At 35.1% G+C, this 72,089-nt stretch overlaps 5 protein-coding genes across 8 annotated transcripts; 4 read left to right on the forward strand and 1 right to left on the reverse strand.

The window, feature by feature from the left end:
* The first annotated feature begins 19,104 nt into the window (after positions 1-19,104).
* LOC121266030 (actin-depolymerizing factor 2-like) lies at positions 19,105-21,003 on the forward strand. The gene is made up of 3 exons (XM_041169722.1): positions 19,105-19,257; positions 20,300-20,565; positions 20,656-21,003. Exons 1-3 carry the CDS (start codon positions 19,255-19,257, stop codon positions 20,804-20,806), a joined length of 420 nt encoding a protein of 139 aa, XP_041025656.1. The 5' UTR covers positions 19,105-19,254; the 3' UTR covers positions 20,807-21,003.
* Positions 21,004-33,823: 12,820 nt separating this feature from the next.
* LOC121264328 (eukaryotic translation initiation factor 3 subunit A-like) lies at positions 33,824-45,866 on the forward strand. Its single transcript, XM_041167459.1, has 14 exons — positions 33,824-33,954; positions 35,736-35,813; positions 36,878-37,359; positions 38,138-38,353; positions 38,495-38,863; positions 38,965-38,994; positions 40,347-40,574; positions 40,679-40,840; positions 43,024-43,245; positions 43,351-43,557; positions 43,635-43,841; positions 44,068-44,148; positions 44,659-44,860; positions 45,169-45,866. The coding sequence occupies exons 2-14, from the start codon at positions 35,768-35,770 to the stop codon at positions 45,630-45,632; spliced, it is 2,916 nt and encodes a 971-aa protein (XP_041023393.1). The 5' UTR covers positions 33,824-33,954; positions 35,736-35,767; the 3' UTR covers positions 45,633-45,866.
* A 2,745-nt stretch (positions 45,867-48,611) lies between these two features.
* Positions 48,612-53,322, forward strand: LOC121266148 (UNC93-like protein 3). Its single transcript, XM_041169884.1, has 10 exons — positions 48,612-48,970; positions 49,241-49,404; positions 49,948-50,011; positions 50,112-50,225; positions 50,337-50,381; positions 51,148-51,398; positions 51,519-51,609; positions 52,164-52,276; positions 52,377-52,500; positions 52,832-53,322. Exons 1-10 carry the CDS (start codon positions 48,809-48,811, stop codon positions 53,012-53,014), a joined length of 1,311 nt encoding a protein of 436 aa, XP_041025818.1. The 5' UTR covers positions 48,612-48,808; the 3' UTR covers positions 53,015-53,322.
* A 1,647-nt stretch (positions 53,323-54,969) lies between these two features.
* LOC121265969 lies at positions 54,970-55,735 on the forward strand. Its single transcript, XM_041169651.1, has one exon. It carries the CDS (start codon positions 55,248-55,250, stop codon positions 55,608-55,610), a length of 363 nt encoding a protein of 120 aa, XP_041025585.1. The 5' UTR covers positions 54,970-55,247; the 3' UTR covers positions 55,611-55,735.
* Positions 55,736-61,980: 6,245 nt separating this feature from the next.
* LOC121266530 (short-chain dehydrogenase TIC 32 B, chloroplastic-like) lies at positions 61,981-67,732 on the reverse strand. Of its 4 annotated transcripts, none has more exons than XM_041170382.1 (8): positions 67,447-67,732; positions 65,212-65,443; positions 65,046-65,125; positions 64,588-64,741; positions 63,459-63,537; positions 62,881-62,965; positions 62,699-62,745; positions 61,981-62,500 (listed from the first exon to the last, which is right to left on the reverse strand). In XM_041170382.1, the coding sequence occupies exons 1-8, from the start codon at positions 67,562-67,564 to the stop codon at positions 62,465-62,467; spliced, it is 831 nt and encodes a 276-aa protein (XP_041026316.1). In that variant the 5' UTR covers positions 67,565-67,732; the 3' UTR covers positions 61,981-62,464. The 4 variants fall into 4 exon arrangements, with proteins under 4 accessions (XP_041026316.1, XP_041026315.1, XP_041026317.1 ...); XM_041170381.1 differs by having other exon boundaries at positions 61,981-62,507; XM_041170383.1 differs by lacking the exon at positions 62,881-62,965.
* Between the last annotated feature and the right edge of the window lie 4,357 nt (positions 67,733-72,089).

A 72,089-nucleotide genomic window follows, 5' to 3' on the forward strand; every position in this document is an offset into this window, starting at 1 on the left:
CGCTCGGTGAAGATGGACTATATGCTCCGTCCCTCCCATGAAAGATCAGAGAAGTCAGACAAAATGACTAGACGCTCGACAAGTGTAGACCTCGTCTCCGGAGCATGAGCTGCTGATCCACTACTTTGGCTGGGTTGCTCTCTCGCACGTTTTCTTCCGTTGGATGCCATTGATATATTGTTTAACCATAATGAAAGTAAGAATAATTAACCATAATATTTAAATTATATTATTGAAGAATTATAGTATATTGAACTGAATTGAAATAATTCGTTCGAACAGAACATAGTCTGTTCGAACTAGAAAACTTTATTCGAATGGACTGTTCTATTCATTCGAATAGAGTTTCTTTGTTCATTCGAACGAACTTATTTTGTTCGAACAGAAATAATGTTGTTTGGCAACTAGGAGTTCGAACAGACTAGAGTTTGTTCGAACGGAAGAAGCCAAATAGCCATGGCTGAGTCGACTCAGCCCCGAACTGAAAAACTTCCTATCTAGATGTTATCTTTTGTTTTAATCGGTAGAAATAATTAAGGAGTGAAGCCCAATCATCTCTACCGATTATTTTGATGTTATTTCCACGGAATACACCAAAATGGGTGGATTTCAGATTCGAAATCCATACCCCCCCAAACACATCTCATTCGTACAAAAAACTAAACTATAGAGGTAGAGAGTTGGCCCATACCTCTTAGAAGTTTAAATGTGGAGTTTTTACGGCGGTTGAGTGGCAGTTTTTGCGGTGGAGTTAAGGGGCGAACTCGGCAGGCTCTCGGTGGTTGCTGGATCGAATGAGAGAATTTTGTTTCATTGTATTCGAACTGGGTCTATAATGACCATGGCGTCTCGTTCGAACTGGATAAATATCCGTTCGAATAGTTATTATATTAATATATTTATAATTATATTACTAATAATAATATATAATAATAATAATATTACAAAGTATAAAAATGAAACTAATAATAGTATTATAATACTTTTAATTAATATATTTAGTATATTATTTTTAAATATATTGTTTTTATTATACTAAGTACATACTAAGAGCATTAACAATGGATTCATCATTTTCATCTTCAAAATTTAGTGAAAAGTACATATTTTCTATAAACTCAAAACTTCCCTATCCATAACCCCACATTGAATTAGCCATTAGATTCATCAAAATAATAATATAATATAGATTTTTTTAATAATAATATTTTTAATTTATTTTTTTCATATTTTACAATTATACTAATTATATGTTAATTAATATTTTAATTTGATACTTAAATTATTGTTTCCCAACTTAAATATATTGTGGCTCAAAATTAGAAAACAATAATTTAAGTAAATAAAATAATAGTTATAGAGTGTGAATAGTGACTCTTCAAATTTGAAGATGAATTGGAATGCACAATTCGTCAAAGTTTCAGATTTTAATGTTTAGTGAATCCAATGCAGTAATTTTAAACATAAACTCATCAAATTTTGAAAATTGAACTCATTTGATGAGTCCAGTACCAATGCTCTAAGTACTTAGTATAATTACAATGGCTGAATTATATAGATACTATATATATATAAGTTATGATAACTATACTCCTATAGTTTATATAATATTATAACACTAACTATAGTTACTAGTTATATAACTGCAGTGTAAGTATTATATATAGTTACTATACGGCTATAGTAGTTATTAACTATAGTAGTTATACGTTATAAAGCTACTATAGTGTAAGTATTATATATAGTTACTATATAGCTATAGCTATTATAAGTTATGATAACTATACAAGTTAATATAATTAATATAAATATAGATATACTGGATATTAGCTATATAGCTACTACAATGTAAGTATTATATAGTTACTATATATATAGTAGCTATTAGTTATATAGCTACTACAGTGTAAGTATTATAAATTATAATAACTATACAAGTTAAAATAATTAATATAGATAGTAGTTATTAATTATATAGCTACTACAGTGTAAGTATTATAAGTTTTGATAATTATACAAGTTATCATAAGTACTATAGTTAAAATAGCTACTATAGCTACTTCAGTGCAAGTATTATAAGTTATGATAACTATACAAGTTATCATAACTATAGTAACTAGTTTCTAGTTACTATTATAAGTTACTATAACTATAGTTATTATAGATTATATCACAAGATAGTAAGTTATATAATATATAGTGCAAAATTAGAACACCAAAAGTATATATATATTAATAAGTACTATATATTAATAGTTAGTATATAGTATAAGTATTATATTAACTATTAGACTTGTAGTACATTATATATTATCAATTATAATATAAAATTGTTGGTAAAATATATAGTTATTATATAGTATATAATATTAAAATATTTTGTGATTGGTTCGAACCCAAAAACGTCAATTTCGAACGTTTTTATCTCGTGGAATGTGTTTGGAGGGAAACTTCGCGCCAAATACTCTGAATGTTAGTTTATTCAAACGTCAAAATTTGTTACTCGAACGCTCTGCAAGAAACAGTGTTACGAAAATATCCTTTGAGGTGGTCTACATTTGAAGAATATGCCAAGGAATATTCTAATTTGTTAGTTCAAACAACAAAATGACACGTTCGAACGTGAAATAAATAGCGGTAGATTTGGCACCTACTCGAAATTTTCGTGTTCGAATGGGTAAATTTTCAGTTTGAACGGGACTTCACAGATTCATATACCTGAACCTCCTGTTCATTTTCACAGTTGATGAATATTTAATAGGAGGCAGAGCACTGCTTTGTAATTTTGTGTGTGAAAGTGTTGTGGAGAGAGAGATACTCACAGACTTAGTGAGAGAATAGATTCTTGAGAGAGAGATGAGAGGTTCGAACAAAATGTATGTTTATTTTTCTATGTTTTTTTGTATTTCGAATTTCATTAATATTAGTTTATTGCACATGATTTAGGTTTTTGCATAATGTGTTTTCTGCTTATGTAGGTATTGTGGATTGATACTTTTATTTGGACTGCTTAAATTTAAGGTAATATTTATAATTTTTAGATTTTTGATAATTTATAGTTTTTAATTAATTATGTTAAGATGCATGTTGTAAATTTGTGTTTGTGCAATCCTATTTAAAATGGACATTCTGGCAATATACATCTTATGAGATTGTGATTGTGAAAATTATATTTTATGGCAAATGTTTTCTCTGTTTAGTATCTGGAATCTGGGTTTCTCCTGTTCGAACGCTATAACGTTAGTTCGAACGGGATCCTATGGGAGTAGAATATTGTTCGAACAGAATCCAAATATAACAAAAATTATAAATGAATAAAATATAAAAATATAGATTAATATAATATAATTACAACATAGTTTATATAAAATTAAATTAGAAACTTAAAATATAGATATAACACAGCAATTATGAATAATTAAATTAATGTATAAAGCTTATAAAGAATGTTATTAAAAAATAATATAGTATAATTAAAAAATATTATGTGCTAAACTTAAATTAGAAATTTAAAATATAGATATAACATAGCAATTGTTAATAGTTAAATTAATGTATAAAACTTATAACAAATTTAATTACAAAATAATATAGTATAATTACAAAATATTATGCACTAAAATTAAATTAGAAACTTAAAATATAGATATAACACAGCAATTGTTAATAGTTAAATTAATGTATAAAACTTATAACAAATTTAATTAAAAAATAATATAGTATAATTACAAAATATTATGCACTAAAATTAAATTAAAAACTTAAAATATAGATATAACATAGCAATTGTTAACAGTTAAATTAATGTATAAAACTTATAACAAGTTTAATTACAAAATAATATAGTATAATTACAACATATTATGCACTAAAATTAAATTAGAAACTTAAAATAAAGATATAACATAGCAATTGTTAATAGTTAAATTAATGTATAAAACTTATAACAAATTTAATTACAAAATAATATAGTATAATTACAAAATATTATGCACTAAAATTAAATTAGAAACTTAAAATATAGATATAACATAGCAATTGTTAATAGTTAAATTAATGTATAAAACTTATAACAAATTTAATTACAAAATAATATAGTATAATTACAAAATATTATGCACTAAAATTAAATTAGAATGTAGCAATTGGTAATTAATTAGGAATGTAATGTTGCAATCATGTATTTGTGATTTGGAATGTGATTTCATTGTATAATTGTATTATGAGTTAGATACTTTTGAATTTTAGGGTTATATTTATATGCACTTAAACCTTAGACCCGTTCGAGAGTTGTGGCCAAATTTTCTCTTAAAGAATGTTTGAGTACAACTCTTGAATTGTCCAAAGTGGACAGTTTGGGATTCTATTATCTATACGACAAATATATTCAGTTTCAACTCTTGTGTTAGGCAATTAAAATTTTGGTTCAGCGATTCCTTACATTTTTCGGGTATGTGGTCTGTAAATTTCTCGGCCCATTAATAGGGTTGACGACTTATCATGACTAGCATACTTGGAGAATAGTAGGGAAATGCTGCTGAAATTTGTACTAACATTAGAGTTTAGGACTGAGTATATATGCGATATAGATAATAGTCTCTCGAATGGGATAGGATCAACTACCTTATAAAAGTTAGATTTTTTTTATAGTGTTTATCCCATGAATTTTGTGTTTTTTGATAGACATCTGACAAGTAACGAAAATACAATGGATAAAAGTTGGATGCTACTAGGAGATAGACTTGGGCGAGACTATAAAGAGTATGCACAAGGAGTGAAGTTTTTTATAGAGTTTGCTCGCATAAGTGTTAACAGTCGAGGATTTATAAGATGTCTGTGTAAGAAGTGCAAAAATCTTAGTTCTTATAACTTGGTGGTAGTGGAGAATCATTTATTTGTAAATGGAATTGATCCTAAATACTCACATTGGGTCTTACATGGCGAACCATTTTCCAAAGGAGTTAGATTTAACAGTCAGACCAATCAAATGGAGGAGGGTAACGACATCGACATAGACGATATTAATGTGAATGATCGTGATGATAGTAATGATAATGGAGAGGATATGACTGAGATGTTAGGCGATCTGGGGGTAGGAATATTTGGGATGAGAGATGGAGAAGGAACATCTACACAATCATTTGAGAGTAATGATAATTTTTCAAGACTGTGGGAGGATGCACAAAGAGAGTTGTACGAGGGATGCACTCGTCATAGCAAGTTGTCTTTTACGGTGATGTTGCTTCATATTAAGTATATTTGTCGTATTTCTGCCAAGGCCATCGACATGTTGCTAGAATTATTTAAAGAGGCTATTCCTCAGGATAACGTAGTACCCCGTAATTTTTATGAAGCGAAACAATTGAAACGAGGACTTGGATTTGATTATAATATCATCCACGCTTGTAAAAATGATTGTGTTATCTACTGGCAGCAATATGCAGAATTAGACTCATACCCAGTGTGTCATGAGTCAAGATGGACATCCAATAAACGTAATGTACCCCATAAAGTATTAAGACATTTTCCGTTAATTCTCCGACTTCAAAGATTGTTTACGTCCCTGTTGACTGCCAAAGATATGTCTTGGCATCAAACAGAAAGAGTCCAAAATGAAAGCTTTCTCTCGCATCCTGCAGATTCCTTACAATGGAAGAAATTTGACGTCGAGTATCCAAGGTTTGCTGAAGAACCTCGCAATGTACGTCTTGGTTTAGCAACGGATGATTTTAATCCATTGAGCAACATGAGCACTTCTTATAGTACTTGGCCTTTCATATTAATGCCATATAACTTACCACCTTGGAAGTGTATGAAGGATCCATATTTTATGATAATTCTACTGATACCAGGGCCAAGGTCACTAGGGAATGAATTAGATGTATATCTGCAATCACTGATTACAGAGTTGAAAGAGTTGTGGAATCAGGGTGTTAGTACATATGATGCAACCTCGTCGGGGGAGTTCAAGATGCATGTTGCAGTGATGTGGACAATAAATGATTTTCCTGCATATGAAAATTTGTCTGGTTGGAGCACAAAGGCAAAATTCTTGTCCTGTTTGCAATAAAGATACACAGTCTCAATGGTTGAGTCATCGTAGGAAATTATGTTTTATGAGACATCGTCGTTATTTACCACATGATCATAGATGGTGTACAAATAGAGCGATGTTTGATGGAAGGGTTGAGCGCAGGGCATCACCGCCAGAGTTGACTGGGAATGATATTATCGCCCAGTTGGGATGTTTCAAAAAACAGATTTGGAAAAGATTCAAGGGTTCGTAAGAGAAAACGACAAGCAGTGGAGTTGAATTGAACAAAAAAAAGTATTTTCTTTGAATTGCCATATTGGTCTACCTTGACAATACGCCACAATTTAGATGTTATGCACATCGAGAAAAATATATGTGAGAATATATTGAACATTCTGATGTCAATAGAAGGGAAGACAAAAGATACAGCTAACTCCCGTAAAGACTTAAAGGAGATGGGGATCAGATCGGAGTTGCATTTGTAAGATAATGGATTGTCGGCTTATATGCCCATCGGATGATATACATTTTCAAATGATGAGAGAAAGAAATTTTGTGATTGGTTTATGAAAATCAAATTACCCGATGGCTATGCTTTAAACATGACAAGATGTGTTCGAACATATGATTGGAATATAACTGGTCTTAAAAGTCACGACTATCATGTATTTCTGCAGCGTCTATTGCCGGTTGGTGTGAGTGGAAAGCTTACTCGAGATGTTTGTATAGCTCTCACAGAATTAGGAAAATTTTTCAAAGACATTGTAGTAGAACGTTGAAAGTTAATGCATTGTTAAAAATGGAAGCTGACTGTGAGATCTCTAGTTTCACTTGATTTTATCTTTATTATTTTAAGTGTTATTTTATTGTATTAATTAAATATGTTATTTGTTTTAGTATTTTATTTTAATTTAGAAAATTTTATTTTAATTATTTGTATTGCTTTTTATTTTTGGACTTGTGTTTATTTAGGCTTTACTTGATTTTTTGGGCTTTGTGTGTGTTATTCTCTGTGGGCCGTGGGTGTGTGTGTGTGTGTGTGTGACCCGAAATCCGGCCCAGCCCAGCAAGGGGGGAGGCCTTGTGCGGAACACGGCCCAGCCGTGCGGCCCGTGAGTGCCCAGCCACTCATTTCGGAACGGCGTCGTTTTGGATGGAGCCCTAGCTCCATCTTATTTCCTTCTCGCGCCGCACTCTGCTTCTTCTCCTTCCCGATTCTTCTTCTTCCTTCTCCTTTCTTCTGCGATTTCTTCTCCACGCAGCTGCTGCCGATCCCCACGCAGCTACTACTGGAGTAAATCCCAGCCGAGAGCCACCTCCACCTACTCGTGTCGTTCGGCATGCACCCCGAAGGTTGCCATCAACCCGTGGCATCGCACGGTCGCTACCATTTCCGCAAGCTCCTCGGTGGCGTCGGGCATGGCTTCCGTGAGTGCCGCCGTGCCACGCGTCCGCAAGAGGATTTCTTTTCCTCCACGGCATGCTGCCGTTATTTCCTTCCTCCACCGTGCGACACGCACGCCATGCGAACCGCCATTTTTGGCCTATAAGTAGGCCACGGCTTCTCTTGGTTTGGGGATCTCCATGGGTGTGTGTTTGGTTTTGTTTGTGTTAAATTAATCGGGATTTTTGGTGTGATCCGAGAACAATTTCTCTTGAAATTTCTGGGTTTTGGTTTGTAAATCCGTGAGGTGTTGTGAGGTTTGCCGAACTCTTTGTGCTTCCAAATCTTGTATTTTGGTTGGGATTTGTTGTTAAGTTTTTCATCTGTGTTGTTCAAAACCGTGAGTTGAGAGAAACGGTTTCAGCCGTGAGACGCCGTCGCCACTGTTGGCTACACTTCCTTTCGCGTGATCTTCCAGATTTTTATCAATTTCATCGTGCGTATGTAATTTTCTCTTTATTTAAATATTATTTGTAATTTCTCAATTTTATAAATAAATTGTTGTATTTATTGGCTTTATAAACTGTTGTTTATTTGTACATTATTGGTTTGATGAAAATGTATTGTATTTGTTGAAATATTGGGCTTTATTGGTATTGTGAAAAAAATGGGCCTTGGGCCGTCAAAGTTGTTGGGATTTTAAATGTAATTGGGCTTTGGGCCGGATTAGCGGATGGTACTATGCGTGTATTTATGAAATTGTGTTTTTTGGCATTTATTGAGAACTTGTAAAATGAATTATTTAAATGTGTATGCTAATGAACTGTTGAAAAGCATAAATTATCATTTTGTTAAAATTATGCGGTAACGTCACGAAGTCTGTTGCATATTGATACTGTTGCATGAGTGCGTATGTTTCACGACCCCAAGCCGAGATGGGGCATTATCTCGGTGGAGCTTCTCTGGTCACTCGGAAGCGTAACAGACTGACGTGACATCCCCTGAGTTGTCGCAGGGCGACGACGGGAACGGACGAGACGGTAACGCTCTCGTACCGATTCCGTGACCTTTGGCTGGCGAGGTTAGAGGATGGTTGGCCATGTACGCGCTGGGCGCGGAACTGAGCATCGCTCGTTACGAAGTCTCATGCACGGACATTACCCGTGATGTGACGAAGAGAGCCAGGATGTGCGGACGGTCCATAGGGGAGACCGTGGTGCATGCGTGAATTCTTAATAAATATGAATGGGACAAAAAAATGGGATTTTCGAGGTATAGTAATACAAATGATATTTTTGGGAAAGAAATGTAATTTGTTATTTGTCCGCATGGAAACACGTGTTGTATAGATATGTTTTAAATCTCTTAGGTGTTATTTTGGTTAATTACTTGCTGAGATGTCATAATCTCATAGTGGTGTTTACCCTACAGTTCCGTTTTATGGTGCCGTAGAGTTTGACGCAGAGCCCGAGTATGTACCTGAAGGACCGACTCTGTCAGAAGCTTAAGTCGCTGTTTTGTTGTTCAGCGTTTTGGGACTTGTTTCCATTATGTTATTTGCTTTCTTTAAATTATCTGACGGAAGACTGTAAAATATTTGTAAAGTTATTTTGCTGTTTTATGAACAATTCTGGTACTTAATAAAAAAAGACCCTTTAATTTTCACCGCTGCGAAAATTACTGTACATTTTATGTATGTTGTACACTTTGAGCATCAGAGTATTGGGGTGCGTGATCCGTGTGGTCATCATCCTGGTGTCACGAACTCCATAAAAATAACACGTGGGGGTCGAGGGCGCCACACTGACATTGCAGTAATATTGTGCAAATTGGAGAGTTTGTACCCGCCTTCATTCTTTGATGTAATGGTTCATTTGGCTATGCACCTACCTCGTGAGACTTTTCTCGCTAGCCCGGTTCAGTATAGATGGATGTATTCTATTGAACGGTTTTTGGGAAAGCTTAAGCGATATATGGGGAATAAAGCTCGTCTAGAAGATTCGATTGCAGAGTCATATATTGATAATGAGTGACACACCTTTTGTTCAATGTATTTTCGTGGGGCTGATACTAGATTTACAAGACCGGGCCGAAATTATGAAGGTGGGCGAGAGATGGGAGTCTCATCGACATTTACTGTATTTTTCCAGACCGTGCATCCTATAGGTGCACAAGGTGGCTACGATCTATGTTCGCAAGAGTTTGAAAGAGCTCAATGGTATGCCTTGAATAATTACGCAGAGATTGATTAGTACTTAAGGTTAGTGATTATTCTCTAAATCACTATTATCTTTAAGTTTATGTATAATAATATAGTATAACTTCATACAAATTAAACATGAACATGAACATGCACAGCGAACATATATAACTACTTCGCTCGAATGGTGTAACTGACGTAGAAAAGACGCACGAAGAAGAATTTGCCTCGTGGTTTGAACATACGGTATTACTATTAAGCCTCATTTTATAATACGAATTTCATACCACTAAACTCTACTTCTTTTGTATATAATAATATTTATTGATATAGGTTGCATTGAAATATGGTGAAAATTCATCAGAAATATCACCAGAACTGTATGCTCTAGCATGTGGTCCGTCCAGACGAGCTTTCCAGTACTCAGGATGTTTGGTGCGTTGATATAGATTTCACACAACTGATAGAGAAAGATATAGGAAAACTCAAAATTGTGGAGTCGTGGTCGAAGGAAGCCATGTGGCTGATAATATTGATTTCTACGGAATTGTGGAAAATATCATAGCGTTAAAGTATGTGATGGGATATATAGTCTGGTTGTTTAAGTGTAATTGGTGGGATGTCTCAAATTCTAGGTTGGGAGTGCGTAACGATGATTATTTTGTGAGTGTCAATACATCTCGCACATGGTGTGAGGACAATCCTTTCGTTCTCGCTTGCCAAACGAATCAAGTTTTTTTTTTAAATGATCCGAAGTACGAAAACCATGGCGGGTAGTGAAGAAGTTTGCACCAAGAAATGTATATGATTACATTCCAGAGGCAGACGAACCACATGAAGAAGTTGATAGTCCAGCAAATGAAGAAGCATATAAAAAAAGTGAAGTATGCATCAATCTATTTGTTGATTTAAGCCAATATGATATGGTTCCATTGCGTAGAGAAGATGTTCAACCCGAAGTAATTGAGGGTGAAATATCGGAAGAAGATGAATCAACTGAAGTGTCTAGTGATGATGAGGGCGACTGGTCCAGCAAAACGGATAGTGAATGAATTTCAAACATGAATTTCTGTAAGTAATATTAACATGTAAATATCTTTAACGATTGTTTGAATAATAATTTGTTACAATTTTAAATAGATATGCCTCCCAAACGCAAAGCAACATGTGTACCATCCCCATCCATTATTGACTCCTCGTGTGGTTTACTTGTCATCAATAGTGAGTCAACATCACCAGGCCCAGAACAATGTATTTTATCAAATTAGATATCATATTTTATGCTCAATTTAAGTAATATATCTATAAAATAAATTAATTTAATTAAAAAGTTATGCTTTAATTGCTGTATATATAGTTGCTGTAAACAAGCGTCGAGGTAGAGGCACTACGAGAGGTGTCTGCATAGAGAAAGTAAGGAAAGTTGGTAAAATCAAAGTTGACATTCCTGATGATTACACCGATGGCTTCGGCGATTCGGCAGCGTGGCTTGCTTCTTATGTTGGTACACTTACTTGCACATATGTACTGATTTCTACATCCTCTTGGTCTAAAGTTCCCCAAGATATGAAAGACCACATAAAAAACCGTTGTTTGATAATAACCTACATCTCAAGCAACTAAGTATATAACATGTTACTTTCAAGTTATTTTGTATTTATAGTAATTGTTTATAATTTTCGAAAGGATGAGTTCGAGCTTAATTTTAGCCGAAGAGAGGATCGATTAACGGTTGAGGAACTGATGTTGAATGCATTTCGGAGGTACAAAAGTCGATGTCATGTACATTATAAGAAGTTCAGTACTACAATAGAGGCGCGCCAAAATCCATTCCAAAATATTCCACCAAACGAATGGGAGAAAGTTTGTGATATGTTTGAAGACCCTGCTTTGCAGGTAATATCGTTGCTGTCTTTTTTTAATAATATATCACAGATATATTAAACATATAGACTAATATTTTTTTCTTTTAGCAACGGAGTACTGTGAACAAAGCAAATAGATCAAATTTAAAGATAAATCATCATGCAGCTTCTCGATCTTTTCATCGTTTGTCTAACAAAATGGTAAGTTATTTTAGTGCCCGTTAAATATTAACATATAATACACATTTTCTGATTTAAGTTCTAATATAGATTTTCCTTTTACTGAAAGAAGAAAGTCCCGCTGACTATGATTTGACCCAATTGTATGCTAAAACACATAAAAATCGTGATGATATTTGGGCCAATTCCGAAGCAGAGGCAAATTATGTAAGTTTAAGTTTTTTTAGTTTCAATGTCACATAATATTTTTGTTACTTATACTAACTTTAATGTTTTTGTTTTTGTAGGACAAGATGATATCTTTTAAGGAAACTGATGCGGATCCATCTGATGCATCATCTGTCAACGATGTTCAGATCCTTTCTCAAGTTCTTGGATCACGTTTTGGATATTTGAGGGGTTTAGGATGTTGCGTAAAACCATCCTCATTATCATCATCATCCTATTCTTAAGCCAAATCGAATGATGACAAGGTTAAATAATTGGAGGAAGCAGCACTTGAGATAGAACGATTGAGGTACAAAGGAAAAGAGCTGTTGGCCCGATTAGATCAAGCAGCGGATTTGGAGGCAAGATTGTAAGAGAGGATGCATTTGAATAACTAAAAAATGTTTGAACAATTTCAGTCAATGATGTCCCAAAACTCTATGCCACCACCATAGTCTTCAAATTTATCTTTTCTTTAATTGCTATTATGATGTTCCAAAACATTTGAACAATTGATGTTTGAATTACAAATTGTGTAATATTAATATGATTTTTTTAATTAAATTCTGATCTGTATGATTAATACAGTTCGAACGGTAAATTACCATTTGTAATTTCATTCAAACCAAAATAGACCCATTCGAACGAAAACTACCACATTCGAATGAAAAAAGAGAAATACGAACGTTCGAACAATAAATTATTTGTTCAAACAACAGTTATGTGCAAAATCCTGTTCGAACGGATATAATTTAGGAAAATAAAATTTCTTTTCGAACAGACATAATTTTTTTTCGAACACAAGTGGTTTGAAAAATTTATTAGTTCGAATGCATAAAATCTGTTCGAACATTCCGTTCATTCGAACATGATCAAATATGGACATTAATTTGAATGAATATTTCATATTGTTCGAATGGACATCTCGGTTCGGACGGATAAATATTCCATTCGAACAATATATTGAGATGAAATCGGTTCGTCTCAAAAAAAATTATCTATTCGAAAGGTTTCGACTGAATCCGCCCAATTTCGTCTCTAAAAATGATTTTTTGAAACGAATTTTAATTTTCATCTCCAAAAACTTTTTAAGACAGTCTTTCTGAGACAATTTTGAGATGAAATTTTTTGATCTCCAAATATAATTTGAGACGAAAATTGTGTTTTTTGAGATAAAATTTTTTGTCTAAAAAAACACAATCTCTTGTAGTGTGTGGAGAACACACCTTACTTACTTATGATTTGATATGATATAATTTGTAAGAGAAATTTAAGAATCAAATCTAACCATGTAAATAGTGTGCAAAATATATATGTTGTACGGACTTGTAAATTTTTTTTTTTTTTGGGTAATCTCTCTAAGGCAGAGCCATTTCGATCTATCCCTGTAGAGTAAATCTCGATCACGTGCATCGCACCCTCAAAAATTTTCCTATACAAAACTGGCTAAATCGTTAGCTTTTCACCATGGATGGCCCCAGATGATTGTTTGCACATATGAGATGTTGAACATTGGATCTTAAAGGGAGTGATACTCCAAGACCAAAACTTTCACCACTTGAGCTAATCCCTTGGAGTTGGACTTGTAAATAAAATACCTCAAAAAAATGCTAATGAATCACAAAGTGAATATGATGCTATCCTGTTTTTCTATGCATCACCTTTTTCATTTCCATGGATACAAATTGCTCGCGAAAAGAAAGTATAATTGTTGCATACGCTCACGAAACATGCTGGGAAAAACAATTAAGGATGTTGACATAACTAGAGACTAGAGAGAATCAGGTTGGGTTGAAAAATCGGAGTCATATATAAGGGCAATGGGCCCAAGATCAATAAAGATGAAGAAAAGCCTGATAAAGGCCGAGATCAAACAAACTTTCCACCTCATCACGTTGTAGCCCACATGTCTATGGATGGCGGATAAGATGAAGAGGAGAATACCCCGCATATCTGATAACACAGTATATATCTCGAGGCTTAGTCATAAATTACTCGATATGGAATAATAGCGTTAAGAGTCGAATATAATTTGACTTAAGTCTCATTTGTTTTTATAAATGAGATGAATTGAGATTAAAATTAAAAGTTGAATAAAATATTATTAGAATATATTTTTTTAATATTATTTTTATTTTGAAATTTGAAAAAATTAAATTATTTTTTTTATTTTATGTTATGTAAGAATTTGATAAAGTTGTAATGATTAAATGAAATGAAATAAGATAAGTTGAGAGCAGTTGTGAAAACAAACGAGACCTAAAAATTATTCTAATATGAATAACTTAGCATATGCTATGAGATATCTTACCCGTGACCTAATACGTGACTTAACACGATCTCATATAATCCAAATTCAACTAACACGCTTTGTTATTTGAATCCGATTATAGTTGACTAATTTATAACACAAACCTAAATAACTCGACATAATTGATACCCTTAATTAAATGTTGAATTGCATTCAAGCAAGACTCCCGCGACATGACATGCCGGATAATATTCTCACTACAAATAAATAATAACAGATCGATTAGCTGCACGAAAGCAATGTGTCCAGAGAAGGCCTTGAAAGTTTAATAAAGACATATATTTGAATAACACAATCGCAAGGGAGAACATGCCTCCACAAAAAGGTCCAACAATGGCTAGTTTGGATAGTGAGATAAAATGAGATGAGATAGTTTTAGATGAGTTAAATAAAATATTGTTAAAATATTATTTTTTAATATTATTATTATTTTGAGATTTGAAAAAGTTGAATTATTTCTTATGTTTTGTATAGATATTTGAAAAAATTTATAATAATGAGATAAGATGAGTTATGAGTGTTTATATCAAAGGGCCCTGGGGCTAAGGTTCAAAACCACGTTATTACACCAAAGCCCATGAAAGCAGGGTCCGTACAAGCTCATATATATGCATGTGTGGGGAAAGTGAACCAATATAACGCTGAAGAGATGCAAACCAGCCTAGACAGATGTTATCTTCTTCCTCAACAAGATAAAAATCATGAAAAAATTATGTACAAAGGACTTCAACCCATTTGGTGTTTATGGTGATTACCTACAAATTTAGGTGAAAAGTGAATTTCAGTTGTTACATCCAATAAGCATTTTATCAATTTTGAAGTTCCCCGTCATACATTCAACTATGATGTTAATAAAATTGAATCAGAACTTATACATTAAAAAATTATTTATATGTGACTAGTTATTTATTATAAAAATGATTTTTTTCTGTTAAAATGAATTTATTTTCTTCATAAATAATCATTTTGTGACTATTTGTGAATGAATCAACCCTTGATAAGAGAGGTCTATGTTCATCTGTTTATGGCATGCCTGACAAAGGTGTTTCATCTTTAAAGTCAAAGATATGTTTTAGTAAATATTATTTTCCTCCCGATCATATAAACTTGAAAATCATCTTATCTAAATATTCAAAATACCAAAAAATCTAAAAAACAATGTGAGGGAGGCGTTCTTAGGGTCGGGCCAAACCACACGGGCCCAGCTCACAAGACACCAATGGGTCTAAGGGTAGTCTAGCAGTAGAAAATCGAACAAGATGGGCTGGGTCAAGGAGGGTGAGGTCGGCCCAAAAAGTCCAAAAAGGAGCAGCAAAGTAGCACGCGTGAAATGTGGATCCCTGAATCAGAAGGCCTATCACCAGTATTGGCCGACAATCCACATACACAATGTTAGGGACAACCCTGGTCCTGGACAGACCTGGAAGGTAGGCGCGCTAGGCCAAGACCACGCCGCATTTAATAAAGGTCGGGGACAGACACGCCACAACGTGAATCCTGGACTATCAGCAGTTGCCCCGATCAAGCATGGATGACTTGTCGCATAGCAGAACATCAGGAGAGGGCACGACTTGAGTACGGAGTAACACCACCGCGATCATCTTGCCAAGAGACCACTCCAACCAGGTATATATACCAGTGTTTTGGATTTCGTACTGTACCGGCCGGTATGGCCGATATTTTTCATACCGGTCGTCTGACTGGTACAGGTACTATACCCGTTTCGTACCAGCCCAAATACCGACTGTACCGGTCTTAATTTCAGCCTGTACCGGCCTATATTTCGGCCTATGTTTTTTTTTTCATTTTTTCAAGCTACAAGCTTATTTTTTAACCTCCAATTCAGACTAGACTATTTATAATTTATATATATATATGTATTTATATATAATTTATTTATATATAGACTATTATTTTGGAATATAATTTTTATATATATATATAATTTATTTATATATCGACTATCCCGAAATGTTATCCCAAAACGCAATCGATATTGAAATATTTCATTCCAGTGCCTTGACCGGTACGGCGTCTAGTACGATATTCAAAACATTGATATATACCCCTCTCGCAAGGGTAAAAAACTCTCTAAGTACTTTCATTTAAGCTTTCTATACTTTTATTGTCGTTGATGCTCATCATTCTCTCTTTTATGTGAAAGACAATAGTAAAAGAGGTGAAAAAGGAAAATCCGCAAAGATAGAGTTTGTTAATTTTCAATAACCTATTGAAGTATCCTCCATTTATTTTTCCTAAATCCAAAAAACTCTCTTTCAAGGTACAATTTCAACTGCCTTTCATTCAATTCAATTATTGGAAATACTTTTTTTTCCCCCTTTTTTTTACAAGTAATTATTGGAAACCATTGTGGCACCATGATACAAGCTTTAAAATGGAGGAACGTGGTTGCAACATTATTTAAGTTGGCGTCGGATTGACGCAGAAAAAGAATCAATTACGAGGGACCCAATGCCCCCCCTCCCCAAAGTGCTAATCATAGTTAAAGTGGAGAAATGGCTTAATTTTAATACCACCCAATTACAACGTCAACTACCGACAAATATCTCTATGTACGTACACGAACCCCAGCTGCCCTCGCCAAGCCAATCCATTTCTGGCTCCTGTACGCGGCGTCCCGACTTCGGAGGCGTGGGTAGCCAATTCATTTAAGGGTACAGCTACTATGTCACTCCAACTTGACTGCTGGGCATGGCAATATGTCTATTGTAAAAATTTTTTTTTCACATATTTAAATACATTTAGAAAATAAAAAAATATACTAATACATTTAAAATCAATTCCTTAATCACTAAGTAAAAAAAAAATAGAGAAAATTGACCAGCAGTCAAATAGAGGTGTTAAAATAAGTGGGTATAGTAGTGTTTTTCTTTATTCAATTCTCATTTTCTTTTGTTTTTTTTAGCTCAGCCTACTTTTATTTGAATTTACGAGAGATCAAAATTGAATGCAACGCTTAGGATATTTACTTGGGGTCCCGCCCCCGCCACCCTGCCCTCACGTGGGTAGACTCGTGGGGGTGGGGGACATCCGCTTCTATCTCTTAAAATCATTATCAAAATTTTCTCTCTTTCTCCTCTGTTGCTTCTCCTCTTCTCTCCTGATAGGGGTGGACAGAGGGGCCCCGCTGCCTAACCCTCTTCCGCTCAGCCCATGCGGGGGCGGGGCACCCCGCCCAGCATCTAGGGCCCCTAGAGGGGGCCGGTGGCAGGTGGCGAGGAGGGCCCAACCCCGCCCCGCATTTCCCTCGCCCCGACCCGCTTACATTTATATATATATATATATATTACATACATATATATAAACATAAATGTATAATTATATTTTACAAATTGTGTATATATAAATATATATTACAATTTATTAGACTTGTTCACAAAATATGCATTGACAAATTTAAAAACTACATAATTTAAAAATTAATACACTATAATTTACACAAAATATGCACTAACAAATTTAAAAATTACATAATTTTTAAATTATAGTCATATTTACAAAATTTAAATTTATAATTTGGGTCTAAAAATATATTTTTAATTACTTTTGCACTTAGAAATAATTTTTAAATCAAATAAAATGTAGTTTTATTTAAAAGTAGAATGAGGCGGGGCGGATTTCTAATCCGCCCTGCACCCCGCCCACCGGGGCGGGAGACGGGTGTGAAAACCCCACCTCCCACGCCATGTGAGGCGGGGTGCGGGGATGGGGTGCTCCCGCCCCGTAGGGGGCGGGTAGCACCCCTAGACTCTCCTCCATTCTTTTTCAGATTCTCTCCCTCCCATATTTCTTCCTCCTCCTCATCTTCTCATCTCCTCCTCCACCTCATCTTCTTCTTATTTTTAGTTTTATAGTCTTGCCATGTGTTATGTCAGTGATTTTAATTTTTTTTTATCCTGTGTCACTGTTTGAAACTAATTTATTAGGTGAGTCTTACTAGGTACAAGGAATTTGGCGCACTAAACCACGTACTAATACTGATATGATTTTTTTTTAATTTAAAAGAAAAACAAAATAATGAAAATTTTGAGAGAAGAAGAAGATCATCTATGTCACAAAAATTATTTTCGTATTAATTCGTATCGTTTCATTAAACAGATATCTTACATGTCAACATCGATATGCAGTTTGATGCGCGAATTTACTTACAAAAAAACCAAAAGAGAGGCAACTAATTCATATTAGAAGTCTATTTTGAATTTCTCGAGAGATGAAAAATGGATAATTTAGTTAATGGAATATTCCGATTCTTTGGAATCTGACAAATTTTGATGACTATTTTATTATTTAGTAAGATGACTTCGTTACTGTTCCTGCCACACAAAAATTCACTTCAGCCCTTGCAATTATTAAACATTATTCTAGAATTTAAGAATCAAACTTTACTTGAGAGAAACAAATTATTTTTTATTTTCGGATATATCTTTTCCTAATCTTTTGTGAGGTAAATCAGAAAAATATATAAATAAGAAAAATTATGGTTTTTTGTAGAGGAATATTGTATATCAGATACTATTCACTCTCACACCTTATATTTATAACTTTTTAATAAGGTGTGGAGGTATTTTTTATAGGATATATAGGTATTTTTAATATGATATGGAGTGATAAATAGTGACCGAAAAAAATAAATTTTTTTTAAGATAATATACTATTTTCAATTGACCCAAAAAAGGTTTCTTAAAAAGAATCCAAAAATAATAATAATTTCAAGCGACGTCGTCTCACCATATTTTTCTTTAGTCGGCTCTGCTCCAGAGTTGAGCCGGATTCGTACAATCCAATAAAGCAATGGCGTAGACTAGAGACTCTCCCCTTGGGTAACCGTACAAAGCGTGGCGCCACGCCATTGGTCCACACGCTCCCAACGTAGTCGTATACCACTATATTGACCCCCCCACACGCACACACAGCCTAGCCACCTATCTATATAAATACCTTCAACGTTTTTAGCAGAGCCTTCGTCATCGGAGGAGCCTCTCATACCTATATTTTCTCCTCATTCTCATTGTCTCGATCGTGTTCTCTGTATCTCCAAGCAAACCGAACAAAATGGTCAGTCTTCTACTCTTTCATCTCCATTTTTGCTCCGCTACTTCAGTTATTATTGATAAATTGTTGCTAAGAACTCCGATTACTATGATTCTGTTCTTCCAAATCTTCTTTTTTACGTTTCTCGCGGTTTCTTATTTATCAAACGGATCTTCATTTGTTTTGAGATTTTTCCGATGTCGTCTTTGTTTGTTCTGTGGTCGATCTGATGTTCGGAAGTGAAGTTTGGAATTGTAGTAATCTGTGTGTGTTGGTATAGTTATTAATCAGTTTAGTTGTGCTTCTTCAGCTTGCAGATCTGATTTTTTCGAATGTTTACCCTTCGAATCGTGATTTCCGTAGTGGATTATAATTCTTTTTGGAAAGAACTCTTCTGATCAATGATTCATTTTTATTTTGATGACTGGAAATGATACGATCTACTCTCCTTAACCAAACGGATCGTGCTGAGTTTTGAATGCATTTTGTTCTGATATTCTTCTAATATGCCGTCTTTTATGGATGTTATACTTCGACAAAGAATTTGCAGTGCATGTTAAGAGTTGATATTTTTCAGATTTTTCGTACGATTTTAGAGTCCTTTAGTGATGGTTTGGAAGTATTATTATCATCATTAATATTTAGATTTTATTCTACTTCTGTTTCCAGTTTTCTACCTCAAGCACATTGGGCTGCTTAGAAAAATTTGAAGGAATAAAGGAGGCTAATGTATTTGTATTGGAATTTTCCATTATCTAGAATTCTAACCAAGCGGATTACAATTTCTTCTAGCATAGCTTAGTTGATTTTTCTTTTACTTCTTTTTTATTGTTATTGAAAAAAAGGGTGGATCGTGTTAGGCTAAGATTTTTTATTGTCAAATCTAGGTAATAGAATTGATTTCTTAATGTTTACAATATTTTGGAATGCTAATTTTTGTGGTTTTATTTTAACAACCTATAAGGTCTACCATACGTTAATATTCCTCATATACTATGTGTCTCAATAACTTGTAGGTTTATTTAGGTCAACTACTTAATCTCTATGGTGTTTATAAATTCCTTAGGCCAACGCAGCCTCGGGTATAGCTGTGCATGATGACTGCAAGTTGAGGTTTCTTGAACTTAAGGCGAAAAGGACCTATCGCTTCATAGTTTTCAAGATTGAGGAGAAGCAGAAGCAAGTTATTGTGGAGAAGGTTGGTGAGCCAACCCAAGGTTACGAGGATTTCACTGCAAGCCTTCCAGCTGACGAGTGCCGTTATGCTGTATATGATTTTGACTTTGTCACGGAAGAGAATTGCCAAAAGAGCAGGATTTTCTTTGTTGCTTGGTGAGTCTAATTAATTGGCCTTTCAATTGATCTTTGATGCCTTGTTATTTGTTATTGTACATACACTAATTTGCCTCCTGTTGTATGAAGGTCTCCGGACACATCAAGGGTTAGAAGCAAGATGATTTATGCAAGCTCCAAAGATAGATTTAAGAGAGAGCTTGATGGAATTCAGGTTGAGTTGCAAGCAACTGATCCAACTGAGATTGGTCTTGATGTCATTAAGAGCCGTGCCAGCTGAATACAAATTGTAGGCCTTGCAACAGGGAGTTCCTCCTTTCAGCCCTTCTTTACTTAAGTGAAGTGTCTATAGTTTGTGGGATGGTGGACTTGGCTAATTACGGGTATAAATTTCCAAGTTTTGCCCTGGAGTTTTTTTTTATCAATCCTGGACAAGCATCTTTGCTTTCCAGTATATCAATGTGATCTGTTATCTCTGGAACCTATGCACTGTTGAGTGGCTTCTTATGGTCCTATTTCTTTTACCTAAGATGTAACTTGTTTGCCTTGGGGGGGTGGGATGGGATGTTTGGACGACACCTTTAGTTCATTTCAAGTTTTAAATTGATCCTTGTCAATTAATTAACTTTGGAGTGCTAAAGGGGATTGGTTTTAAGATTTCCAAAGTTGCTGATTTATTTGGCCTGTTTTGTATTACATAGACAATTATATCACAAGAAAACTGATGCTTGTTCTTGAAAACTTCTGATATTTATTCTTGCAAACTTATCTACTATGTTTAGTCGAGTTCTACATTCTACTTGGTAAGTTTTCTTATTGAGTTTTTGAGGTCTGTGAAACAAGATTTGCTGTCTTGACAGGCCCTTTGTGAACTAAATGTTTGTACGCGTCAATGACAGCTTCATTGAGCAAGGTCATGTACCTATCAATTCATTAATGATGGGGATGTTGATCAGTGCCTGTGCCTGTGTCGTCCACCACTCAATACTTTTTTTTTTCTTTTTTGGGTACACTGGATCAACATAGATAGGCAAGTAAAGTTCAAATATGGGTTTGGGTCTTCGATGAGTTAACTCTTAACCCAACCCCCCCCCCGCCCCCCTCTCTTTATTTTTTTTTTTATTTTTTTATTTTAAAGTAAGAGACGAGATCACATGTCTAAGCCCACGTTTATTAGAAAAAAATCTCATTTATGGGCAGAGGAAAACTATTGCAACATCCAAGATCAACAGGATTACATATAATCAAGGCAAACCAACCTATGAATCAATGACCAAAACTAGGAAAAACCAAAACCCAAACTAAACCAACCAGGACATATATTAACTATATCTATACAATGAATAACGAAACAAACCAAAACGTGAACTAGAGCCAAAACGTAAACCTAAATAATTAAATGTGTCATCTAGGTTCAAGTCATTCGAGTTGCTTTTAGGGTTCATGACGAGTCAACCATTTATTTTCTGAGTCTTTAAAATTGTAGACACATTTTCTTATGGATTTAATTCAATTACATCATCATTATATTTTTACATAAAATATTTTCTGATTTGATGCATCATCCATCTGTATACATGAATACATGGATGACATCTATGAGATTAAAATTATATTATAAATTCGATATGTTTAAATTTTCAAGAATTTAAATGTACAATAGAGATGTTCCAACTTCTAAGTAAAGATAAAGAAGTGTCTTATAAAAAAAACAAAAAAAAAAAGTAAAGATAAAGAAGTGCTATAAATAATGATAATAACAACTTAATTAAAACATTTCAGACATAATTATTTTTTTCAATTGATATTTTTGTTTGTATCACAAAAACCAAAATTGAGATTCTGGAAGTATTTTATAACCTTATATATAAAATAACATATTTCATTAGTCTCTACACTTATCATATGATGCATGCGATATTTATATTATTTGCTTTAATATTAATGGATAAAAAAGTTGCTAAAAATTTATTCATGTATCATTTATTCATGTATCATTTATAAACTTTTTGAAGGTCTATGGTACGAGCATAGTGTCGCCATACCCAACCCACTGTTGGTAAAATCCACCCAAACAAATCAAAGATTTCTAAATAACATCAACGGATCAAAGCCAACAGCATCAATAGAAAATGGAACTCGTGGATCTAACTATATCCGTATAAGGGACTTTTGGATATGAGTTTCAAAACTATGACTCGCATTAGAGACTCGTGGAGAGAGTTGAGTAGAAAGAGACCCATGGGGTGGTCGTGACTCGTGGGTCCTTGAAAAGAAGAAACTTGCAGCAGCACCGTGAGCTTGAATAGAGGAGAAGAACTAACAAAGTTGAAAAAGCGAAGAAGATGAAGAATAAGGGGATAAATGGGAAAAAAAAGTAATACTAAATATAGTAATAGGTTGTGCAAGTGCTACACACTCCTTTTGAAAAAGAGTGGAATCTATTATTAAAGAATTAATTTTTTTCATTTGTGACTCATATTTATTTAGTTTTTTTAAATGTGCGACACTTTTGTTCTATGACTGCAAAAATATCATTTCTAGAGGAAAAAAACGATACATCCACTTAAAGTGAAGTTAGATTTGAGGTTTTTTCAAATGATGTATAAATATTATAAAAGCGAGTAAAAACTAGAGCGTATTCCACCCGCCACCCTCTTGCTTCTTTATAAATATTGATAGTATTTGCCTGCTAATTGTCCAGTGGCCGGGCGAGATGATTCCGGATGATCCATTGTCCGAGCCACCTATGTATGTACTAAAAATTATATTTTCAAGTCAGTTGTAGAATATACTGGCAAAATATTTACATGACATAATTTGATTTAAAAGATAAATTTTAAAATTTGAATCTTATAAATCAAATCTTACAATTTAAGTGATGTGAATGATGAAAAACCCCTGACTGCTTGAGCACTAACACTCTTCACAATTAAAGAATCACTAGCAATTGATAGGAATAGGATTGTCTCCTAGCGAGAGCTGAGGAGTTTGTTTGCTTTAGGCAAGAATGTCTCCTTCTTGGAGGAGGCTGGTTGGTTTTACTTTTCTTGGTGGTTCTTGTTCTTCTTCTTTTATTGAGAGTGTGTCAGAAGTGACGTTGTGCTACGATGGCTGATGATATCATTGAAAAATGGGGTGAACTTTGCCTCACTGAAAGGGAACATAATACTTTAGACGTGGAGATTTCAAAAGAAAGCATGGTGTTTATTCGTGGTAAACTCTGCCTTGTTGGACTCATTATGGCCGAGAAGAGTGTCAATGGGGAGGCTTTTAAATCTACCATGCAGGCTCTGTGGAAGGCAAAAGGGAGAAGACAGTGCAAGGAGGTTGGTTCCAACCTCTTTGTCATTGAGTTTCAACATGCAGCAGACCTTCAAAAAGTGATGAAAGGTAGGCCTTGGACCTTTGATCGTAATTTGTTATGCTTGACTTCTTTTGATGGTCATGTTACACCAAAAGGCATTACATTCTCTATTGAACCAATTTGGATTCAACTCCACAGTATCCCTTTAGGAGGGATGTCTCAAGACATTGGCAGGTTGATTGGTAGTAAGATTGGTATGGTGGAGGATAGGGATACTGAGGAGGATGGAGTGAGATGGGGTCCATATCTTAGAGTTAGAGTTGATGTGGATATCACAAAGCCTTTCATGCATGGTATGTTGACTACTGTTCTAGGGAGTAAATGTTGGATTTTTTTTAAATATGAAAGACTTCCAAATTTTTGTTTTAATTGTGGCACTATTAAACATGGTGCTAGTTGTGATCAGTCGAATGTTGAAAAATTATTGCATAGTGGGTCCCAAAGTCAATATGGAGTTTGGCTTCAAACTTTATCTCAGAAACCAGTTTCTAAATCATCTCCCATGAACAATGGAAGTAAAGATCATGGCAATTCTTGAGGTTCTTGGGACCAGGATGAAGATGAAGCTGGAAAAGGAAATAATGTCAAAGATGGTAAGATTTCAAATTCTGCTGGAAAAGAGGCAAATTCAGTGGAAGAGATCAAACCTGCAACATTTAATATGGAAAGCCTCCTTCCTAGGAATGAGGAGCAATCAAAGGGTCCAAGATTTAAAGTGGAGAGAGGAAATCAATCAGAGGAGCTTATTTAGGGGGGCTGTTGGGTCGAAATTTGGCAATAAGGAAAGAGTTGGGTTCTCTGATATGGATTCTGGTTCTACTGGAATCATGGTTGAAAATGAGATTCTGTCCAATTCAAAAATTGGTCATCTTGAGTCCCCAGGAGCCTTTTATTCCAATTCTCATCTATTTAAGGAATTTGATGATAATTATCTTGATTAGAATACAGGTGTTGACTCCTTTCAAAGTGAGCAGAATTATATGATTGTAGATGGCCTTAATGACAAGGGGCACAAAAAAGAAACCAAATGGAAACGGAAAGCTCAAAATAAAACAAGTTCCCTAGGCCACCATTATGATATAAGGTTTTAGAAGAGAAGTCTAGTGCCTGGAATAGAAGATGATGTTGATGGAAGGAGCTTTTCTAAAAGAACAGAAGAATGGAACCACTGCAGGAGTGCTGACTCAATCTCAATTGGCAGAGGCTTATGTCAAGCTCTGCCAAAACTAATGAGTTGCCTAAGTTGGAACTGCAGAGGGCTTGGGAACCCTCAGACAGTTAGGGTTCTTAGTCTGCTGATTAATGAGAAGTGTCTTAGCGTGGTGTTTTTGATGGAAACAAAATGTAATAAAGAAAAAATGGAGGCTATAAGGGTTAAGCTAAAATTTGATGCTTGTTTGGCAGTAGAGAGCATTGGTAAAAGTGGTAGTTTTGCACTCCTTTGGAAATGAGATTTTAATGTCATTATTAGCAGCTATACGAAATGGCACATTAGTGCAATTATTTCTGAGCACCATGGCAATCAGAAATAGATGTTTACAGGTTTCTATAGACATCCTGAGACTTTTAAGAGGGAGCAGAGTTGGGCATTTATGAAAATGCTCAGACAAGACACAACTCTTCCTTGGATCTATATAGGGGATTTTAATGAGCTCATTAGTCAAAATGAGAAGGTGGGGGCTAGCATCAAACCCTACAAACAAATGGAGCAATTTAAGACTGCAATTGAGTGGTATTCTTTGAATGGTGTCTATACATAAGGACCAGAGTTTACCTGGTCCAACAATAGACTTGGGGCTTTCTTCACTAAAGAAAAGCTTGATAGAGCTTTAGCTGATACTGAGTGGCAGCAAATGTTCCCTAATAGCTTTTGCCAAGTTCTTCCTGCTATTAAATCTGATCATTCCCCTCTTCTATCGGTTCTGTGAAGTAAGGAGTTGCAAGCAAGGAACAGATAATTTATCTTCAAATATGAGGCAGCTTGGACTTTGAGGGAGGAGTGTTCTACCATAGTTAAGGAAGCATGACATCATGTTTGTAATGATGACTTAGCTAATGAGCTTATTAGAAAGAGGTAGTTTAATTGTCAAAAGGCTCTTCAGAAAATGGCAGATTACTCCAAGAGGAAAACTCCCCAGTACATTAAGAAGAAGATGAAAGTTGTAGCTGATTTGCAGGATAATGGAGATTGGACTCACCTTCGTTATGTAAAGTAACATCAAGAGGACATTGAATTACATCTTTCCGAGGAGAAGCTCAAATGGAAGCAATGAGCAAAACAACATTGGCTACAATTTGGTGATTGAAATACAACTTTCTTCCACCTATATGCATCTCAGAGAAGGAAAGCAAACTCAATAAGACAACTGGTGGATCAATATGGGAATACAGTTACAGAAAGGCAGCAGATTGGTGATCTCTTTTCAAGGTTTTTCATCAACTTTTTAACTCATCTAATCCCACAGCTATTGACAGTTGCATATCAGGAATGGATACAAAAGTTACAAATGATATGAACAAAAGTCTGCTTATACAATTCACAGAGAGAAGTGAAGGATGCTATGTTTCAAATGAATCCTCTAAGCTCCCATAGACCCAATAGCTTCCCTGCTCACTTTTATCAAACTCATTGGGAGATTGTAGGAAAAGAAGTGTGCAATTTTGCTTTACATGTTTTAAATAATGGTAGTTCTTTGAAGGGTGTTAATGATACCTACATTACCTTGATTCCAAAGCTAAAAGAGGCAAAACAAGTTTATGATTTTAGGCCTATTAGCTTATGCAATGTCATTTATAAAGTGGTTGTTAAGAGGATAACTAATAGGCTTAAAACTGTATTGCCTCATATTATCTCTCCTACCCAAAGTGTCTTTGTTCCTGGCAGGTTAATTTTTGACAATATTTTAATTGCCTATGAAACTTTACATGTTATGAACTCAAAAATGCAAGAAAAATCTAGATTCATGGCATTAAAGTTGGACATGAGCAAGATCTACAACAGGATAGAATGGTCTTTTCTTGAAGCTGTGATGAGAAAATTGGGATTTGATGGCAAGTGGATCTCTCTTATTATGGGTTGCCTCTCTTTTGTTTCCTATTCTATCTTAATAAATGGTGATCCTCAATAGGTTTTTCTTCCATCTTGAGGTCTAAGGCAGAAAGATCATCTTTCTCCCTACCTTTTTATTATCTGTGTTGAAACTCTATCATGCATGTTGCACCAAGCTAAGGCACGGGGCAGTATATCAAGTGTGCCAGTTGGGAGGGGAGCAGTCCATGTCAACCACCTATTCTTTGCTAATGACAGTTTGCTCTTTTGCAAAGCAACTCTCTAGAGTGGTCAATGATTCTCCATATTCTTGAGACATATGAACAAGTGTTTGGTCAGATGTTAAACAAATAGAAGACTTCTATTCTCTTTGGCAGAAATACACCTATTGAGGATCAGAACACCATCTTGATTATTGCTGGGATCAAATCTCAAAAGCTCTCTTGAGAAATATTCTGGACTTCCAGCTATTGTAGGAAGAAAGAAAATGGCTGCATTTCATTCACTCATTGACAGAACATGGGCTCGAGTTACAAACTGGAGATCTAAATTCTTATCTGCTGCAGGCAAGGAAATATTGGTAAAGGCTGTGCTACTTACACAATGGGGATTTTCCTGTTGCTTAACTCCTTTATACAAAAGCTATTTAAGTTACTAAGGAATTTTTTGTGGGGTTTCAATGAAGACAAATCTAAAATCCAATGGGTAAAATGGAGTCATCTGGGGAAAGGAAAAGAGCAAGGTGGACTGGGGTTTAGAGAGTTTAAGTATTGTAAGAATGCTATGTTATCAAACCAATGTTGGAGAATTTTAGAAAACCCTGAGTCTCTGGTAACCAAGGTGCTTAAACACAAGTATTTCCCCCCCACAAATTCTCTAGAAGCCAAATTGGGACCCAGACCCTCTTATGCATGGATGAGTCTTATGGCAGGGCATAAATTGTTAAAGAAGGCCTGATATGGAGAGTTGGAGATGGAAAACAGATTAGGATATGGGAGGATAGGTGGCTTACGGATTCAAGTAGTTTGGTGATTAAAAGTCAGGATCAAAATGTTTCAAGAATTGAGAGGGTGGCAGACCTCATCCATCCTGTAGTCAATATGTGGAATGAGGATGTTATCTCTAATCTCTTCTCCTCAACTGATGTCAATAGAATTAAGTTCATCCCTCTCAATTCTATTGGTAGGGAAGACATGATGGTGTGGAGACCTATTCTAAGAATGGAATACACTCAGTTAAGAGTGCCTACTTGTTGCAATAGGAGCTGCTCAGTCAAAGAGAGGGGGAATCTTCGAAAGGGAAGAAAATGAGTGAATCATGGAAGGCTATTTGGAAGATGCACGTCCCTAATGTTGTTAAAATGTTCATATGGAAAGCCTACAAAAATGCCTCGCCTACCTTGCGAACCTGTTTCATAGGAAAGTGACAAAAGATGATACTTGTCCCATTTGCAAAATTTCTCCTAAAACAGTGTCTCATGCCCTTTGGGATTGTGAATTAGCAAAAGATGTGTGGTGCCAAGCTAGTAAAAGGATACAAAAGATGGCTATCCACAGGCCTTCATTTCTAGAGTTTTGGGAGGTCTTGGTTCAGACAATGCAGAAAGATGAGTTAGTTGAGTTTACAATGATTGCTAGACTAATTTAGTTCAGGAGGAACAACTTTGTCCATGACAAGGGCTTTTCTCACCCTGATTCAATTATTATTAAGGCAACTGAGGAGATAACCTTCTTCAAGCAATGTCAAATTTAGAAACACTTGAGAAGGCCTGCTGCTCAAGAGCATTATTGTAGATGGGTGAAACCTCCTGTGGGTTTTTACAAATTGATAAAGGAGTAGGTAAACTTGGGATAGGTGTTGTTATAAGGGATCCAATGGGTCAGGCTGGTACTCTTCAAGCTCACAGAGAGCTACTGCAGATTCCTTCATTGCAGAGGCTTATGCACTGATGCTAGGAGCCATTTTCTGTCGAGATATGGGAATTCAAAATGTTATCATGGAAGGTGATGCGCTACAAGTCATCAACATTCTGAACAATGCAAATACTAATTGGAGCCAAAGAGGAATCCTTATTGCAGACACCAAAAAGATCCTAAATTCCTTGCATTCATGGTTAGCTTCTCATGTCAAGAGGGAAGGAAATAAAGCTGCCCACATTTTAGCAAGAAATGCTCTGTCCCTAGAGGAAGACTTATATGTACTGGTAGATTATCCAGCTTGTATACATTCCACTATTATTAGTGAAATGGTGTAAGTCATTCATTAGGAATAAACCAATTGGTTTTTTTTTTAAAAAAAAAGTGATGTGAATGGTATGCTTTACGCACCAACTTAATAATATAATAACTCTTTATGTACATTTGGTCTTTTAAGTTAACTGACTCTAACATGGCATAGTCCAACAAACTATTATGTACAAACTTTACTTGCTTGAAAAATAAAAAATGGTTAAACGAGGGTTACTGTAGGGCTCGTTTGAGGAGTGAGATGAGATGATAATTTTGTGAATAATAATAAGATAATTTGTGAATGACAGTGAGATAGTTTGAGTTGAGTATTTCTTGGGTTTTGAGAGAGGAGTGTAACACCCCGCTCTCCAATAAAGATATTTTTAGAATTTTCGGAGAGCTAGTGTGCTACTAAACTTGAACTCTTTTTAACAACGCACTAGATGCGAAATATTCTATAAATAAAATAAACTTTAATAAATACTTAAAAATCCAAAATAGAGTCTGCGGAAACATTTATTTAAAAAATATGAAAGTCTCATGTGCTTATCAAAATAATTTATTTAAACCTTAAACCATAAAACTAATCATAGCATAATCTGTCTATGCCTCTACCTCGCCTTTCGGGTCAAGTCCTGTCCTGTAGTCTCATTTACATAAATGTCATCACATGGGATGGTTTAAAACATAAAAATATACTAAAAAAATGAGTCGAATACTCAATAAGTAACACATCATGCAGTAAACATAATAAACATAAGGTTTCTTGAAAAATGTGCAAATTCATAAATTTATAGGTAAATAACATGAATATGAACATGAATTTATCTTTCACTTGTCATAGGTCGATACCCACTGTTGACTCCCGTGAGTTAGGGTTAGCGAATTTAAGTAGATTCTGATTCTGTAAGTGGCTGTAGGTTGTGAAATCCATACATAAGGAAGACATACTGGGTGCACTACCAGCATGTACGACCTTGCAATGCAATATGCTCATAACATAGGTACCGTCTTCATATCATTGATTTCAAAAGAAATCGCATACACACATGTCATATCATATCATAGATTTCAAATGAAATCGCATTTTTTCGTAAATGTAATGATAAATGTTTCCTCACATAAAATCATGATTTTTCATAAAATATTTTGATGCATAAATCTTCACATACAATCATGCATGGCTTTTCATAAATATTTTAATGCATAACTCTCACATACAATCATGTCTTTTCATAAATCCTTTGATGCATACTCATTTCATAAAATTATGATTTTTCATAAATAATTTAATGTATAAACCTTCATATAAAATCATAAATTTTTATAATTTTATCATTACTTGGGCATGTAAAAAGCGGCTTCCAATGGAGGCATACATACATAATATTTTTATGAAAGACATGTCGCTTACCGTACATACTTATAAGGGTATGGTCATGCTACTTACCTTTTAGCATTGCTTCCACAATCTCACGCCGTAGCTTATGGCCTATACGAGGCACTAATCATCACTAACGTTTCTTAGAACAACGTGTCGTAGCATTCTAATTACTTGGAATGAGGCAATTTAAGAAACTATTAAGTTATACTAAAATATTAGATAGTAGTATCATCTAAGACTCATAACATACTCCTTCATTTTTTATTTAAGATATAACATAATAATTTTATTAAAAAACCACTTAAATAGACGATTGAGATATTAATAAAATAGTGGGCTCAATACTATACTTTAAAATATACTTTAAACTTTTTAAACATTTTCTTATAAAGCTAAGTCTATGACTAATATATTTATTCAATTAAAAGCTAGGCACATTTAAAATGACATACATGATACAAGGGTGTTTTCTGAAAAATAAACCCAGCCCAACCTACTACAAAATATAAGACATGTCCAACAACACTTAGCTTAATAGAAGGGCATTTTGGGAAGACAAAATAATGGGTATGGGCATTTTGGGAAGGTTGAAGATAAAAGAAATAAAAGAAGAGAAGCTCATAGGCTTATGGGAGAAAAGCATTGTGCGATGCTCACCGAGAGAAAGATTAGCTGGGATGAAGGTTCGTGGTGGCTGGCTAAGGTTCACGGTGGCTAGGAGTGGTCGGCGTCGTACTAGGCTTCTCTAGGCAGTGGTGCAGCACAAGAGAGAGAATGAGTGAGAGAGATGAAGAGCGAGAGAGAGACGGAGAGTGAGAAAGAGAGAATAGAACATGGCGTGAGAGAGATGGACTTACGTATGGTGGTCCGGGGCGTAGTGTAGCTGAGCTGCAGCCGTGTGGTGTGGACGTTTTCGGCGAGGAGTGATGGCTGACAAGGTGGAAACTTGGCTCTACGGTGGGTTCCGAAATTGCTCTGTTCTCGGGTGGTAAAATAGGGGCTTGTCGTACAAGGTTGTTCACAACTTATGGTGGACTAGGGAGGATTTGGGTGGTGCCGTGTGGGTGTGTGGGTCTTGTTTGATGTTTCCGTGGTAGTTTGCGGTGGAATTGCGTTAAGGTAGTGTGGCGGCAACTTACTCTAAGGTTGAGTTTTGGTCAATCCAAGCTTGGTGATTCTCGATTTACAGTGGGTGATGCACGTGTTTCGTGGTGTAGGAGAGCAACAGTTGATGGTTGCTACAGTGAGTGTATTCTGACGTTAGGATAAAAAGGAACTAACGTGAGGGAGATGGAGGCTGGGTGGTTTCCGTTCGGGACTAATTCAATGGGGGGCTTGTGCGCATGGTTGTTGGGCGGCAGTGGACTATTCTTTTCATGCAGGAGGGCTAAATATATTTATACATCTAGCTGGTTGAGAACCAAAAGGAAAACCTTAGAGATGACAAATGTGCAAGCAGAAGAAACGGGTATGATAAAGCCATGCATGTAGTGATAAACAGACAAGGAACAAAATCTAAACCGTGCATGAAGAGGGAAACGACGTGCAAGTTGTGGGGTCAGAAGGAAAGTCTCATGGAGAGAAAATCGGGGGAAGATATATGTGGTTGTTTGATTAAAGTAATGGTATATATATAGCCGCTGTTGAAAACCCTAGTGAGATTAGATCACGTACGTGCATGGTATCAATCATGAAATTAGTTTCGTGCGTGGTTGAAATTTGTGGAAGGAAATCTAGTAGCTAGGAGTTTTATTATGAAAAGGAAAGCACAATAATAATAGTGTTTGGAGTCTAACGCTTACGAGCTTGGAGTTTAAAAAAAAAATAATGAAACCTTAACTCTAGGTTCAAATAAATATAACTTATCTGATAAGTTCTTTTATGGGCTTTAACTCATTTATTAAACCTAAAAAAAATTATCCATAATTTATCCCTAAAAATATAGGATCTGGTCGTTACAAGGAGAGATAAAAAGTTGAATAAAAAATATTATAAAGTTGAAATATTATTAGAATATAGTTTTATAATATTATTTTTACTTGAGGATTTGAAAGAGTAGAATTGTTTTTTATTTTTTGTTTGAAAGTTTAGAAAAATTGTAATGATTAGTTTGAAAATGTTTGTATTTGAATTATGTTTTGGAATGAGATGAGATGAAATGAGATGAGATAAGATGTGATTTATTTCCAAACAAGCTTAATAAAAATTGGGAAAGTTATGGTTTACTTTAAACTATCATTTGTTCGGTTCTGTACAAAAATTAAAACTGACTGAAACTGGTATTTTGGAGAAGAAAACCAGCCGTGTAAGGGGTAAAACCATTCATTTCGGTTGCTGGTCGGTTCACGATCGGTTTGGCAGTTTGTTGAAAATCAGTTCTTGCAATCCCGCCACCAAATTAAAAAATACCCAGCAATCCCGAAATAACCATTAAATCCAACAACATAATCAAGAAAATAGAAATAACACCAGACAAAATAGGGTACCACAAAACACAAATCATGATGCCACCCTTTGGAGTGAAACTATTAACTGAAAATCAGACCTAATTTTTTTTTTTTGGAGTGAAAACTGAAAAGACCAATTTGTCCGTGGGAGTGGGATGTGCCGTTTTCTGGAGGGACGTGGACGTCATGGAGTCTGGGTCGTTAACGCTACCACTGTCGATGCTGCAGCCGCTGGAGATGAGGGCTGCCGAAGGCTGAAACTGGAGATTGAGGAAGAAATGAGGGCTGATGGCTCGAATGAGAAGAGAAGAAGAGGGCACACTCTTTTGAATAAGCCCTAGGATGAAACGGCGTTCCCCTTTAGTTTTTTGTTTTTTAAAATGCAAGAAGCAAAACAATGTCGTTTCACTTATTTAAGTGAAACAATGTCGTTTTAGAATGTCATATATATAAAATAGAAGGGGTTGTTGACGTCGGCCAGTTCATCGATTTTTTCTTGGTTCAAATCGTGACCGAATCGGTCGACGTTGGTTTTGTTAAAATTCCACTATCGGCTGACTTGTTCACTATTGGTTTTGGTCGGTTCTGAGTTTCGGCTATCGGTCTGGGTCGGTCCCAGTCGGTTTGCCGGTTTTGTGTACATCCCTAATTAAGATCATGCCATGTCATGTTTTTTCATGTTAGACTTGAACAAATTTGACAATTGGGGGGCAAATATCATATATTATGTATTGATAAGGGGTTCGTTACATCATTAAAAAAAAAAAACTGGGACCTATTTGGAATTAATTTGTTTTCAGTTGCGCCCCTTTTAACTCCAACACTGGACCGCGCGTGCATGATGATGGACACTAGGTATAAGTAGACCCAATCGCTCCCTCCGTTTCGTCATCTTCAGTTCTTAGGGCAACCTCGGCTGCAGATCCTGTGCCAACAGAAGAGCTTAAACCCAGGTCTCTCTCTCTCTCTCTCTCTCTCTCTCTCTCGCGCGCGCCGAATAATTAAATCGAATTAACCGATCCGATGGCTGCGTGCCCTAAAACCACGAGCCGTTACAGCAAAACACGATTACTCTATATCAAAAGATGGCTCTTTTTCGTAGTTCAGATCGTATATTCTTTAGTGTATTTTAGTTTCTATGCGATTGGTTATGCAAAACTTGAGTCTTAGATTATGACTGCCGATTCCATATTTGATACGTAATTTCGAATTTCCAGGAGTTGAAATGTTATACAGTCTCTTATTTCTGCTAAACCTATCATAGTCTCGTCGCTATTTTATATAGACCCGTATTCAGCTATTTCTTGTTAGAAGTTATGTCACAGTTCATGGGAAAAGGTTTTTATTTCATTTTTTTTAAATTTATTTTCTTCAGAAATGCTTCCTAATTTTATAGAAATATGAGGTCGAATTTTAACAATCTTAGTTATTTGACTCAACATCTGCGCAATCGGGAGCTATGATTTTATCCCGGAAATGGACTCTAGTAGTGAGTTGCAATATGCGTGCTTTTTGTCGATTTTTATGAATATTACAATGTGTGCGATCATAATAAAAGTGGACTGATTAATTCAATTAACTCATAAGCTACAATGTCAGGGATGGTTAGAAATTTGAAGTCACTTTTTTTTTTTTATATGGATAAAATGGGTTTTCAAGTGACAATCGTTGGGTAGTAGTGCCTTTTGCATAACAAAAATGTAACTGTTTTTTGGTACACAGAATAACATATGTGTTATGCCCTACGCAGGCTCTACAACATGGCCTTCTTCTGTTCGTATTCAGTGCTGCATGATTGCTAGTAAAAATGTCTTGGGCATAGTTGAATCTTGATATTCTTATTTGTGGTTTAGTTAAAATCCAAAAACTTAGTAGTTTGTTTTAATTTTGCGAGCAACCATTGTGGTGATTACATGCTCTCTGCAGTCTAGTGCAGTACTGATCCTTAGTTTCCCATTTTTGGTAGTGCACTATGAAAAGTAGTTTGTGCAGATATCCTCTATATGGTTTATTTCCCATCCCAATAGTAGCCATTTTCTTAGGATCCTGATATTTAACAACTTAATTTTATTTAAGTTCATATTGCTAAAGAAGCTTTTATAAAAGAAAAAGAAACATGTACAACTCCAATAATTTCTTAAAAAATAAACTTATTCCTTGACATTGTAAGTCTCATTACTTCAGTATTTTTGTCATAGTTGTATCCCCTGATATCATAGAAGGGGTTCTGGCAGTACCTTTGCAGCCCCTTCATATGTATTCCCCATCCCCATCCGCATCTCCAGTTCTTTGTGTTTTAGTTGATGCTGAGAATAATTTCTTCCATTTTTTTTTTAACTCCTATGAGTTGTCTCAAGTGGTAAAGGCCTTGGTCTTGGTGGTATTCTCCCTCCAGGTTTAAGGCTCGAATCCTCTTAGGTGCAAACAATTCTTAGGGGCTATCGGATGGGGTTTCCCTTGAATTACCCGAAGTGTACTTGCGGGAAACTCCTTGTTGAGGGTCTGTGCACCCCCGGGATTAGTTGAGACGCTGTTCCCGGACACATGGTGCCAATAAAATATGTATAAACTCGGCCGCTCAACTTTAAATTTCTTTCCTTTCTCACAGTAAAACAGTGCAGTTTCTTTTTTCCCCCTTTCTTTGGTTGGACATGATTTTGGGTTGAGATGTACTAATTTATTACAAAGTGTAGATCTCTTATTAATTTTATATCCCATCCTATCTTTTGAGCAGGCAAGGAATCTGAGTTGGTTGAATTTATTGATATGGCGAGTTTTGCCAAACCAGAAAATGCTTTGAAACGAGCTGAAGGTAAGTGGCAGATATTTATGCTGCTTTAACTGTCTGTTGGTAACTTCTTTTGAGCTAGTGTGTTAAAATGATTGACATATATCTCATAGCATGCTTCATTGCTTGAAACTATTGTTAGTATAAAGGTCAATCAAATGAGGATATACACCTTATTGTTTATTTGCAAGAGAAATATGGAATCTTTGGGTCTTCTCATACTCCATATAGAATCTTTGGTTCTTCTCTTACTCCACTGAAAGGTGGCTAGCACATTGTGTGTAGTTTTTTTTTGGTCTTGTTGGGATAACATGGGTGATGCCTTGGTGGCTAGTAGATCTGGTAGCATGTTGGAAAAGGCAATTTTTGAGCCATCACGTTGAGACCTTGTGGACAATGATCTTGCTGTCCGATGCAATGCCTATGGAAGAAAAAAAAAATGATTGGATTTCTGAGGATAATGGAAAGATTTCAGAGGAATTCTAGGATTGTTTTTTTTTTTTTAACAAACTAAAAAAATTATTTACATTCACTTTATCACTGGATGGCAGCACCCTGTGTCTTTCTAGCTCCAATTTTCAGAATGTTCTTGATCTATTTTTTTTCTCTTGTTAGGCATTCGATGTATACTCCATGTACTTTGATGATGTCTGTGTATATTTTTGATCAGCAATAAAGCTTATCTTGCCTAGGGAAAAAAAAGTAACCTTATTGCTTATGGTGTTATTCATGAGAGCTCATTTCCCCCCTTAAAGATTTATATTCTTTTTCTTTTGGCTTAAATGAGGAACTTTATTATGTTGATTGAAGCTTAGAATCACTGCTTCATGCGGTTCCAAATACCATACTGGTTGACAGGTTTCCTTCTTTAGAAAATAGATGCTTCAGCACTCTTTTGTCATGTGCCTAGAGATTGGGGTTGGATTTTTGCATCTTTCTTCCCTAGTGCTTGAATTCTTTGGCTTCAAGCATTTATTACATGATTTAGTCCTTTCACAACAGAAGATATATCTACTTAATTTTTTATGGATTTTGGCTTCCTCATATGTTATGTTTTGAAACTGATTCACTGGGGTATCATGACGCAGAGTTGATCAATGTTGGACAGAAGCAAGATGCGTTGCAAACACTACATGACCTTTTCACCTCAAGGAGACACAGAGCATGGCAGAAGCCGCTTGAAAGGAGTATGTTTAAGTATATAGAGCTGTGTGTAGACTTGCGGAGAGGCCGGTTTGCCAAGGATGGACTCATTCAGTACCGTATCATCTGTCAGCAAGTAAATGTTAGTTCTTTGGAGGAGGTGATCAAGCACTTCATGCATCTATCAACTGAGCGAGCTGAACAAGCTCGCACCCAGGCACAAGCCTTAGAAGAAGCTCTTGATGTCGAAGATCTAGAAGCAGATAAAAGGCCTGAAGACTTAATGCTAAGCTATGTCAGTGGAGAGAAAGGGAAAGATAGATCTGATAGGGAACTTGTGACTCCATGGTTTAAGTTTTTATGGGAAACATATAGAACAGTGCTTGAGATCTTACGGAACAACTCAAAATTGGAAGCACTATATGCGGTACGTAAATAGAATCCTTCTTTCCTTCAGTCTTGTTGCTGGGTGTTGCATTGCTATATTTACAACTGCCTCATATGGAATATATAAAAATATATTACTTTTGCATTTATTACCATTGCATGATATTCTTTGGGTTAAGGATTATGTTGTTCAAATTATGAGTTTGTTTTGCCTGAGGGGTACTGTAACTGGAATGTGATTACTTGTTTGGACCTGGTGATTATATTGTTCATTCAGTAAACAAAGGTAATATTATTGTTTGTATTACACCTTACAGTCAATGTGATGGTACTGTTGACTGTGCAAATAACACTTGAAAATTAATTGAAATGGTTAAAATGTAGGTAAAACATGGAGTCCCGATTGACTGCCTTAAAAAAAGAGAGAAGAAATTGCATGTGTTTTGGATGCTGCTATAGCATAATAATATTAGTAGTAGTGAACTCTGTTCTTTCAAATTCTAGAAAGGGGAAAGTAGTTCATAAACCTGCAATTTCCCCTTGGGCTTATGGGTAGAGAAATTTGATATTTCAAATAGCGTGGTTTTTTTTTTTGCCCCAGTATGTCTAGCTGCAGTCAGACAAGCAACAAATGCAAACCTTTTGGAAGAAAGTATATGCTGGATATTAGTTTGAACATGGTATCTTTACTGCTTGATTTTCTTATTTTTATCTTCTATTATATTCCGTTTTATTTGTATGTTTTTGTATAGCTTGTTGGTACACTCAGCATCCTGAACAATTATTGCAGTGGATTAAACTTCAGTTGTTATATGTAGATGACAGCGCATCGAGCTTTCCAGTTTTGTAAGCAATACAAACGAACAACAGAGTTTCGTAGGCTGTGCGAGATCATAAGGAATCATTTGGCAAATCTCAATAAATATAGAGACCAGAGGGACCGACCTGATCTGTCAGCTCCAGAAAGCTTGCAGCTGTATGTTGACACAAGATTTGAGCAGCTAAAAGTTGCCACTGAACTTGAACTCTGGCAGGTTTATCATTTTTCCTTTTACTGTTATGTATATTTATGCAGGTAGGTTAAGTGTAAGCAATGTAGTTCAACACAATTAGCCTATTTTTCATGGTCGAAATCATATCTCTTTTGTAAATATCTTTCTGCGTATTCTATGCAGGAAGCCTTTCGATCAGTTGAAGATATTCACGGACTGATGTGCATGGTTAAGAAGACGCCCAAATCATCCTTGATGGCTGTTTATTATGCTAAGCTAACTGAAATATTTTGGATTTCTTCTAGCCATCTATATCATGCCTATGCATGGTTCAGGCTTTTTTTATTACAAAAAAGCTTCAATAAGAACCTGAGCCAGAAGGATTTGCAATTGATAGCATCTTCCGTCCTTTTGGCTGCACTTTCAGTAAACCCCTATGATCACACCCGCAGTGCATCTCATTTGGATATAGAGAATGAGAAAGATAGAAATTTGAGGATGGCTAATCTCATTGGATTTAATCTGGAGACTAAACTTGAGGGCAAAGAAGTGGTACTGTCAATTGTTCAACTGGATTTTGTCTCATTTTAGTTTATTCATACAGTTTTACAGTTCTGACTACTTGCTTTCTGTTCCTTTCTTCTTTTTCCCAGCTTTCGAGGTCATCCCTTCTCTCTGAACTGGTAAGAATTCTTCTTTTCCAAGCCATGCTTTTATTTGTTCCTTTCTTGATATTTATTTTCATGCTTGTGGTAAATATGGCATAAATTCTGATGTGGATGTGTTACAATATATGCTTGTACATTGCCAATAAAAAAAATAATATATGCTTGTACATTGTGGATTAGACTATTTAGTTTGTGATTGTTGAAATTCAGCTTTATCATGTCTAGTTTGTGGTACTGTCAATTGATTAGGGGTACAGGATTAATACCCCTAATCAGTGAATACCCTTGTTGGCCAAGTTCGAAGATGTTATCTTTTTTGTTCTTTTTTCTTTTCATGGCCATGAAAATCATTTACATTTAGGCCATTAAAATTTACAGCAATAGCCCAAAGAAATAAGGTGCGGAAAAATAAATCTCTAAGTTCCTCTATTGTCCGCTCGTTGTCTTCAAATGTCCGCTCGTTACGCTCTCGCCATAAACTCCACATGATGCAGATAGGAACCATCTTCCACACATCCTTGATTTGTGGCTCACCACCCGACATTACCCAACTAGCCAATAACTCTACCACTGTAGCAGGCATCACCCAGTTTAACCCTATTCGACTGACCACTTCGCTCCATAAGTCTCTAGCTGTCTCACAATGTAACAAAAGATGATCCACTGTCTCTCCAGCTTTCTTGCACATACAACACCATTTTGGAATAATTACCTAGCGCTTCCGCAGATTATCAGTAGTTAGAATCTTACCCAGGGCCATTGTCCAAGTGAAAAATAGTGCTTTGGGAGGCGCTTTATTCCTCCACAATCTTCTCCAAGGGAAATGAGTGTTCGGGAGCAAAGTAAGCGACTTATAGAAGGAGCGAATTGAGAAGGTACCCTTACCTGTAGGCGTCCACCATAGCTTATCTTCTCGCAAACCATACAACTTCAAAGAATACACTCGGCTAAAAAAAGCTTCAAAACTGTTTATTTCCCAATCTTGAGCTGCTCTACTAAAAGTGACATTCCAATGGACTTGGTCCCCTGAACGGTTTGGCCATGCCAGTTGGTAAGCAGGTTGATTATGATGTTTTTTTCTCAGTGGTTGGGCATGCCAGTTGCTAAGCACGCTTGATTATGATGTGATATTAAGTTCTCATTTGTTGTGTACCTTTAATATCACTTCTTTGGCCATCTTTTGTTCTTTAAATCTGTTTCGTCCAGTACACCCCCCCATTTATGAAGAGATCCTTAGTTTATTGGTTCAAAGGTGAAATTTTCTAGGCTGCAAATTACTGATATTGACTCTTTTCCATTTATTTTTTCAATTATTTTTCAAATTATTTTATTTTCAATCAAGTTTGTTATTCTTGGCATCATTGCAGGTGGCCAAAGGTGTATTGTCTTGTGTGACTCAAGAAGTGAAAGACCTTTATCATCTTTTGGAACATGACTTTTTCCCTCTAGATCTTGCATCAAAAGTTCAGCCCTTGTTAAATAAAATCTCAAAGTTTGGGGGCAAGCTTTTGTCTGCTCCTTCTGTCCCAGAAGTGCAATTGTCACAGTATGTTCTTGCAATGGAGAAGCTTACTACCTTGAGATTGTTGCAACAGGTGCGTTTTTATTTTTGCCTTGATGATTATACTTTTTTAAATATAAATTTGTTGTTATCTGTGCATTTTATCTTGATTATCAATTTGCTGTTCTCACTTTCCAGGTATCCCAGGTCTACCAAATAATGAGAATTGAAAGTTTATCTAGGATGATCCCATTTTTTGATTTTGCTATTGTGGAAAAGATATCCGTGGATGCAGTCAAGCATAATTTTGTGGCCTTGAAAGTTGACCATATGAAGGGTGTTGTTATTTTTGATAATATGGTAAGCTTATACTTGTGCCTTTGAGTTCTGTGCTTATGGTTACCTCCCCAACCAGTTGAATACAAATGTCCATTCCTTGCGATGACAGAGAAATGGTGAATTTTTCCACATGGCTAGGTTGGTCTGGAAATGGTACAGATAAAGATGTATGATAGGTGATAATATGGGTAAAATTTGTTGTTTTACCACTTGTCAAGCATAATCCTGTGGCCTTGAAAGTTGACCATATGAAGGGTGTTGTTATTTTTGATAATATGGTAAGCTTATACTTGTGCCTTTGAGTTCTGTGCTTATGGTTACCTCCCCAACCAGTTGAATACAAATGTCCATTCCTTGCGATGACAGAGAAATGGTGAATTTTTCCACATGGCTAGGTTGGTCTGGAAATGGTACAGATAAAGATGTATGATAGGTGATAATATGGGTAAAATTTGTTGTTTTACCACTTGTCAAGCATAATCCTGTGGCCTTGAAAGTTGACCATATGAAGGGTGGTGTTATTTTTTATTACAGTAAGCTGTACTTGTGCATTTGAGTTTTGTGCTTATGGTTGTCTCCTGCAACCAGTTGCATACAAATGTCCATGTTGTGACAACAATGTTGGAACGCAACTCTGCTAGGAAAAATTGATGCAGGCCAATGTTTTCACAAAATTTATAGGAATTGATTGAACTTTTACTGGGGGTATGCTTACTGTTGTAGTTCACCAACAGTTTAGGTTCATTCAAGAACTCTGATTTTGTGAGAACCATTGTGGATTGGGTGGATTTGCTGGTACTTCTATGACCACGTTCCTATCTTTTTTTTTTTGGACGGAGGGGCACTTTTTTTTTTTTTTTGGGGGGGGGGGGGGGGGGGGGGGGGGGGGGGGGGGGGGGGGAGGGAGTTTGTGTTGAAGAGAGTGCATAGTTGGGAATTCTGCACAAACAACACTGTTGACTGTCGATTGAACTACTGTAAGTCGTTGATTGAACTACTATAAGTCAGATATTTACAACCCCTAGGGGTCTGCTCAAGTGGTAAGTACCTTGGTCTTGGGAGTATGTTCCTTTTGGATGCAAACAATTTTTAGGGGCTATGTTCCATTGGTGAACAACTGATAATTTACTTGAGTCGTGATGTGAGCGTGTTACACCGGTCCAGGGTTTAACCAGGTAAAATACATGCTGAATTGCACGGTCTCTGGGGTTTCTCATCATAAAAAAAATAAAGTTATTTACTTTTGAGTAGTTTTACTGTCTTAATATGGCCGGTATGAACTATTGCAAGGTTGTATTTAGACTCTGGTAAGTTTTATTGTTGTTTGTGTTATGACATGCCTTGAGTCACAGGTCATTCTATATCTAATGCATTTATTTAGGCGTCTTTTGAGAAGAGGCCCAAAGGCTGCTTCTCTAAGTATCCGAATTTATGTTATTTGTAAAAGCTGTACCCTCTCTCAACCTGCCCTTAATCTTGGGTTCAAGATGGGTCTTTGCTAAAATCAAATAATTGGTCAGGCTGGTCAGCAAGTTTGGTATACGTGAAATACTGAAGTTCAATTCAATGCTTTGCATGCATGAGTTATTTTTCAATAGTCAGATTACATTTCCGTGTATCTATATCTTCAGCTGATCTACACTGGCTACTCTGTTGTGCTGTTTATCTGTGTTGAGGATTTGTTCTACAATCTGATCATGTTTCTCAATAAGTGTTTGAGCTGCAATTTGAACTACGTTCTTCCTGGCTTTGATTGAACTGAGCAACAAGTGATTCTATCTATTTAATCAATTAATTTTGGTCTAGTAATTTCCTTTTGGATTTTGTATTGGCACAAATTTCTGTTTATGTCCATCTGGAATAAAATTCTTTCTTAGTGAATCATACACCAAGAAAAACTAGATAAGCTTAACACAAAGGTAGAAAAGAAATATTGCTCTGATGGTAATGGATCTACTGCTGTATACATTATGCCATGCTAAGGTACTAGTGTGCTCTTGGTAGTGTGCACTGCATAGTTAGCAGATTTAAAGGTTATGGGAGAAAGTGTAATGGAAACGAACATTTGACCTTTGTTCTTCAGTTGGCTTTTAGGGGCCTCCTTAAAAGAGATAATTTTTTGTTTCTTTATCTCCTTAAATGAAGTTGGCTTGTTATTGTTAATAGTGTGGATGTGGCTTACTTTTGGTTGTTTTGTCTTTCAGGGTCTTGAGTCTGAGATTTTAAGGGGTCATTTGACCAACCTTGCAGAAACTTTGAATGAAGCTAGAGCAATGATTTATCCTCCTGCTAGGAATGTCTCAAGACTTGGTGAATTGCTTCCCAGTTTAGCTGAGATTGTGGATAAGGAACATAAGAGGCTACTCGCTCGAAAATCCCTCATTGAGAAACGCAAAGAAGAAGAGGAGCGCAAACTGCTGGAGAAGGTACTTTGTAAAAACTAATATTCTGGCATATGAATACAACTTGATATTTGAATGATCATTTATGTGATTAAATTGTTTCCTAATGAACCTTTTTCATTTTCGAAGGAACGTCTGGAAGAGTCAAAGAGGATTGAACTACAGAAGATAACTGAGGAAGCAGAAAGAAAAAGACTTGCTTCTGAGTATGAGGAGAGGAAGAATGAAAGAATCCGTAGAGAAATAGAGGAGCGGGAACTTGCAGAAGCCCAAGCTTTGCTTCAGGAAGCTTCACATCGTATTAAATGGAAGGGAAAGAAGCCAGCCATTGAGGGAGTGAGTTGAAGAATAATAGTTTTGTTTCTTCTCTCTTTAGGATGGGCTCAGAATGTACTGATGGTTTCTATATACAGGATAAACTGACGAAGCAAAGTGTAATGGAGTTGACATTGAGTGAGCAACTCCGAGAAAGGCAGGAAATGGAAAAGAAATTACAGAAACTTGCCAAAACTATGGATTATTTGGAGAGAGCAAAAAGAGAAGAGGCTGCTCCCCTGGTTGAAGCTGCATATCAACAGCGTTTGGTGGAAGAGAGGGTCTTACATGAACGCGAGCAACAGGTATTTCTGAGATTTTCTCTTAGTGTCTACTGATTGCTTTCTTGCATGTTTTGAGATCCTCTCTTTTTCTGAGAAGTTCCATTTTGTATATTTTGTGTCTGTGTTAAGTAGAGTTTCATCTGTATCATGTCCTTGTTCACCATTTAGTCTTTCTCCCATCCCCCATCCCCACAAGTCTCCCCCTTAAGTTCACTATGCTTATGGGTTGTCCTGTGCTACTCTACAGCAAGAAATTGAGCTTAGCAAACAGCGCCATGACACAGAGCTAAAGGAGAAGGAGAGGCTTGCTCGAATTAAGAACAATAAGGTTAGTACCCAGTCTGGTCTTGTGATTGGTTTAGGTCCAATTCTTGTCAGAAATTTTAATTGTTGTTTTAACTTGTAATTGTTGGCCAAATTGATGAGTGCATTATGCTGGTGGCTGTAAGAGAAAAACAAGAGGAAAGTACTGAAGATCACATATCTGGGGAGCTTTAGACATTCAAAGGCTGCTGAAAATGTTGCTTATATATATATATGTATATAGCATATACTCCTTGTGTACTTGGGCTTTGCCTGCTCTTATGAATAAAATACCTTGATTACCGATAAAAAAAAATATATGTATATAGCGTCTTGGAAGTGATTTCCAGATATCCTGTTCTGCTCCCATAGTTCACGATGTTGTTCTATTTGCATATCATGCATACAATGTTTATACTCATGTTCCGTTTTATCAATACAACTACTTATTACTTGTATAAAAAAAAAACATCTCAAAATGATGGCATTTTGGCTTTACCTTAAAGAGCTATGGATTCTTGGTTTTTATGTACAGGAAATATTTCAAGCAAGGGTTGTCAGTTGTCGGGAAGAAGAAAATACCAGATTTAGAAGGGAGAGAGAGGAGAGAGTCTCACAAATCTTGCAGTCCAGGAGACAAGAGAGAGAGAAGATGAGGAAGTTGAAGTTTTATTTGAGTTTAGAAGAGGAGAGGCAGAAAATATTGCATGAGGAAGAGGAAGCACGGAAGCGTGAAGGTAGTTACTTCTGTTCAAATCATACCAGTTTTGTTTTTTTCCTTCTTTCAGTCAGAAGTTCTTAAAAAAGAATTGAAATGCTTCGTCCCTCTCACCATCAGTTACCACGATTGATGTTTTTGCCCAACTGTAGTTCATCAACTACCTTTGTTCCATTTTGACGTTGTAATTTCATGTTTTCTATCCAGTTATTTGCTGATGCAAATCTCATTATTATTGGATCCTGCATTTCTTTCTTTAGTGCAAAAGTGGGTGGCCTTTCGTAATATGTTTTAATGGTTTGTTCTGGCGGTTTTTGGAACTTTCAGAAGCTGAGAGAATAAGAAAAGAGCAGGCTGAACGCAAAGCAAAATTGGATGAGATAGCTGAAAAGCAGAGGCAACGAGAACGAGAACTAGAAGAAAAGGAAAGGCAGAGGAGAGAAGCCCTTTTGGGGAAATCCACAGAGGTACCTTTAAGGACTTCTGAGCCTCCTGCTGTGGCCCGCCCATCAGAGTCTGGATCTGCTGCTCCAGCTGCTGCTGCCGCCGCTGTTGCTGGTGGTAAATATGTTCCAAGGTTCAAGCGAACCGAGAGCTCAGGGCAGGCTCCACCTCCCGAAACTGATCGTTGGGGTGGTAATAAACAAGATGATCGACTGCCCCAAGCTAGTGATAGGTGGCGTAGTGATGACCGCAGATCCTCCAGTGCGTCCTCATTTGGTGGGGGTGGTGGAAGGTTTGCATCAACATGGTCATCATCCAGGAACCCTCCTCGAGGATCTGAACGTTGATTTGGAACTAAAGCAGCCAGCTTTGGAGGTTTAACAGTTAGGCTCTTTGCTGCCGGAATGTGGACATGGTTCTATACTGGATTTGCTTCTTCTTATATGCTCTGGTTATTTATTCCAGACTTTGGGATTGGTTTTCATTTTGTTTGTTTACTTTTTTGAGTTTTTAGATTTCCTTATCCCTAATAAACATTTCACTTATTCCCATAGTGCTCGATGCGTTTGGGATTTTGTTCACGGTGTGGCTGCTTTTTGAGTATTTAAATTAAATTGGCCCTCAAACTGTTCAGAATGCCTAATCGACACCTCAGAGTCAACTGTTCATTACATGTTGTGTACAATGCAAATGTTACTCCCATGGAAAATAGGCAGCAGGCCAGGCCTGCCAAAAATCTCGAGTAGCAGCATTAAGCCTACTTTTATTTTTTAGCCCTCCTTCTCACCCAGCAAAACAAAAAATCTTTTTGGGAAATATCTTCTCTCTTTATTAATAATATGCATATGGTCGTTTGGCTTTTTGTACAAAATATTTTACTTGTGAGAACGTTATCTGGTCGCATTAAGAATGTTATTGACAATGCCGATGGAGTGGGAAATTGCATTGAATAGGATGTTTAATTACAATTCAACTACAAGAATGATCTGAAATTACACTGGATTACGTGGGATGGAAATTCAAATTTCACCTGCCAATACAACCTGAGATTCTTTACATGATATGAGCTATGTCAATCGACATAACAAACAAGCTTAGCGATGAGACTATGCTTACCTAAAATACTGTGGCTACATGTGATGAGAAGTGCTAGGTTCACAAAAGTAAAAGTTCACAAACTCGTGTCTAGATGTGATATGTTACACCTTCTTTATAGTATAAGGAACTTTACAATTTAAGTTCAAAAATATAAAAAAGGAACTTCAATTTGGATTGCCACAACAAGCTAAATCAAGTTGTAAGTTTTATCTTTGTGAGATTTATTTGTAAACAAAACATTTATCAAATGTGATATATTAGATTTATTTTACATTTTTTTTAATATTTGATATACCTTGGCATGTTAGGGGTGCGCGGCAGGGCTCAACCACCTACCACTCCGCCCACCCGGTTTGAACCTTGCTTGGTTGGGGCAGGGGCTCAGGTTGGACATTAGCTTGCTTGGTGTTTATCCCGTTCACTTGACCAAGTTATATATATATATATATATATATATATATATATATATATATTAAAAAAACTAATATTTTTTAATAAAATGTCATTGTTTTAGGGAGAACTCTCCGGTTTGGGCAATGAGGGCTTTGAGTGGGGTGAGCGGACGGCCATGGGGGCACCTGCTCACTAAGGTGGGGCCGGGCCTCGGGGATCAACCTCTCCCTCCGCCCATGTGGGGGAGGGGTTGGAGTTGGCAGCCCTAGTCCATGGGGAGCATGTAGAACCCTTATGAATCTATGATATGTTAGTTCAATTTGTAAGTTTTTTATGAAAGTTGATGTGAACCAAACATTATTATGGTACAATAAAACCCGGTACTTTCCAGAGTTGACTTCTTTTTTTTTTTGTTCTGGAATTTGTCCCTGTCTTCTCTTCGTTAGCCCAGTTTTTTTATTTGTGCCGATGAGGCGTATTTGTCCTTCAATGTTTATAAGAAGGTTTTGGTCAAACTTCCCTTGCACTTGAGGTCTAGCACCATTTTTGTGGTGGGTGGCCGTCCGAATTTTCAAATATATTCTTTTTTTTTTAAATAAAAAATTTATATATTATTTTTAAAAATTACTTTTATATAAATTTTTAAAAAACTAATATAATATATATGAGTTTTGCTATACATAAACTAGTGTGTTAATACATGATTTATAATGAGATCGATTATAACTTTAAAAAAACTAAAATACTAATCATTTTTTAACATAAGTAATGTGAAACTAATATAATATATATGAGTTTTGCTATATATAAACTAGTGTATTAATACACGGTTTATAATGAGATCCATTATAACTTTAAAAAAACTAAAACACTAATCATTTTTTAACATAAGTAATGTGAAAAGCCTCTACATCCATAGTGTGTTGAGTGTGTAAAAAATAAGATTTATAAATAAATTTTTTCAATATATAAAGCCGCCATTTGTTTTTTGTTTATGTTGATGAACTAAAAAATCAATGAATAATTCTCTTTTTCAAACCCATACCTCAAGATTATTTAATAATAAAAATAAAAAAATCCTAAACCTAAATATCCTATATACAAAAGATTATTAAGTGATTTGAGAATATACCGGACGTATTATTTTCATTCTATTTCGAAATTCCATATCATTAGGAGACAATACACTTCAAGCAGTGAGAGCACTGCAAAGTAAAGAGAATAATGAAAGAAGAAGACTATGTATCAGTTATTATTTACTCTTATATTCTATACTTATAATTTGTTTTTCATGAGTGGGGTGTGGATAGTGAATAATAGCTGATGAGAAGAATTTTTTTTAATAAAACCTTAATCTTTTATTCTAAAAAAAAAAAATTGAAGTCGATTAATTAATTTCCACATTAAATTTGAGTTTTATTAATTAATTAATTATTTATTTATTTATAAAAATTCGCAGTCTTGCCTACCCAAATAATCACTCATTCCCATTGACCATAAGACTATGTATCAGTTATTATTTACTCTTATATTCTATACTTATAATTTGTTTTTCATGAGTGGGGTGTGGATAGTGAATAATAGCTGATGAGAAGAATTTTTTTTTAATAAAACCTTAATCTTTTATTCTAAAAAAAAAAAATTGAAGTCGATTAATTAATTTCCACATTAAATTTGAGTTTTATTAATTAATTAATTAATTAATTAATTATTTATTTATTTATAAAAATTCGCAGTCTTGCCTACCCAAATAATCACTCATTCCCATTGACCATAAGACCGTTCATGTTTGTTTGGTTCTTTCGTTTTCCGAAGTTTCTGTTTATAAACGTATCAGCACATATATGGCGTCAGCATTGAATCATGAGATTCCACCAGCAAATCGAAATCTGAACTCTTTCATATGTCTTCTAATGCTTGATTCTTGAGCCGGCAGTCCCTATGTGCCGGCAACCCTCTTTTGGAGTCCTCTTCCAAAGTTCTAAGCTTTTATAGCGCTTCTGCGATCAATTGGGTCGAGAATTCCAAGGCCATGGATTCCCACGACGAAGAATCGCCATTGGTTGTCGATAATTCGCCGGGCAAAACCCCAGAGCAGAACCATGCTAGAGACGTTCATATTCTCAGCTCTGCCTTCCTCTTGATCTTTCTTGCCTATGGAGCTGTTCAGAACTTGGAAAGTACCCTCAACACCGTGAGTCTCTCTTTTCCTGTGTTTTGCATTGTTGAATTTTAAGTTTTTGTTATTCAATGTTTGGTTTGCTGAGAAAATACAGGGAGAGGAAAAGAAAAAATATTTTCTTGTTTGTGTTATTTTCCTCTTTTTGTTTTCTGAGAGAACTGAAAAGAATGGGAAACCATAAGGTTTTAATATGGCGATATTTGCTCTATTTCTCTCTCTTCTAATTGAATTTAGTAATGTTTTTGCTGAGTTTGGCTGTCTTGGAGATGAATTTCAAATCAGGAACAGGATTTGGGTACGACTTCGCTTGGGATATTGTATTTGTCTTTCACATTTTTCTCATTAGTGGCCTCTGTGGTGGTTCGGGGACTGGGGTCAAAGAATGCTTTGGTTCTTGGTACTACTGGTTATTGGTTGTTCATAGCTGCGAACTTGAAGCCAACATGGTAATTACTTGTAATCTGGTGCTAGTATGTTTGGACCATTAAATTGAGAATAATCTGGTGCTTGTATTTATTTTTATTTTTTTCTGCTTGTATTATTCTATACACTTCTTGCAGTGGCTAAAAAGCCATGAAGATAGTGTATGCTATTGGTTCCACATATGAATAAAAAATTAACCTCTAGTTTATTTAATCTGAATCTTTTTATTTTTTGATTGGCACTGGGTGTTTGGGAACAGATTCCCAACTAATCTCAGGGGTGCACAGGCCCTCATTAAGGAGTTTTTCCGCAAGTGCACCTCAGGTAATTCAAGAGGAAAATTCCCTAGTTTGATGGCCCCTAGAGATTGTTTGCACCTAAGGGGATTTGAACCTTTGACCTACGGGGAGCACACCCCCAAGCCCAAGGCCCTTACCACTTGAGCCAACCCTTGGGGGCTTTTAATCTTAATCTGCGATATCAAACTTCTGATTTGCTACTCCATTAAGAAACTAGGAATGTTACTAAGAATTGATTGATTGCTAAAATGAGTTGTCCTCCTGTAGGTATACAATGGTTCCAGCTTCTTTGTATCTTGGCTTTGCTGCTTCAATTATATGGGTTGGGCAGGTCAAAGTCAATGCTTCAAATTTTTTCACTTTCTTTGTATATTAAAGCAATAGTTGATAGAGCCTCAAATTTCCTTTTAAACCTTTGTATGGCCTATCAGGGTACATATCTCACTTCCACTGCCCGCAGTCATGCAAGAGATTACAATGTCCATGAAGGAACGGTAATTGGTAACTTTAATGGAGAATTTTGGGGAATGTTTGCAAGTCACCAGGTGAACCATTTGGTCTTTTTAACAAGTCTAATTTTGTGTTGTTTTGTTAAGAGTAAAGTTTTTATTAGTTAATCTTAACTTGCTGATGTGAAATTTCCTACATTTCTGCAGTTCGTTGGAAATCTTATCTCACTTGCAGTCTTGGGAGATGGAACGGTACACATTGTCCTCATAGTTGAATTTTACTTTTGAACTCAATCTCACTTCCCATCTACCCGCCCCTATAGTATTTTTCATTACTCATCTATTTTTCTTTTTTCAATCAGATATAGATGGTATTAAATGTATTAAAAAAATTATTAAATGTATGTAAAAACTTGAAATATAGAGAATTTAGTTTTCCATAAGGTAAATAAAATAAATGAATATGCGGAATATTGGATTAGTCATAGACTAGCTGATTAAATATTGAAGGACCGTGTAAATAAATACATAATCACAGATGTAAGCTATTTTGGTGCACTGTATCCAATGATAGCATGGCAGATTATTAGTTGATATACTTTAATGTTAGTTTGTTGAAAAGTTTTTCCTCTTTCATTATTTTAATTTTTTCCACATTAGAATTATATATATATTTTTTTGCAAGTATAATAATATTATTGAATCAAGTAAATAGGCATTGCCCAAGTACAGTGGGAGAATACGAAAGAGAACTCCTAGTTACAAGTTAGGAGCTAGAAAATGATACAAGAAAGTCATGCTAGCCAAATCAATTGAGTGCAATAACAGAAGCCCAAAGAAATGAGGTGTGAAAAAAGAAACTTCTAAGCCCATCTAAGAGCACTTCCGATCTTCAAAGCAGCAGTTTTTTAGTCTATGTGATATTTGGTAGCATATGCATAGCCTGTCTAATTTGTACTTTACAGTCTTAACTTTTTTGTTTAATCTCATGGATCTCACTTCTTTTACAACACTGCAGGAGGGAAGTACCAGTAACACAACTTTGTTGTATGTTGTGTTCCTTGGCAGTATGACCTTAGGTACCATACTTATGTGCTTCTTAACAAAAAGGGATCATAACGGAGAGGATGGGTCACCAGATCATTCTGTCGGCTTGTATTCTACTGTGGTTTCTCTTTTAAAGTCAGTAGTCAGTCTTTTCTTTGACGTAAGGATGCTATTGATCATCCCTCTTATTGCATATTCAGGACTACAACAAGCATTTGTATGGTAATTACCAGATTAGCTTATGATGGATACTTTCTTGCTGCCATCCCTGTCTCAATTTACATCTTTCCAAGTTCTCATTTTCTTTTCTGACTTTTAACGTGGATTGTGAATTAATCTTAGGGCTGAGTTTACCAAGGAAATTGTAACTCCAGCACTCGGTGTGTCTGGTGTGGGTGGTGCAATGGCGGTGTACGGTGCTTTTGATGCAATAGTAAGTATGAGAATGTAGAAATGAATGGTTCCTTATCTTGTAATATGGTACAACTGAAATCGTCCATTGATTTTATATTTGCCATATTATGACAGCTTTCCCTGTTGTACTGGTTGAAAATTCAAATGTAAGCTTAGGGTTCTAATTGCACCAGCCCTTTGCCACAATGAAAGAATGAGAGAGAAAAATCCTTCTATCTTCTCTATTTCCTTTAGATTTTATGACTTCATTGCATGGTACCTCACGTTCTTTTTAATGCCTCAGTTGCAGTGGCAAGGGATTAGAGCCTATGTCTTGTGCATTTTGCTGCATCTGAATTTTACCATTTCGTCTAATCCAGTTATTACAACAAACCTTCAATGTTACTATTGTCAAAGATAACCTTTGAAAACAAACTAAAGTTTTCTTAGTATTGTATGCAAAAGCTCAATTCTGGTGTTGGAGTGGTAATAGAAGTTATCATATTCCATGCTGGAAGTGCAGAATTGTGTATGTTATATATTGCTTAAATGGATCATTTGGATTTATTCTAAACTTGTTGGAATCTATGCCAGTGTTCGCTGACAGCTGGTCGACTTACTTCTGGTCTCACATCGATCACTTTGATAGTTTCTGGTGGAGCTCTTATTCAGGCTATTGTATTCCTCTGGATTCTGCTAATATACAGGCAGGAGGCATTTTATTGTACTACATTTTCTTCAAAACTGAACATTTTTGTTGTAATGATATAGTTGAAGCCATGCTTATTCTGCCATCTTCTCATTCAGGTTAACTAGTGGAGTACTTGGCATTATGTACCCACTTCTCATGGCTGCCATATTGGGCATTGGCGATGGAGTATTTAATACGCAGCTTAATGCTTTGCTTGGGATACTGTTCAAGCACGATATGGTACCATTTTTCTACTAGTTGAACATATTAATGCATGCCTTTTCTATTTAAAATGCAATGGGATATTTGTATCTTGGTATTCTCCATGTACAACCCCAAGGGCAAGCTAGTACTTATGAACTCACATCTTGACTGCATGTACCTCATGTTTCTTTGTGATTTTATTTACCTGTTACAGGTCTCCGGCTCATATTGTTATCATTTTATTCTCGTGAAGTCAAAACTCTATTTCACTGACAGTTTATGCACAATTTCAACTTGCTTGTTCTTTTCTATCTATATTGCCAAAACAAACTGGATTCTTAATTGCATGTGCTGGTCTTGGAAACAGGAAGGAGCATTTGCACAACTCAAGGTGTGGCAGAGTGCATCCACTGCAGTTGTTTTTTTCCTGAGTCCGTACATCTCATTGAAGGTAATGCTGCTGGTTATGCTTGCTGCACTTGGCCTCTCATATTCGGGATTTCTGTTATTAACTCTCAAGGTAGAGAAAGCGTTCTCCTCCGGTTCTTGAAACCAATGTAGCTCAGAATGATTGTTCTGTGTCATTTATGCCAATGTGCGCTGTTGGAAGTGCCTGTAATATATATATATCTTAGCACAAACTATTTTTGTGAAATGTGCATATGCTTCAAGGCAATAAAAAGTTTTGCAGCATTATTATGCACAAGTGCCTTGTTTCATAATGACTTTAGGGTGAAATGCTATATGCACCAATCTCTATTTTCAATTTAGAAAAAAAAGCTGGTGGAGATTGATAGTGAAGTACTTATCCATGGTTAAAGTTGTTGGGCCACCCATAGTGGGGAGAATTGATTTAAATCAATTTCTTCTGATGTGAATCTTAACTTGCTAACATACATAGAAACGTGTATATCGCATGGCTTGGACTACACACTGAGATGGTGAATATATACTGAGATCATAAATGATTGTTAGGGGTTGTTTGGATGTCAAACACCACTTAAACATACACTTTTCAAATTCAAATTTTTATTTTTTTAATCTAATTATTACCTAATCATTACAAATTCTTAAACTTCTAAACAAAACATAAAAAATAATTGAGAAAAACTTTAAATCGGTTTGGTGTTATTTTCCAGTTTACACCAGCCAATATAATTTCAACACATATGAGACTTATGTGTCTTATGATTTGTGCGAGTTGAGTGAATTGCAGCTCTTCTCATTTCTCTCCTCTCCCCAGCGCCCTCTCCTTTATTGTGGCTTTCCATTCACTTGGTCTGGGGACGCCACTAGAAAAACATCATGGCAAATCTCAGCTAGGAAGAGTATCTCAGAGAGAGAGTTTGGTAGTTTGGTAATGGAGGAGTTTCAGTACATAATCTGTTGCCCATAATCGAAATCTTGAAATGGACATCACGCTGAAATTTAGAACTTAGAAGCTTTGCTCAGAAAATCTCCCTAATTAGAAATTAGAGAGATTCTCTGCATGTGAGTTTATTGTTTAGTTTGCTATAGTCTATACGTGTCAGCTCTTCATTCGTGGGTGTAAAACAGGGTATTTCACCCATTCGACTAGTAGGTTCTCTCAAAACAGTTCAACTTTTTTAAATCTTAAAATAAAAATTATATTTTAACAATATTTTAATTTTATAATATTTTTATTCAACATTTTCTCTTTCATTTCCAAAAATCTCATAAAACATTATAACTCAAACCATTTCACTACTATTCACAGATTTTTCATCTCATATCATTCCCTAACCATCCCCTTAAGATGATCAAACAATACTTGTTCTTGTATATGTGTTGGCACCTGAAACTATTCCCAGTTATAGGGTCATAAGAAACTGATAAAAAAATCTTTACTTTCGACATAAACAATGATTTATTACGGTATCAGAGCAATGAAGGAGTCAAAATTCTATTCCTAATAGATGATTTGATGCGTTGTCTGATTTTACATGTGAGGGCCGAGTGTTAGAGAATATAATTTAAACACTTAAAATTTATACTTCCATTTAAGATTTTTGGAATAATTAGTGATTTCATATAATATACTAAAAAGAATCTGTTATGGAGTATTGTTACACTCAACAACCTTGGACCAACACTCCCTATTGCAATGACTCTCCACAGTTGGAAGTCGCCGCAACAGTTGAGGATGCAAAGTAAAACAGAATGAAAGTTTAGTGATGATAAAAGTACTGAAAATTAAATTTTTATGCCAACTACAACTCTCGTTTTCTTGCAACAAAATTGCACCAACCTTTCAAAAGGACTTCAACTTTGAAAAATACAACCAAAACGAGGAGAGACAGACAAAGGCAAATCTCGGCCGGCCATCTCATCGACATGGTCATTGGTTGCCTTTTTTACTTTTATTTTTGGAAGTTGGACACGAGAAAATGCTACTCATCATCATTTCATTATTTTTATTTTACTGTTGAAGTTTCAACACAAAGATAGTTGAAGGAACTTGACATCGTTAAAACCCCACAAAACTTGGAGCTTTCCTCCTCGTCAATGGACTCGCTTTCTATTCTAACCGAATCTACACGACACACCCACCCCTACGTAAACGCTCTGATCTCTCACCCCTAAACCTCACCAGTCAACATACAGAATCTCTCCTTCTCACCTAAACTCCCAAATTTCCAAAAAGCAGGTGTGAATTAGGTCCATCGCATCACCTCCATATATATATATATATATATATATGTATACTGAACTCAGCCATTTTTCTGATCTCTATCTCACCATTCAAACGTCAAGCCGATAATATGTTTCTTTTTACCGCCATATTCACCCGCCTGACTACCTCTTCTCGGTGGCCATTCCTCCTCTATGCTGCCACCTGGACAGCTATACTCTCCGTGGTGGTGGCGGTGGCGTCGTTCGCTCCGGAGGTTGCCTTCGTGTCTGCCATATCTTCGTCCTCTTCTTTCTCGACAGCGTGCGAGACGGACGGATCCGTAAGAGTGCCGTTGGATGTGCCGGGAGAGACCCTGTGCTTACCGGCCAACCTGTTCAGCAAGTCTAAGATTGATTTCATCGTTCCTCCGGTCTTTGCGGCGGCGGTCGTGGCTGCGTCTGCTTGCTTGGTCCGGGCAATGTGCCTTTGGGATGACGATGAAACCTATTAGTTCTAAAAGTTTTGATACTCTGCAATTTGCTTCATAAATATACTGCTTATTGTAAAGGTTAACGCTAGCGCGCTCCTAATAATTTATATCAATCGTTTTACCTTCCTGACATGGCATCACAATATACTGACACGTGACTTATTAAAAATATTTAAATAAACAAAAATAATAGTTATAATCATAAATATATAAACGTAATTACTTTAAAAAAATAAATAAATATAAAATTTATATAAAAAAAATTAATTTTTTAATAATATACTTTATTCTTTTTTAAAATGACTTACTTATATACTCCATAATTATACGTAATATTACTCTTAAATAAATAATACCGGACTTGCTCGAAACGCACGAATGTGCCGAGGTAATTAAGTACAGGAAATAAAAAATAAAAAATAAAACAAAACAATAAAAAGTCAAATCAGAAGCTTCTTTATGACCTTTTGCTTTTCTCCCTCTATGTATCACTCTTTCATCCTCCAGCCTAGATTCATGAAACGTCAAAAACAAGTAAATGTTTTTCTCTTGCACTAACGATTCGTCCATCCTCCACAGCATTGCACACGTCCAAGAGGAGGTGATCACCTCTCTCTCCCGTCTGTGTAATACATGTGTAAGGAAATGAATTTATAAACATATTTTTCTGGGTAAAATACGTGTGTAAGTGATTTGTAAACATTTTTTTTTTTGGACAATCCGAGATTACCCTTTTTGCATTTTATCTTCATTTGTATGTATACTTAATGATTTTTAACTAAATTGATAGCATCCATTTATCTTTATTTGTATGTTTATATTTAGGCCTTCTATAGCTTAAAAAATTTGAAAAAAAAATGCAGAGCAGCAGCTATGACCAAGATTTGCAGTGTTTTTTTTCTTAAAGAAATTCTTTTTACGTACATCCTCGAATTTTAAAGTTGACTTGATGGTTTCTAGTTGTGTGGATTTGATGTGAAATTGAAAGGAAGGGTAAAAACCAGATCTTAGACCAATGGATTAGATAAAAACATATATGATTTTAGTTTGATTTTGGACAGAAAAAATGTGTTTTATGGATTGGCCTCTGACTTGTAACATTGTTGGTTATCTAATTGTATGAAATAAATGACTAGACTAATGAGGAGAAGAATTTTTTGGTTGAATAGCTCGATGGACGAAGAGGATGACCTGTCAAATATACCCTTGACAGATTGTTCAAGTTCTATGAAGGTGATAATTTAGTTTAGATTTATTTAATGAACCTTATTTTTGTTATTATTGGAAAACTGAAACTAATGTTTTTTCTTGTACTTTTTTATTTAGGCTTATTATGATACTTTGTCAACACAACTTGTTCTACCATTTGTTGGGACACAACTTCCGTATGCTCCACCAACCCCTAATGCCTATCCCTTCCCCTCCATGTGCTACTCCTACAAATCATAATACTCGTTCCACAAGTACACATTACCCCTATATATGGGTTGTCAGGTGAATATAATACTTTCTTTTATATCATACATTATATATAAAGTTAATTAACTTATTATAATAACTTCTTTTATATCCACCCATTTTATATCCACCCATTTTGTAAGGAAATTGCTAAAAGTGGGCATGATGAGACTTCAAAAACAATTAATGAAAGTATAACTGCAAAGCTCCCTGCAAATAAAGAAGGTACAAGTTTGCACTCAAACGAGTATGATAGTGAGCAAGTGGATTGCACTATTCAAATTGGTGAGTTAAATGTAAGAATTTAGATTTTAAAAATTGTGGATTGAATGTTTGGTTGTTTAACTATATATGGTTGTTATGTAATGATAGTAAAAGATTGTGAGATGAAGGCTAAGGGGGGTATTGACGAGGATGGTAGTGCGATAAATCATGAATTTGTGCCTGTTGATGAACCCAGGTTTGGGATGACTTTCAAGGATAAAACCGCACTAAGTGCATATTACAAACGATATGCAAAACAAGAGGGATTTGGGGTGAGGACACAAAGGACCAAATGAGAGTCAAATGGGATGAAGTATATTACACTTGGTACTTCAAGAGGTGGAAAGCGTACAAGTAGTAGTAGTAATGTATCGAAGCCACGTCCAACAACAAAGACGGAATGTAAGGCGAAAATCAATGCTTGGCTCAATAATGATGAGTGGTGTCTGACTAGTGTAGAACTTACCCACAATCATGGATTAAACCCAGGTGTCTAGATATTTTAGATGCCATCGGAACATAGACTCACTTGCTAAATGGAAGCTAGAATTGAATAGCAGAGCTCATGAGATAAGGATGAATAAGAACTATTATTCATTTGTTGTTGAAGTGGGAGGCTTTGAAAACCTACAGTTCACAGAAAAAGATTGTAGAAATTTCATTAATAAGGCAAAACACATTCTCCTTGGAAAAGGAGGTGGCGTGACACTCCTAGAATATTTTGAGAGGATGTGTGATATGAATCATGACTTTTACTCTACAATGAACTTGGATGAGGAGGAATCTAGATTAAGAAATGTATTTTGGACTGATGCACGTAGTAGAACATTATACCTATATTTTGGGGATGTCATTACATTTGATATGACTTATTACTAATAGCAGATTTTTTTTTTTTTTTTCACAAGTTGTGCTGGTTTTGATTTCATAAACTAAGCACATAATTGCATGGATTGTTCTACATTGTTGACTCGAAAGAAATTTTCTTTGTTTTCTTAGGTTGTACCTACCTCTAAGGGTCAAGCTCTTGCCGATGAGTATGGCATCAAGTTTTTGAAATTGTATGTAGGCAACATGCTATCAAGACATGGAGGAGGTCTTCTTCTCAATAGCAAAGGATATTAAGTGTAAGCTTGCGGAGACTGATTCAACACTCACTAGTGTCTAGCGGAGATCGCCCTATATGTTTTCCATCACTTGGATGGTTTTTGGTTGTCCCACTGGAATTTGTATTGAACAATAAAAAGCTTGTTATTTGATGTGTTTTTAGAACTGAAATTTGTATTGAACAATTATTTAAGTACGATGGGTTGTGATGAAATAGTTTTTGAAAGTCTGCTGTAACATGAGCATGTTTTTGTTTTTGTTTTTTTTACTTGCACGACTAGAGTAGCTTGTGAACGTTGGTTTATTGGTGTTTGTCTTGGAGTTTAATATAACCTGAAACTTTAGGAAATAAGCACTACATGTATGCATGCTAAAAGCTTCGTGGCTTCAGAAAAGAAAGGAAAAAATACCACAAAAAATGAAAAGAAGTTGAACAAGCAATAGAGTCATGAAAATATAATCACCTTCTACAAAAAAGAAATGCAAAAGTACAATGATTGTTTGAAACTGATGAGTCCTCAATCTGAAACTGATTAGTACAAAATACGCCTAATACAATACATTAATTATCACTTTTTACAATGATGAGAATGATCATGAGTCCTCAGTTTGAAATTGATTAGTACAAAATATTCCTAATGCAATACATTAATTAGCACTTTCTACTTCTCTCTTCAAGACTTTATCATCCATTTTATGAAGCTCTCTCTTCAAGACTTGCCTTTCAACTCCATAGGTAAGCCATGACAATCCCAGCCAGATACAAAATTCAATTTGGAGTTTTGAAAGAGTTGCTCAAAGACAGAATACAATGAGAAGAAGCCAAGCGAAGTACTCAGAAAGGAACCAGCTTGTTTGAATAGTAATTGTTTTCTTGTTTGCCCGACCCGATACATTCCAGTACACAAGCACATTTCATAATACTTTATTTTTACAAGTCCCTTTTCATAACACACATAAAAGACCCTGAATTACTCCTACCAACTAAATGGATGGTTCAAGTCCTGCTTTCTCTTTTTTTTCATAAGAAATAGCTCAAGCCATGCTAAGAAACATGAGAAGATAAAAAGTAAATCAGAACGTTGAGATATTTTAACTTTAGTGCTAAAAATTCGTCAAGAATTTTAATACAGAGAGACAAAAATTTAAGTAAAGAGAAAATTCTGTGATTTCTCTCTGCATTTTTCTAGGACATCTTTAAAATAAGACACTTTAAGAGAGAACATGCAAAAAAATGCATCTTCAATTCACTCCAAAGACCAAAAAATGTGTCTTTTTGGACTCCAGAAAACAAAAATATTCCCAAGTAATAGGTATTAGACAGGTCGAAGGTTTAGCAAAATAATATTCTTTCTATATAGTAGACAACTTGTAAGATAAAACTCAATTTCCTTAATATCCCAGAACCCTTCCCTGCCATCAAACGGAAACTAGATAGTACATAAAATTTGAACTAGTGAGCCAAACTTAAAAAGAGATATGAGGACTCCTGCTGCAACTCCCACTTCTACAAAACCGAAATCATTACGAAATATTTAAACATTTTCTGTCTAGTAAAAAAAGTTTCAAACTTTTAATAGCTCATTTCCTTCCAAATAGTCGGAAAAAACACAAACATAAAATTCAGAATTCAGAATCTTTTCCAAATAGTTGGTATACACACACAAAAACGCATAAGGGGGTAAAAGAAGGGAAATATTGAAGTACCTGAAGGGTCTGATGCAGATGTGGGTCTGATGGCCGAGAAGGGTCTGAGAAATGCAGCTGATGTTCGTGGGTGAGAAATGAGGATGGTCTGAAAACACATGAGGTTCTGTTTTAAAGATGGATAAATTGGACATTTCATATGTGTTTTGTAAGTGTCATGCCTTTCGTATACTATAAGTGTCGTGCGATATAACATTTTTCAATTTAGAATTGGGGTGAGAAATATAACTTATAGTTTTAAGACTTATAACTTATAATTTAAATAATAAATTTTATTATTAAAAAGTTATTTAATGTTTGATAATCATATGAAGCACTTTCAAAATATTATATTTGTTTGGAAATAAATTTAAAAAATAATTTCTAAAGTAGAAATGACAATCATTTAATTTTTTAAAAATTATGGTCATATCCTTAAAAGTCTGAAAGTTGTAATTATCTTAAAGTTGTATGAACATTTTTGCCTATTAACAGTCTTTTTAAAATTGGAACTACATTCCGAATTATTCAAAAAAACACGTTTGAGTAAAAACATCAAAATAATGCTTAATTTTACTTAAATATACTTTTTAACTTATTTGAGAGTAAAAAATATTTTTATATAAAACATTTAAACAACTTAATTTTTTTTATTAAAGAGCTTTTAAGACTGTTTAAGTAATTTTTAAGACTCCTAATGTAACTCCAAACAAGCCCTTAATTTTTATTTTTAACTCATTGTAAAATTAGAATACATATAAACAATTACAAAATACAAATAGATTTAATATAAATTGATCTGCCAGATTTTTATATTAATGATGCGTTTAGTGCTTATTTTGGATTGCTATAGGTAGTTGTAGAGTTATGTCGAAAAGTTCTACTAAACGGTGAACATACGCTTAAAGTGCTTTAAAGTTACTACAGTAATTTTCAACATTAGCGGCGAGTTTTTCAACAAAAACTTCAATTTCAATAACTTATCCAAAGTTCTACCCAACATTTATAACTATGCCAGCAATTTCTCAGCCAGTATTAAATGCTTAATAAATGTTGTTGAGTCCTGCTTATATGTACAGTCGAGTTTGCGAGGCAAGGTGCATTAATCTGATGTGGCGCGATGACGTAAGTTTCAGTAAATAAAAAAAGAAGAAGCAAGCTTTGCAAGTACAGATCTCGATTCTACTCCCTCGGTAACAAGGAATAACTCTAAAAAAAGTAGTGTTTCATCTTCCCAATCCCTTAAAAATTATTCTCAGCTCTGAAGTGATTCTATTACACTTAGCTTGTGTCCTTGGGTGACCAATCCGTTGGTAAAACCAGCATCGTCAATCCCTTCATGTACGACAAGTTCGACAACACCTTTCAGGTTGAAGTTTGCTGAACTCGAAAATAAACATCTCAATTTGCTGATCTTGTTAGGGACAATTTTGTCCTTGTCAGAGAGAGATCTTATTCGCTACATTTGGTCCTTGCATTAATGCTGACAGGCCACGTCGGACTAGTGCGCAGCGATTGCACTAACATGACTGCATTCAGAGTTTTTCATAAATGTTATGGAGACCACTTAATGCGTCAATCTCTCTCATTCAAGGTCTCTTGAGTTCTAAGAGATCTCTATCCTTAGTAAGACTTTAAGATTTATGAAATGGATGTTTCGTTTTCGGGAAGCACATCTGTATTTTGTCTATTCTACTACATTCAAAGCGTTGAATCTGGTCTGCACGCTGCATGCATCACTACCCTAGTTTAGTGTGTCAAGAATAAACTTGCAAAGGGTTGGTTGTTTTGCTAGCTACATCCATCATATTAAACTAGCCGATGGCATAAAACACTTCAAAAAAGAAAGTGGGAATTCTACACATGAGATACCACATCATCAACAATCAATCAATCGATTGATTAAATATCACATTCGATCCTTGCCAGTACAAGTACTGACTGCAACTGCAATTATATCTACTTTTCCATAAGATAGTATAACAGATCAACCAAAGCACTAGTATAATTTATCAAGAGAAATATATTTGATTACACAAAAGTAATTTTACAAACTAACGTGATTTGATATGGTTCGTCAGATTATAAAGCTATTTTTATTATAAAATAGATCTAACGGATCGGATGAAATCACATCAATTTATAAAATTATTTTTTTATATAATTTCTCTGTGGATATATATAACAACACTCATTTATCAAACATGCTGTATACGTAGCTTGCTGTTTTCAAGGTTTTGAAGCCGAATTAACCAATTTGTTGCTGAAGTCCCAGAGTTTTCGAGCCAACACAGCATCCTTGCCCAAGGCACTTGATTCCATCTCATTGCAGTCCAGATAGTACTTTCCAGTCACACCTTTCAGATTTGGGTGGAGTGCGACGTAACAAGTCGTGGCTGCTCCCTGTAATAATAATTAGTTGATGGCAAAAAGTAAATTTAATTATTTTAATTAAAAAATATTTAGTCTGCACATCAATTTTAATAAAAATAAATTTATAAACTGACATGTTTTCACGTGATATTTCAGTTTGTAAAGCACAATTTATAGATGCAACGTATCTCATTATTGTGTAATTAACTGTATTAATCCACCTGGGGTATGTTCTTCCATAAGAAATAGGTGAACAACTGCAGCAATCCTGCACGTATACAGGCACACATGACCAAATTAATTATGCAAAAACAAAAAACTAATATATATATATATATATATATATATATATATCCATTTTATTGAGTATATATATTCTGGGTGTTTTGGAGGTGGAGCGTACTCATCATAACAGCAGAATGCCTCATTAGGGGAGTCATTATCAGTCCTGGGTGGACTGAATTTGCTGTAATGTTTACACCTTCTTCCTGAAATAATACCCCATTTGAAGACATAAATATGCATGTGTTCAATGAATTAGCAAATTTCTATCAATGTGTAACATTTTGACATTTTTCTGTAGTTAGATCTTAGAACTTAGATCGATAAATTAGATGATAATTCTGAAAATTAAAATGATATGTATATTTTTTATAAGAGAAATTTTATTTACAGTCCCGAGTGGAGGACTGCATGTGCAGTCCTATTGATAAATGATGGTAAAAGAAAAAAAATATCATTTTTAAAAGGATATTATTGTAATTTTAATTTTTTTTTTAAACATAACTTATGAGTTTGCATGAGCAATCTCTATTTAGAGACTGTATATATACTAATTCCTTTTATAAATAAAAAGAAATTTATTAATCCATAACCAAATAGACAAGGGGTTTGGTCTGAAGATATATATATATATATATATATATATATATATATATATATATATATATATATATATATATAGACACACAGTATGATTACCTTAAGCCGACGAGACAGCTCATTGGCATGCAATATGTTTGCTAATTTGGATTGCCCATACGCCTTTTTGTCAGAATAACTGAAACAAATATTAGGAGCCTCTGATCATAAGATAATTCACCATATATTTTTGTTGACATTTAAGTGATCATGATCAATGTTTCTTTCGAATCCGAAGTAAATTTTGAATATATGGTCACATTCATAATTAAGAGCATTCCCATCCTGTATTTTACATGTATATGCAAAATAGCGAATGCAATATAAAAAATAAGCCCCATTAGATTATACAAAAAATTAAAAAGCTAATTTATATTTGAGCAAAACCTATAAACTACATTTATAATCCCTAGAAGTTAGCTCAAGTGGTAAACACCCTCCAAGGTGCAAAGTATAAGGTTCGAATCCCACTAGGTGCAAACAATCTTTAGGGGCCATCGAATTACTCGTGGTGTACTTATGAAAAATTCTTTGTCGAAAATTACTCGGGAGTGCAATTTCCAGACACCCGGTGCCAATAAAAAAAATATTCTTTTTTCTTTGTTTCTCTCACTCCCTCATTCTTTATTATTTTCACATATTTCTTTTAACTTGTCCTTAATTATTTAGTGAACAAAAAATATTACGAAGATATTCTCATAACATACTCATTTTGTTCTTATCTTTTGATTTTTATTTTTTTTTATGTATATATTGCATGTGCTATATATTGCCATTTTTTTATTTATTTTGCTCAGAGAAATTTGGTTATTTCGTGCTTTAAAAATAAGAGAGAGCACATATATTACAACTGAAATGTCAAATTAGAAAGGAGTTATACTACATAGAGTCACTTTTGCATATTCTTGACATATTCTACTAATATGATTGGTTAAAATAATTATTTTATATTAAAAAAAGACAACTAATAATATTAGTGAAATATATAAAAAAATATGTAAAAGTGACTGTATATAGAATTCTTAATTAATAAAATGATGAACCGGCGGATAGTTTGGTCAAAATCATATTATAAAATGAACATAATTTAAAAATATATTTTCTAATATTTATTTTCAGAGTAATTAATTAATCGAGGATTTAAAACTCACCTAAATGTTAAAGAAAGACAAGGTTTGGACTTACGTACCCAACGCTATCATTGATGTTGTCAAATCGAATCCCATGTTCGTAAGTGTGGTGGTGTGCTATTGATGACAAGTTGACTATCCTGCCCTCGATCCCCGTTGTTCTTGCTGTGTTCTTCATTTTCTCCAGCAGAAGATTTGTCAAATAAAAATGCCCTGACAATTAGTGAAATTAAGTAAGATCATGACCAATCAGTGGCACTACTACTGCTGAGATTCTTCACCAATCCTTGTCTATGGAGATAAATAATTTTAAAAAATATAAGTAAGAATTAATTATAAATAAAAAAAATTAAACTGATATAAATTGAAATGATACGTCAGATATATTTTATAATAAAAAAATATTTACAAATTGACGTATAAGATCACACTACATGCATGAGAATGCAAAATATTTAAAAAAAAAAACAAAACAAAACAAATTAAGCATTTCTCAATAGTTTTTCATGCTGCAAACCAAGATAATTTGTTGCAAATTGCATCTCTATTCCATCTTCTGAAAGCTGGAAGGGGCAGAACATGACACCGGCATTGTTTCTGAAATGTGGAAAGTGTTCATTTGTTAGCTAGTTTAGAAAAGCAAACTGGGAAGAGAGAGAGAGAGAGAGAGAGAGAGAGATCACATCAAGATGTTAAGGGGAACGTCAAGAGCATTGAAGTTGGCAACAAATGCTTTAATGGAGTTCATTGAGCATAGATCGAGCTTAAGAACATCCACATGAGCAGTTTCGATGTCTTTAACGATTTGTTGTTTTACTGCATTAGCAGCTTCCATGTTCCTCGCAGCAATGATAACATGAGCTTTTCGAAGAGCCAAGACTCGTGCTGTCTCCAACCCAATTCCACTTGCCCCTCCTGTATCAATTGCGAGTTCTTTCATTTGAATATAATATCCAATACAATTGTACTGGCCAAAACGTTGATCCATCAAAAAACATATATATTCAAAGCCTATTATCAGTATATATAATTATAGGTGCAAGAAAAATACAAATTTTCATCATTTAAGCTACGACATTTTTAATATATATATAGTATCTGGAGGGGCACAAATTGAGTTAACCAAGAGGACTCAAAGACACTTGATATAAAAGTCCCATCACATTATATGTGATGAGATTTTACGGGATAACTAGAAGGACTTTAATACCACTATAAGGGCTAGTGAGATGTCACCGTAAGCCTGAGCCATGAGGGCCCAAGTCACTTAAGGCCTAAACACCCCCTCTGACCCAATAGGGCTTGGGTCAATCGTTAAGTAGAATATTCATCCATTTATCTTGAGACCGTTGGGATACTCACTCATTCAAAATAAGTGGATAGCCCGAATGAATTAGGATTCAAATTTTAAATAATGGACAACATAGTTAACCTAAGTGACCTGAAGAAGACAAGCTCTCTATTTAAAGGATCCAAGTACGCTAATGGAAGACTTTAGAACAATTAGCTCTTAGGCTATTCATATCATTACTGACTTAGGCATCGGAGGAGCCTCCTTCAACCCCCAAGTCCTCTTACTTTGATTAATGCAAGAGATCGAGAGTGTGTAACAGTGAAACACATGCTCAACAGTATCAAATGCATGCTTAAATATGTCACATCAATAAAAAAAATGACGGATAATAATTAAAATAATGATAAAATAGTATTCCATAATTAGGACAGCTCATTAGTTTCTATCCCAAAAGCGCCATGGAAATTGATTCCCGCAGCATCACGTTAAAATTTAGGGCTCATTAGACAAAATCATGCCAATTATTAGAACACACATGAATGATTTTATAAATTGCAGAAACAGTATCATGCCTATAAAATCTATCAATTTGACGCCATTGATGCGCGTGTATATATATATATATGTGTGTGTGTGTGTGTGAATAATAATAACAAGTAGTTGGCTGGTTTTCCTATCCCTATCTGTGTCTTTGGGTAGTAGTACTAATACTCGATCGTACTCATCATGGGGCAGGTTGAACGATATACATCATTCTCCCATTAATATCAGAATATTGGACTTCTATAATTGTATGGGGATGAGAAGAGGCCTTAGCCTTTCCACTTTCCATCATAGATTAATTATATCCATAATTAGATTTTCCTGACCAACAAGGAAATACTAGTACTTGTCGTCGCAAAAAGCGAAGAAAAATAAAAAGGAAATACAATTAAAGAAATGTACCTAAGTATCATGATGATCCGGCTTATTAAGGTTATTAACATCGAACCATGGAAGTTGTTGTACTAAGATGTTTATCGAAGGAACAATATGCATCCAATTGTTTTTTCCAATTTTTTGGACGAAAACCTTAATTTATCCCTTTTCCTCCATCTGTACTTTATTATTATGATCATGATCTCTTCATTTATTGGGCAGGTTACTTGCCATCAATCAATATCATATATTATTTTTGTGAGATTTTTTTTTTTTTGTTAAAACATTTCTCTTGAGTGATTAGTGCATGTCATAATCCTAATGCTAACATATATATATATATACACATGCTGTGATTATGATTAAAAGATGTTCGGTGTTGTTTGGATTCAGAGAGTGTTCATCTCATCATACCATTATAATTTTTTCAATTTTTTTCATAAAATATATAATAAACAATTCAACTTTTTAAATTCTAATTTAATTTTTTAAAATTTTAAAATAATAATAATATTTTAAAATAATATTATAATAATATTTTATTCAATTTTTAACTTTTATTTAAAAACATCTCATCTCATCTCACAGCTCAAATATAGAGCTTTTTGATCTCTGATCCGCGTTAAAAGGAACCCTAGCTTTTCAAAGATATACCATAACAAATAACAGTCATAAAATGAAAGAAAGAAGAAAATGTACAGCTGACCGGTGACAATAGCAGTGAGGTTAGCGGCGTCAATGCCTTGGGTAACCTGCTCGGCAGTCGAAGCTGATCCAAACCCACTTGGCCCTGCCCTCCCCGTCATCAATGAGAAGATGCCCATTTCCTTGAAATCACTACTCACTCCAAATAAACAAAACAAAACCCAAACACTGCCAACAAGTACCTCAAACGTTCTATCCTTGTGTCTACACAGGTTAGCACTTCTATATGTAATCAATCATATATACATGGAGAAGAGATCACAGGCTGATCTAGAGAGAGAGAGAGAGAGAGAGAGAGAGAGAGAGAGATATAGAGATAGAGATATTTTCTTTGTGTTTGGTCGGCTAAGGAAAAGGACGGTGGAGGAGCAGGGCATGGGTAGAGATAGAAAGGGAGCTGGCAGCTGGGGCACCATATATGCATGAGAGAATTATAAGGAGTTTGGAGAGTTATAGGTTGTAAACGAAAGAGATGTGTCATAAATGGTCGCCGGTGAACTGCCGTTAATACCCTCAACGACCTTTCCGCTATTTAAGTCCTTCTCTCTCTCCCCGCCCCCTTTGCCTCTCTTCTTTGTCTTTTGCCTAAAATAACGGTCATTAATGTCATTAATTTTCTTTTATTATTATTTAGCAGCTAGCACCGTCGAAGGTGGGGTGATCTGATAATTAAGGGAGTTATTGATTTCACCTAGACGAAGTACTTTAGGTTATGGCCCTATAAAAAAAAAAAAAAAGGTTTAGGTTATGGCGCATTGATTTCTAATAATAGGAAACTTTAGAATAATGGCATTGCATTCCCTACAGTTTCCCCAACTTTTATTAGAGAATACACCTCATAATATATATATATATATATATATATATATATACATATATATATATATATATATTTATTTATTATGTTCCCTTTCCCTGTGGGTTTGGTCCGCCCTATCTGTATTTTTTTTTTTAATTTTGATTATTCTAATTTTCGGTTCTTATTTGTTTTCGTGGATTTATACATGGCTAAATATGACATGTAGAGCAATTTATTGGTGCTAATGTGGCTTTAAGTTACGTAGTGCTAATGTGGTTTTCAAAGGAAGTACGTAGAGCTTCCATCACGGATACACGATTACTGGTTCCATCACTGATACACATTGTTTCGACTATAACGAAAAGACCCAAAGAAAAAGATGTGGTCTCTTTCAACAACTCCGGCACAGACCCATTAATGTGGACCACATCCATATATATTTAACAAGTCCACCTTGCAGTTGGATTATAACAAAACTAATGTATTGTATTCTCCAACTACCAAAAGAAAAAAAAAAAAAAACAGACAAATATCAATAATATTAATATCTAATCTTAGATGTTAAAATGAATAGAAAATATTAGAAAAAAAATTATAAGTATCATGGAATATTAATCTTAGAAGTCGAACGAATGAGTCTGAATGTATGTCACAATACTTAGTAATTAGAAAATGTAAATGTATATTTGGGATGCAAACTAATAAAAAAAAAATTAATATACTTATTTGTAGGGTACTGGAATGACTATATTTTCCGACCTAAATACTCCATATATATTATGATTGATTTGTACAAAGTGCAAGTTATCATGGTATAATTTGGTACGTACTAACCGTGCGTTGCTGAGGTACGTACTTCTATATGTACATATATTCCATAAATTTCTAGCTAACCCCTCCCATCATAGCATATTAACGTAGCTGATGCGACATATAATTACTTTTGAATATTTTTTGTACACTTTATATATAATTGATCAAAATAATTATTTTATATTAAAAAAAATATTCAACCAATCATATTATTATTATTATTTTTTTTGATATGAAATCAATCATATTAATAGAATGTATAGATGAGTACGTACATAAGATTTTTGTATATATACTTTGGCTTTTACGCCCCACTTTTGAGCTCATGAATATTATTCGAAATTCGAATTTATTATGTCTTGACGAATACAACGGCCACTACCATACTGCTATCAGATTAAATGGGAAATCAATTTTAAAGCTAAGAGTGACCACGTGCACGTGTCTACCCTTATTATGATCATCTCATCAATTGATCTGATCACGTACAGCCTACGCCATTCTCTCTCGCGGTTGGATCGACCTTAATTTTTTTTTTTCCTAATCTGGATCGATCTTAATTAATTAGACTTAATTAATATTCCTAATAAGTCATGATGTCAACCAGCCCGTAACCCGACCACTATTTATCGGATATGAGTCAGACCCGACCCGACCCGCCTAAGGCAGATAAACGCGCGAATCCGATCCGACCCTACTCGAACAGTACGGATCGGATCGGATAGTACGGTTTTTTTTTAATATAAATAATTATTCATCAGAATTACATACATCAGAAAAAATACCTCTTTCCTCTGTTTCCTAATGCCAGCCTCTGGACCCTTTGATTGATAGATCCTTCTTCAGGTTTCTCAACCGCATGAGAAATAAATGAAAGAAAATGGGTGTGCAATAAAGGGGAATAAAGGAAAGAAATTATCAAATAATAAAAAAATCTAATAGAAAAATGTACAAAAGTTATCTATTATAAAAATTATCTAAATTACAAAATATGAACATCAACTGTAGAGGACTAAGGAGCATCTAATGATCAAATTTCCCATCTTCCCAGTTGGAGATACATAGTTATTTTTACAAATCTGTTCATAACATCATGATAAAACCCATAAGTAGCACAAGTGAAATTCATAAAAAATCGTGTTCATAAAAGATGTACATTTGGCAAAAACAAATATCCGTAAAGAACTGCAAATCAGAATCAAATAATAATCTTCTACCTTTTCACCTCTTCTTCTCCCTCTTTTTACTGCTTGATTTTATTTTTTCTCTCTAAAAGGACCCACTTATTGCGGAATATCTACTGGTATCTGTCTGTGCATGCTTTAAATCTATGCTTTTATGGAAAAGGGAGAAGAAAGTGTGTGATAGAGATGGGGAAGGAATGAGCTAAAAAATGGGTTAGAGTTTAGACCAGTCATATTTCACTCTCTAACTGAAATAAAAGATCCCTTGCTTATAAATTCTTAATTAACATTTCAAAAGAACACCAGCATTTCTAAATGCAAGCCTTGAACAGAGTTTTTAATATAAATCCCTTATATTTATGGTTGGTTTTTGGCTGTTGTCTATGATTTTTCCTGGATAATAAGACATTAAATTCTTCTGGGTCTCTTGGCTTTTGCTTTCCCGTACCAACTCTCTCTGGGTTATTGCAGAAAAAACCTTCCATACTCAGCAGTATGATGCCATACCAGGCTTGAAGAAAACAATTTCATTTTAACAAAGTTTTTTCCCCTCAAAATTTTTAACTTTTTCCTCAACACATTGGTTTTTTAGTTTCTTTTTCCTCAATTTATTTACTTTTCCTCAGTTTTTTAACTTTTTTTTCTTCACTTGAGGGAAAGAGAGAGACATGGGCAAGCAAGGGCCTTATTTCCAGAATTTATGCACAATTACTATTACCAAAAGAAAAACAGAGATTAATTCAATCTCCCATTTCCATTTTTAATGTTTTCCATCGTACCAAATGGATAAGTTAAAATCCTCAAGGCTTCCCACATCAAATGTTCTTCTCAGGAATCCTCAAGGTATGACAGAAGAAAAAACTCGTTAACTTATTTCCATACTAAACAACAATAATATAGATAGTACATACCAAATAGAAATCACCAGTAGAGAAAGATTGTTGCTGATGATAATTATAAAACCCAAACATCAGTTTTTCCCAAATCCTGGCCTACCCTGAAGCTGTGCTGCTTCTCAATCCCAGCAACCCAGATCATAAGGGAGAGGTAATTCTTCCAGACCCATTTCTTTTTTTTTTTTTCGTAATTTTTTGTTTTGTAAAGGTAGATTATTTTCTCCCATTTTTGTGCATGCAATCGGCCCCAAAGAAAAATGGCAACTCTCCCAAATGGTAAATATCCTCAAGAAATATAGTAAAAATCAATGCAATGCACATAGACTTACGGACTAATGGACTTAGAGAGAGAGAGAGAGAGAGAGAGAGAGAGATCACCGGTGGCAAGGCGTTGGCTCGACATGAAGACTAACAGACGGAAATAAAATGGAGAGAAGCTGAAGAGGGCGACAATGGATAGGGTTTCGCAGTGAAGAGAAGTGATTCATTCGGTTTCACGGTTTCGACGGTTTCTTAACTCTAAACCCATTATTAAACTTTCACCCGATGAACCCGTCTTTATACGGGTTGGACGGATCGAGTGTTTCGGACGGTGCGGGCCAAAGCCCTTTATGCACAGCCCTAATGTCAACTTTAAGGGTAACCCTATTTCTACACCAATTTTGGGTTTCATGATCATATTATATTTTACATGCATGCATGCATGTCATGAGTTCTTATAAGCTTGGAAATAGGCCAGACCGTCATTTCATTGGGCATATATATATATATATATATATATATATATATATATAGGAGTACAATAAGAAAATTTTCATTGAAGAGCCATTTTTAAATCAGATTTTCTTATAGAGAAATGATTTAGTCACAAATAAATTAAATAAAAAATAAATTTACAAAATGATGTATTTTGATGTGATATATTAGATTATAATGTTATTCTTATTGTAAA

Source organism: Juglans microcarpa x Juglans regia, chromosome 5D (assembly GCF_004785595.1).
Source record: "Juglans microcarpa x Juglans regia isolate MS1-56 chromosome 5D, Jm3101_v1.0, whole genome shotgun sequence".
Lineage (NCBI taxonomy): Eukaryota > Viridiplantae > Streptophyta > Magnoliopsida > Fagales > Juglandaceae > Juglans > Juglans microcarpa x Juglans regia.

Bases quoted from the DNA above. Each gene is read 5' to 3' on its own strand.
- LOC121266530 (XM_041170381.1), bottom strand. From the start codon at position 67,564: ATGGGCATCTTCTCATTGATGACGGGGAGGGCAGGGCCAAGTGGGTTT. The intron at 65,444-67,446 runs GTCAGCTGTACA...CAATTGATACAG, and splicing joins CCTCACTGCTATTGTCACCG to GAGGGGCAAGTGGAATTGGG. The intron at 65,126-65,211 runs GTGATCTCTCTC...TCCACATTTCAG, and splicing joins GTTCCCCTTAACATCTTGAT to AAACAATGCCGGTGTCATGT.
- LOC121266030 (XM_041169722.1), top strand. The intron at 20,566-20,655 runs GTGAGTCTAATT...TGTTGTATGAAG, and splicing joins AGGATTTTCTTTGTTGCTTG to GTCTCCGGACACATCAAGGG.
- LOC121266148 (XM_041169884.1), top strand. From the start codon at position 48,809: ATGGATTCCCACGACGAAGAATCGCCATTGGTTGTCGATAATTCGCCG. The intron at 49,405-49,947 runs GTAATTACTTGT...GTCCTCCTGTAG, and splicing joins GCGAACTTGAAGCCAACATG to GTATACAATGGTTCCAGCTT. The intron at 51,610-52,163 runs GTAAGTATGAGA...AATCTATGCCAG, and splicing joins ACGGTGCTTTTGATGCAATA to TGTTCGCTGACAGCTGGTCG.
- LOC121265969 (XM_041169651.1), top strand. From the start codon at position 55,248: ATGTTTCTTTTTACCGCCATATTCACCCGCCTGACTACCTCTTCTCGG.
- LOC121264328 (XM_041167459.1), top strand. From the start codon at position 35,768: ATGGCGAGTTTTGCCAAACCAGAAAATGCTTTGAAACGAGCTGAAG. The intron at 35,814-36,877 runs GTAAGTGGCAGA...ATCATGACGCAG, and splicing joins TGCTTTGAAACGAGCTGAAG to AGTTGATCAATGTTGGACAG. The intron at 44,861-45,168 runs GTAGTTACTTCT...TGGAACTTTCAG, and splicing joins GGAAGCACGGAAGCGTGAAG to AAGCTGAGAGAATAAGAAAA.